Raw genomic sequence first — 60,948 nt, 5'->3', positions numbered from 1 at the left:
ACTGCTTAAAAAAGATGTTCTGAAATCTGTGTCCTCTGATTAGCTATTTTTCTGCTACTAGAGACCCTTCCTGTTTCTTTAGTTTATCAAAGCCGTTCATGATTTTGAAAACTGCTATTGCATCTTTTTTCTTTCAGACTGCTGCAATCCATGTGCTGTCAGTTCTGGGAATTTTAAGAGTCAACTATATTGCTCTGGGTCTGGAGTCAAATGCAGGCCAGACCAGGTGAGGATGGCAGATTTCCTTCTCTGAAGGACATTAGTGAATCAGATGGGTTTCTATGACATTTGATAAGGACTTCATGGTCATCATGAGATTTGGTGGGATTTGAACCCAGTCTCCAGATCATTTCCCTGGGTCTTTGGATTACTACTCCAGTAACAATACCACAATGCCACCACCTCCATTTTTGACCATTTGCTCCAAGGAAAACAATCCCAGTTTTTCCAGTCTCTCCATATAACTGAAGCCTCTTATCCTTGGTACCATTCTAGTAAATCACCTTCTCTAAGGCTTTGAAATCCTGTTTAAAGTGTGATGCCCAGAAATGAATATAGCACTCCAACTGAGGCCTAATGATTGGTTTATAAAATCAGTATTAACTCATTTAACATAAACACACTCAAAATAAATTGTTGAAAATCTGCACTAAGATATCACATGGAGGAGTTCACAGGAGGCTGTTAACTGCTGCTGCAATTGTGTAACCGACATTCAATCCGCAGATAAAGTAGATAACATTGTGGTTATCCATTGACAATCCCTCATGTCAGGGATGATTCTTTCTTGTTGATGACTGGGTGGAAGTGAGATGTAAGTGTTAGCTGTGGGTTCACAAATGACTAATGAGCCCTATTTTAGCCTTGCAGGCTCTCCCAACAGTGAGGACATGGGGGTTGTCAGCCAGTGGAGTTGGTGGTGGATTGTTGACACAAGCAGCTGCCCTCTCTGTTTGTCTCTCTCAGTGGCTGCTCTTGTTGACTGAAACGTTTTTGGATGATGAATCGCCATTTTGGAGGCGATCGGGAATCTGTTTCCCAAGTGTTTACGTTGATAGAGCAGCATGTCACAGAGGCCTTGAGATTGTCTTTGAAAAGTTTCCTTTGGCCCCATGTGAAGGGTCTCCCTGGTGTAGCTCTGAGTACAGCACCTGTTTGTCAATCTGAATTCAAGCTTTCTGATGACATGCCCATAGTGGTTACATTACTGGATTAGTAATCGAGTGGGAATAATGATCTGGAGATGTGAGTTCAAATCCCATCACAACAATTAAACATTTTAAATTCAGTTAATTCAATAAATCCGGAATAAAAATCTACTATAAAAGCTGTTATCAGTGATTATGAAACGAATGCATTGTTACAAAAGTTCAACTGGTCACCTGACATCCTCGAGGAGTGGAAATCTGCCATCCCAGCCTCATCTGTTCTTCAGGTGACTCCAGACCAACAGCAATGTGCTTGACCCTTTGAAATGGTGCATAAGCCACTTGGTCATATCAAAACCGCTCAGAGAAAGTAAAATTCAATTGGATTGCAGCGGTTTGGGAAGGCAGGTCACCATCACATTCTTAAGGGCAATTAGGGATGGTAATAAATGTCTGCATTGTCAGTGATACCCATATCCTGTGATGAATTGAAAAAAAAAAGGAGCTACAGCCTGTTTCCAGGTTTCTCTGTGTTATTGGTGTATGACAGCATAACTAAAAATACACAACCAGGAATATCCGCGAGACAACAATCCTGACAGTTACTCACTGAAAGGATTCACTCAGTCATCCCATCTCCTGAGTTCACATTTGACTGGCGGGATTGGATTTTGCTGTTTCGGTAAAACTTTGGGGGATTTGCAATTCACCATCAATTCCTTTCTTTTAGGTGGATAATGGAGGTTCTGTGCACTTGGGCTTCTGTATAATTTGGTTGCTAATTTTATTGACTCCCCAACACTGGCCCCAATCCCCACATCGTTGCAAAAAAAGGACTCACGATTCACCAATTAGGCCACTAGACGGCGAAGACTTTACCCAGCATCCCCGACGGTGGGGAATGTCCTCTATCCCCACCACAGGAGAGCGGTGCGCAGGCGCAGTACCGCCCAGTGGTTTGGAGCATGCGCCTTAATGGCGATGCGGAGTCTTTTGTCCGTCTTATCTTCAAGCTGGTCAGAAAATGAAAACACGGAGGGAGCGATGGAGGCGGCAGGAGGACGGGGAGGGTTTCTAAACACCTCGTAAAGGCACCAAACCTCGAATAAGACCCTGATATACTCCTGTTTGCAGCCTGGTTCTTTTTTTTCCGAACAAGTTCAGGTTAACGGCCGCCATTTTGGTTGAGCTGGGAGCAGAGCGCATGCGCGGACGTCCCTGGTGACACAACAGGGAGTGGGCGGGGCTGCAGGGGGGAATCTGTTCCCAACTAGGTCCCAGTGCCTTGGACTTGGTTTCAACAGGGCAACACATTTTTAAACAGCTTCACCCACTCCTAGGCTGCAGGTGATATTTGCAGCCTACAGGAGTCTATGGGCCATGTATATATTCATTATGAGAGGTTGCAGCCCCTGTATAATTACCTGAAGGTCTGCTCCTCAATGTCTGGTCACACTTCAAACCCAGGCTCCTAATCGTTGCCTGCCCAGTGTGGAGGGGACTGGGTACATTAGAGCATCTTGTCCTGGAGCTGCTCGTCAGCATGGTTACAACTTGTAGATCAAGGGTGGGTGGGCTGCGGGTCACCTGTGGTCTTGCCTGTGCCCTGGTGGCCAGGGCCAGGCAGGATGCAGCGTCCATCCGTATGGTTGATGCCTTCCACAAACAGTGGGCACCTCAGATTGCAGAGTGTCTCATAGTCACTGAAATTAACATTGTGGTTTAGTTGTGAAAATTCCATTTGCTTTTTTTGCCTTTTGGGGCTTCTTTTAGTTTGATTTAGATCACATGTTTGAAAGAACAGAGAGAGAAAAAATTGCATAGAAACTAGAATTGTCTGTTTTGAATTTCTAACATGGACTGATGACGATACTGACACTGTCAACTCTTTCTGCAGGATATTAGAAGGAGATAATTTGCACAGGAAACTAACCAAACATCACATCAAGACCTCTCAGAGTCAGTCGATTCATCAGGACCTGAATATCATCAGCCTTTGAATGTGGAAGGAGAAATGTTTCCCTGATCTGTCTGTGGGAAAAGATAACAAACATCAGTGTGACCAGAAAAGCACCGAGACACACAACACCCGAGTGAGAGTGTTCCAGTGCACTGACTGTGGAAAGAGCTTTAACCAGTTACACGGCCTGAAAAAACATCACACCATTCACAGCGGGGAGAAACTGTACATGTTCTGTGTGTGGACAAGTTTGCAACAGATCTTCCAACCTGGAGAGACACAAAGACACCCACACCATTGAGAAACCGTGGAAATGTGGGGATTATGGGAAGGGATTCAGTTTCCCATCCCAATTGGAAACTCACCGACGCAGTCACACTGGGGAGAGACCGTTCACCTGCTCTGTGTGTGGAAAGGAATTCACTAAGTCATCCAGCCTGTGGTCACACCAGAGAGTTCACAGTCACGAGAGGCCTTTTAAATGTTTTTACTGTGGAGATTGCTTTAAAACCTCTCCTGATCTAATTAAACACCAGCTTGTTCACACTGACAAGAGACCATTCAGTTGCTCTCACTGTGAGAAGAGATTCAGACAATCATCTCACCTTATTCAACATCAGCGAGTTCACACTGGGGAAAGGATATTCACCTGCTCTGTGTGTGGGAAGCGATTCACTCAGTCATCCAATCTCCAGATACACCAACGCACTCACAGTGGGGAGAGGCCATTCACCTGCTCCGAATGTGGGAAGGGATACAATCGACCATCCAACTTGTTGAGACACCAGCGGGTTCATGTGTGACTGCAGGGATTGGATGCTGCTGTTAATCACATGCTTTGTTTATTTCTGCTGAAGGCAATAACTCTTATTACTGGGCCAGAGTTTAAAGTTCTTTGCAGGGCAGGTGCTGTGCTGGGACTGCAGCAAGTAGGAGTTTCTGGAGAATATTGAGATCCTGGACTATCATTTCTGCGGTGAGTGTCTGCAGCTCAGGAAACCTGGGCTCAGGGTTATTGAGCTGCAGACATCAGGGAGGGGGAGAGTCAGCTGGACACTTTCTTTCAGGAAGCAGTCACAGCCCCAAGTTTCTGGAGAAATTTACAGTTAGTCAATGGTCAGGATATATCAGAATATGTCAAGGAAATCAATTTTATCATCTGTGGTCTTAATTTCTCTGGGTTAAGAGGAGAGAAACTGACATCTGGACTTAGTGTGTGTCAGTCAAGGCACCTTTCCCTTCTTTAAGACGCTGGAACATTGATTCTGACGTTATCAGTGAAATTAACTGATCTGAGACATTGAAAGGATTCTCGTTACAGCACATCAGGGATTTCAACCTAATTTCGACTTTGGGACAATCAGAATACTTGGTTACAGACAAGACATTGAAAGACTTGAAGGGATGACTCTGAAGAAGAATCATACGGACTCAAAATGTTAATTCTGTTTTTTTTACTCTCCACGGATGCTGTTAGACCTGCTGAGTTTTTCCAGCATTTTATGGTTTTATTGCCCTTGAACTGAGCCGCTTGTCACATCATAAGAAGTTAAGAGTCAACCACATTGCTGTGGGTCTGGAATCACACGTAGGCCAGATCAGGTAAGGACAGCGGGTTTCCTTCCCTAAAGGGCACTGGTGAACCAGATGGGTTTTTACAACAATGGTTTCATGGTCATCATTATTGAGATTAGCTTTTCAATTCCAGATTATTACTTGAATTCAAATTCTACTGGGATTTGAACCCTTGTCCCCCAGATCATTAGCTTGGGATTCTGGATCACTAGTTTAGTGATATTTCCACTATGCCACCATATCCCTTTCCCTGCCCCACACAAATGGATTATTAATTCATTTATTTCAAGTTTAATGAGAAAATGATTAGACCAACCCTGTATCCATTGGAAATCTATGAAGTTATTGGATTCAAACAAACCCATTCGCTCCTCCTCAGCTCCACAGTGAGTGAGACAGGGAAAAGCAGAAAAGCAGCAATATTCCGGCCCCGCACTCTCCAGTCGCTCGCTGCCAGCAGAAAGAGGCGGCTGCAGCTTCAATCAGTGGGTTACTGCCCATCCCTGGGATGCAAGACACTCCAACCCAGGCTAAACCTCCTAATACAACCGAGCACCGGCTCAGGAAAATACAGAAAGATTGTATCCCGGTCACTGAACCTCCAAGCAGCATTTACAGAATACCCGAGTTAGTGTGTCACAAATAAAAACAACTTTCTAAATATTTTCACTGCAAAATTCCTTCCTTTTATTTAAAAGTTGACTGTTGTGAATATGAAAATGAGCACCATGGGATTTGTGTTACCGACTGACTTGTTTTCCATTGTTTGCCTGACAGGTTTGCAACTCAATTTGTGTTGGAGATTGAAGAGAATCTGATCTCAAAATAAGGTCACAAAGCAGGTAAATATTAAATCCAGGAACAAATCCTGAGGAAAATGGGTCACAGTGTTTGGAAGGAGGTGCAACTAAGAAAGGGAAGCTGTGAATGATTGAATGGAAAACATCAGTCCCTTGAGCTTCTGGCTAGCACAGTCAGTAGTGCATGAGGCCTGTAATCTCAGGTTTGTGGGTTCAAGACCCACTTTGGGTGCTGTTGCTTTTTTTTAATACTTTGCTGCTTTCATAGGTGAACCTCAGCTCTCCATTCCTCCACTGTATCACTGTGCTCCAACTGAGTCTTAGACATAAGACATAGGAGCAGAAATTAGGCCATTCGGCTCATCGAGTCTGCTCCGCGATTCAATCATGGCTGATAAGTTTCTCAGCCCCATTCTCCCGCCTTCTCCCCGTAACCTTTGATCCCCTTATCAGTCAAGAAGCTATCTATGTCGGTCTTAAATACACTCAATGATCTGGCCTCCACAGCCTTCTGTGGCAATGAATTCCATAGATTCACCAATTCTGGCTAAAGATGTTTCTCCTCATCTCTGTTCTAAAAGGTCTTCCCTTTACTCTGAGGCTGTGCCCTCCTGTCCATTCTCTCGTACTAATGGAAACATCTTCCCCATGTCCATTCTATCTAGGCCTTTCAGTATTCTGTAAGTTTCAATCAGATCCCCCCTCATCCTTCTAAACTCCATCGAGTATAGACCCAGAGTTCTCAAACGTTCCTCATATGTTAAGCCTTTCATTCCTGGGATCATTCTCGTGAACCTCCTCTGGACGCTCTCCAGGGCCAGAACATCCTTCCTGAGATACAGGGCCCAAAATTGCTCACAATATTCTAAATGTGGTCTGACCAGAGCGTTATAAAGCCTCAGCAACACATCCCTGCTTTTATATTCTAGTCCTCTCGAAATAACTACCAACATTGCATTTGCCTTCCTAACTACCGACTCAACCTGCAAGTTAACCTTAAGACAATCCTGGACTAGGACTCCCAAGTCCCTTTGCACTCCAGATTTCTTTCTCCATCATGCTTTGTCTTTATCACAGTTGCTGGTTTATGAAAGCAAACTTCCTCCACTTCATTGGAAATGTGAGAGACCAGTTTGTAGCTGCGGCCTAATGTACAATGAATGATGACACTTCAAAAGTGGCAAGTTTCACTCAAGCCCCTGGACCAACAAAACTGCTCAGAGTCACCGAATGAGAATGGTCACTCCCTGGGTGCCCAATAGCAGCGGACCCATGTCAAGAATGATCTGATTCATAAGATTAAGGGAGAGAAATTAGCGAACTCCCACTCAACCTTATTCACATCAAGAACAGTTGGGAAGAGGAAGCATTTCATAGGCTGGGCTTTATTTTCTTTGGAAAGCTGCTGGAATGGTTTGGCTGGCGATGTCACTAGTTCTTCAGAGCTTTGATCTGATACGTTGGTTGTGAGATCGCTTAGCTCTGGCTATCATAGGCTGCTTCCACTGTTTGGCAAGCAGCCCTGTGTTGTAGGTTCACCAGGTTGACATTCCGATATGGCTTGTGCTGCTCCTGACCTGCTGCCCTGCACTCTTCATTGACCGAGGCTTGATCGCCTGGTTTGATGTAATTGTGGAGTGAGGGATATGCTGGGCCATGAGTTTACAGACTGTGGTTGAATACAATTCTGCTGCTGCTGATGGCTCGCACTGCCTCATGGGTTCCCATTCTTGAGTTGCTAGATCTCTTCTGAATCTATCCCAGTTAGCACAGTGGCAGTGCCCACAACACGATGGAGGAATCATCAGTGTGAAGGTGGGACACTGACTCCACAAGAGCCTTGTGGGGTCACTCCTATCAATACTATCATGCACAGATACATTTGTGACAGGTAGAATGTTGAGAATGAGTTCAAGGATTTTCCCTCTTGTTGGTTCCCTTACCAGTTGCCACAGCCCCAGTCTGACAGAGCTGGAGGCAGCAGGCTATTAAACCCTGGAGGAACTGCCAGACCCAGGTGTAAATTGGTGTTCTTCCACTGCATGGCGTGTTGCTGTTTTGAAACACCATCAAATTACAGTTGTATACTGAGGACGAGGAAAGGCTATGATAGAGGAATCCATACAGACATTCCTCTTTCGCCCCCCTCCAATTTCACATTGACACATCTTACTTCTCCTTCCCTCTAATTTCATGCTATCACTTTCCTGCTCTCACCATGGTTCCAGCTCCTGCCATTTCAGTGCCTCCACCATTACTTATTGCCTTGTTGATGTGTTGAAGTGACTGAGTGCTTTTGCATATTATGGGAAGGAATTCCTGGACACAGTGTGGAGCTGTGTTTAATCACTTGATACAACAACAACAGGATGCAGATGTGAGGAGCTTCAAGTGGCAGGGAGAGGCCAGGAGCTGTGCTGAGGGGGCTGGGGGATGATGGGGAGTGGGAGTTCTTGTTGCTGTCGAGGACCAACCGGCAAATGTGCTTCATCTATGTGGACTCGACACCCATGCTCATGGCCATGAACTTTGGGACAATTTTTGCGCTTGCTTGTTCTCGATAAAAAAACATTTTCCCATCTCAACCTAATGTGATGGTTAATTTTTCAGATGGGACTCCCTAAGAAGGAATACATCTTGCGTGAATTGTACTCAATAATCATTCCCCACCCCCCACCCCCCACCCCCAAATAGTGTTAAATATCAGGCTGCATGACATATTTCACATCATTACAAGCTTTTGTAACAAAATCTGAATAGTTGAGTGGACACAGATGGGAAGTGGATTATGAAAAAGGGTATTGAAGACAACAGTGATTGAAAACAGAAGTGACAAATAACAATGGGGTCAGATGAATGCTGGAGCTGTAGAAAAAAAATTGAGAAACAAGAAACACTGGTTATTAAAGCTTTTGAATAAATTAGTCTGGTAGACAATCAGCTTCAAGACATTTGATTAAAGTAAATGTATGTGATAGAACAAATATGAAATGCACAGCTATTCCCTGTGTGTTATATTCACAGCAGATCTACCAAAGCACAGATCATACTGAGCCAGATTATCTGCTGTTTTACAACCATAGGAATGTTATACAATGTGATGATCCATTTAACAGAGCCACAGATTTGTGTTGCTAAGATGTGTGTGTTTCCATTTTTATTGTATGCAAATTGTATTTTTGTCTTTAATTTGGTCCCAAAAACACTGCTACAATTTCACCCAAGTTAAGCATCTTGGGATGTTTTGTTAAAGTAAAGGTGTTATATAAATGCAGATTTTTGTTGTTGTTGACTGAGGAGTGATTCCATTGCCATTTGAGATGGAAACTCTTGTGTAGTCGCACCAGGGGGAGGATTTTCAGAGCTGACAGGACACAGCAGCATAGCCACATTGTGACAGACCATTCAGATAATTTACATGTGTGAAAGGATTGACTGAATTTTCCCACCGGTAGAGAGAGGCTTTTTAAATGTTGTGTTTGTGGGCAGCAATTCAGTTGTTCTTCCCGCCTGCTGGGGCACTAGTAAGTTCATATGTGACTGTAGGGGTTGGATTCTGCTGTTATTGCTGCTCTTTGGAGATTCTCTATTTTCCACTAAATCACATTCTCCTTCCTTCTGCTGGATAATGGAGGGTCCGCACAGTTAGGTTTCAGAATCACAGAATCACACAGTGCAGAAGAGGCCCTTCGGCCCATCGAGTCTGCACCGACACATGAGAAACACCTGACCTCCCTACCTAATCCCATTTACCAGCACATGGCCCATAGTCTTGAATGTTATGATGTGCCAAGTGCTCATCCAGGTACTTTTTAAAGGATGTGAGGCAACCTCCACCACCCTCCCAGGCAGTGCATTCCTCTGGGTAAAAAAGTTTTTCCTCACATCCCCTCTAAACCTCCTGCCCCTCACCTTGAACTTATGCCCCCTTGTGACTGACCCTTCAACTAAGGGGAACAGCTGCTCCCTATCCACCCTGTACATGTCCCTCATAATCTTGTACAACTTGATCAGGTCACCCCTCAGTCTTCTCTGCTCCAACAAAAACAACCCAAGTCTATCCAACCTCTCTTCATAACTTAAATGTTTCATCCCAGGGCAACATCCTGGTGAATCTCCTCTGCACTCCTCCAGTGCAATCACAACCTTCCTATAATGTGGCGACCAAAACTGCACACAGTCCTCCAGCTGTGGCCTCACCAAGGTTCTCTACAACTCCAACATGATCTCCCTACTTTTGTAACCTATGCCTCGATTGATAAAGGCAAGTATCCCAAATGCCTTTTTCACCACCCCACTAACATGCCTCTTCGCCTTCGTAGATCTATGGACACAAACGCCAAGGTCCCTTTGTTCTTCAGAACTTCCAATGTCATGCTGTTCATTGAATACTTCCTTGTCAAATTACTCCTTCCATAGTGTATCGCCTCACACTTTTCAGGGTTACATTCCATCTGCCACTTATCTACCCATTTGACCATCCTGTCTATTTCTTCCTATAGCCCAAGACACTCAACCTCACTGTTAACCACCCGGCCAATCTTTGTGTCATCCGCAATCTTACTAATCCTACCCCCTACATAGTCATCTATGTCATTTATATAAATGACAAATAATAGGGGACCAAGCACAGATCCCTGTGGTACGCCACTGGACACTGGCTTCCAGTCACTAAAGCATCCTTCTGTCATCACCCTCTACCTCCTACAAGCCAAAACCTTGTCAAAGGCTTTGCTGAAATCCATATAAACTACATCAACTGCACTACCCTGATCTGCACACCTGGTCACCTTTTCAAAAAATTCAATCAAATTTGTTAGGTATGACCTCCCTCTGACAAGGTTTTGTTGACTATCCTTGATCAAACCTTGCCTCTCCAAGTGGAGATAGATTCTCTCCTTCAGAATTTTCTCCAATAGTTTCAATATAACTATATAATTTGTTTCCTAAGTTTATTATTTGATCCTCCGGCCCCGGTCTCCGTACCACACCAGGAAAACAAATCGCGATACAATAATGGCGAGGCCTTCACCCATGATTCCCCACGGTGGGGAATATCCTTTATCGACATCACAGGAAAGAATTGCGCAGGCGCAGTGGAGAAAAGCATTGGAGCATGCGCAGAGCGGGTAATGGCGATGGAGAGTCGGTTATTTGTCGGATCCGGAACGGTAAGGGAAAAATAGGGGGACAGAAGAAGCGATGGATCCAGTGTGTAGGCGTAAAGGTTTCGTAAACATGTTGCGTAATCCGCAAAACCCCGAAAAAGAACCTAGCGTTCTCACTTTTGCAGCAGTTTTCTTCCGATTGCAGCCCCTTTGGTAACGGTCGCCGTCTTTATTGTGGGCAAGGCATGCGCGATCGCCATCTTTATTACGGGCATTTTTTGAAATGTTCCCAATGACAATTGTCCATCAAGCTGCTTCACACTTTGAATTACAATGTGTAATTGATGAGGGAAATCAACTATATATGTCCAAGGCAGTGACAATAATTATGCCTTTAGCATAATAAAATTTTCCAAGGCATTTCACAGAAATATTACAAAGTAACATTTGACACTGAGCCATATTAGGGCAGGTGACCAAAAGCTTTGTCAAAGAGGTAGGTTTTAAGGAGTATTTTAAAGAAGAAGAATGAGGCGTAAAGCTGTGGCCTGGGCAACTGAAAGAACAGTCACTGATGGTGGAGCGATTAATATTGGGAATGCTCAAGTGGCTAGAATTAGATCAGTGCAGAGAACCTGGCGAGGGGGCGGCGAGGACAGTGGCTGGAGGAGAAAACAAAGATCGGGATCATAACAACCATGGAGGAAAACATGAGAATTTTAAAGTTTTGGTGCTTTTAAAATGAGAGCCTTTGTCGGTCAGTGAGCACAGGGGTGATGTGTGAACAAGACTGAGTGTGAGTAAACACACGGATAGCAGGGTTTTGGACGACCTCAAGATTCTGGGGGTGGGAGGATGGAGTTGAATGTTGGAGGCCGGTTGGGTATGCATTAGGATAATTTAGACTACAGTTAACAAATGAATGGATGATGCTTTCAACAGCAGATAAACTGAGACTAGGGCAGAGTCGGGTGATGTTACTGAGTTGGAAATAGGTGGTTTTCGTGTTGATGTGGATATGTGGCTGTAAGCTCATCGTGCAATTGTGAACAGTGTGATTCAGCCTCAGGCAGTTGCCAAGGAGAGGGAGCGAGTCAGTGGTTAGGGAGTGGAATTTGTAGTAGGCACTAAAGTCAATAATGTGAGCATTGGTGGCTCAGCCAGCATTTATTGCCTATCCCTAATTGACCTTGAGAAGGTGGTGGTGAGCTGCCTTCTTGAACCACTGCAGTCCATATGGTGTAACACCCACAGTGCTGTTAGGAAAGGAGTTCCAGGATTTTGACCCAGGAATATTTAAGTGGAGGAGATTTCTGCTCATCCAGTGCTGGATGTCAGACAAATCTGCACAGTGTGTGACTCAGATTTTTTAAAATTCATTTATGGAAGTTGCAGGCTGGGCCAGCATTTATTGCCCATCTCTAATTGCCCTTGAGAAAGTGGGAGTGAGCCATCTCCTTGAACCGCTGCAGTCCATGGAGGGAAGCTTGGAGGTGATGGTGTTGACATACACCTCTCCCCTCATCCTTTTAGTTAGTGGAGGTTGAGGATTTGGGAGATTCTGTCAAAGTTCTAGTCGAGCTGTAGATATATAAAATCTCTCTCTTTCACTCTCTGCCTCCCCTTTGTTTCAGTGGCAGGTTTCCTTCCCTGAAGGACATTAGTGAACCAGTTGGGTTGTTATGACAATCCAGCAGCTTTCATGGTCACTTTTGCTAGTGTCAGCTCCACAAATTACCAGATTCATTTATCTCAATTTCACAACTTGCCTTTGTGTTTTTGTGGGTTCTCTCTCACTCCCTTTTTTTCTGTTTTAAATCAACTTCACAGAGTGTTAGAGGGGGAGGATTTGCAGTTGGGAAACTCAAAGCAAATATCACATCAGGATCTGATGGAGCCGCTCAATTTATCGTAACCTGAATGTCATCAGATTTTGGACATGGAAGGAAAAAGCCCCATTTACAGTGGGGAGAAACAGTGGAAATGTGGGGAATGTGAGGAGAGGTTCAGTTACCCGTCTGAGCTGGAAGCTCATCGACACATTCACACTGGGGAGAGGCCGTTCACCTGCTCTGAATTCGGAAAGGGATTCACTCGGCGATCTGACCTGCTGACACACCAGCGGGTTCACATTGGGGAGAGACCTTTCAAATGTCCAGACTGTGGGAAATATTACAGAAGTTCTGGGGACCTGATGTACCATCAGTGTGTTCACACTGATGAGAGACCATTCAGGTGCTCTCACTGCGGTACTGGGTTCAGGGGATCATTTCAACTCATTGTACACCAACGAATTCAATGGTGAGAGACTGTTCACCTGCTATGTGTGTGGGAAGGGATTCACTCCATTTTCTCAGGTGCTGAGACATGAGAGAGTTCATACTGGGGAGAGACCTTTTAAATGTCCAGACTGTGAGAAGTCCTATAAAAGCTCTGGGGAACTGATGTCCCATCAACGTGTTCACACTGAGAGACTATTCAGGTGCTCTCACTGCAGGACCGGGTTCATTCGATCATCTGAACTAACCATACATCAGTGGATTCACACTGGTGAGAGGCCATTCAGGTGCTCCTACTGCGGGACTGAGTTCAAGCACTCATCTCAACTCACTTTGTCTATCTCATGTAAACCTGTCATAAACTTGTACCTCTCCATAAATCTCCCCTCAATCTCGTTTGCTCCAAGGAGAACAATCCCAGTTTCTCCAATCTAATATTGCAACTTAAATTCCTCATCCCTGGAACCATCCTTGTAAACCTCCTCTGCCCCCTCCCAAGGACCCTCACATCCTTCATAATGTGTGGTGATCACTAGCTTGCACAGACCCAGATGTCCTGTATTTATGTCTGTGATGTCATCACGCACTGACAATTGCGCGGTGACATCACCCCGCTCCCCGGGTATTTCCTCAACTGGGAGATTTTTTTCTGACTCCAGTGCTTCTGATATCTTTCCAGCTGCAGGCTCCAGCAGGAGATTTTAATCTTGACAACTTGTCGGCTTAGTTAACCATTCATCTAGAATTTAGAGCTTTTAGTGCTATGCTGTGTTGTCTGTAAGGGGTTCCATGGCTCTTGGACTGGTGGATCTAATCCATGTCCTTCCACTTCCCTGTTTCACCTCTGCCCTCCCTGATCACCTCTTTGCTGTTGTCTAACTTCCTCTGTCCCTGGGTGTATTTGAGCTGTGTTTGGTATTTTACTGTTACTTCTGCAACCGTGTCTAAATGAGGTTTCCACCATTGTTCATCCCTCGACCTTGTGCTGCTGACTTACCAGTTTTATCTTCCTACAGCATCTTACAGTCAGGAATTGTTTTTTCGGTGCTATTGTACATTTCTCTCATGTTTCAGAACTTGTATTAACCATCAAATTCTGCATCATTGTAATTCCGTGTAATTTATTTTGCACAACCTGAAATGTTAACCTTGTTTCTCTCTTCATACATTCCAGCAGATATTGCCAATCCCCAGTTACCTGTGGAGAAGATGATGTTTGACCTTCTTGAATCGCTGCAGTCCGTGTGGTGGAAGGTGCTCCCACAATGCTCTTAGGTAAGGAGTTACAGGTTATTCACCAGTGATGATGAAGGAGTGGTGATATATATCCAAGTCAATGACAAAAGTGTGATATAAATACAAATTAATGTAATACTTGTTTTAATCTTTCAAACTCGATATAAGAATACCCAGGCTGTTTTCTCATATTCCTAAATTTCTGCCTGTATGCCTCAGGAACCAACTCATATGCACTCAAAATAGTCTTTTAGTCAAGCTGCATAAATATAAAATCTCTTTCCTTTACCCTCTGTTTTCTTTATTTCTCTCTCTCTCTCTTTTCATTCAGTTCTATTTCCCAACCTGCCATTGTGTTTTTGTGGGTTCCCTCTCACTTCCTTTTTCTGTTTTAAATCAGTTTCACAGGATATTAGAAGGGGAGGATTTGCAGTCAGAGAACAGCATCTGAAGGAGTTGCCCAATACATTGTAGCCTGAATAGCACAACATTTTGAACATGGAAGGAAAAAGCACTGTTCAAATTGGAGAGAAACTGTGGAAATGTGGGGACTGTGAGGAGAGATTCAGTTACTCATGTCAGCGAGAAACTCATCGACGCATTCACACTGGGGAAAGACCGTTCACCTGCTCCGTGTGTGGGAAGGGATTCTCTCGATCATCCCAGCTGATTACACACCAGCGAATTCACACCGGGGAGAAACCATTCACCTGCTTCGAGTGTGGGAAGGGATTCACTCAGTTATCCAACCTGCTGAGGCACCAGCGAGTTCACACTGGGGAGAGACCTTTTAAATGCCCAGATTGTGGGAAATGCTCTAAAAGTTCATGGGAACTGCTGCTCCATCAACGTGTTCACACTGACAAGAGACCATTTAGGTGCTCTCACTGTGGGACTGGGTTCAAGCGATCATCTCACCTCACTGTACACCAGCGAGTTCACACTGGTGAGAAACCGTTCACCTGCTACATGTGTGGGAAGGGATTTACTTGTTCAGCCAGCCTGCTGAGACACCAGCGAGTTCACATGGGAGAGAGACCTTTCACCTGCTACACATGTGGGAAGGGATTCACACAGTTATCCCATGTGCTGACACACCAGCGAGTTCACACTGGAGAGAGACCTTTCACCTGCTACATGTGTGGGAAGGGATTCACTCAGTTATCCCACGTGCTGACACACCAGCGAGTTCACACTGATGAGAGACCTTTTAAATGCCCAGACTGAGGGAAGTGCTTTAAATGTTCCAGGGACCTGATGTCCCATCAACGTGTTCACACAGACAAGACACCGTTCAGGTGTGCTCACTGCAGGCCTGGGTTCAAGTGATCATCTCAACTCAATGTGCACCAGCGAGGTCACACTGAGAGAGGCCATTCACCTGCTACTTGTGTGGGAAAGGATTCGCTCAGTTATCCCACGTGCTGAGATACAAGAGAGCTCACACTGGGAGAGGCCATTCACCTGCTCCGAGTCTACGAAGACATTCACTCGGTCATGGACTCTGCTGAGTCACCATCAAGTTTACAAGTAACGACAGTAATTGGATTTTTCTGGTAATCACATCCAGGACTGAACCATGTTCATTGGGGTCTGTTTCTACTGATAATAAACTCTAGGCCTGTTATAGGTGTTAATGTTCTGGATATAATAAAAATAAATCAGCTTGGTGTTAAATACAGTGTGCCGAGTCTTCTTAATATCTGTAACACAGGTTAAGTGCACTCCCTCTCCCGTCTCCTCTGTACTCACCTCCAACCCACCAAGGCTCCTTAGACAACATCTTCCAAACCCACGACCACAACCACCTAGAAGGACAAGGGCAGCACACACCAATGACCACTCCATCCTCCTCCAATGCATCTCCATTGGTGTCCAGCTGGGTGGGACTGCACGGTCCTGATTCATTTCTTATCGACTTGTAGCCAGAGAATCTCCTGCAGTAGCTGTAATTATTTGAGTTACACTGTTACAAAGTCACTCGAGAGGTGATCAGGTATCACTGCCCTTTGATATATAAATGTTCCATTATCACGCTCACAGCAACTGTATTTTACAGACAAGTCCTTACCACACCAGCCTTCCTGGATAGATCAACAGAGAAATGCGAAGACGTTACAGTCCACCAGCCAAAATCATAGTGGTAAACACATTTGATAATTCCCATTAAAATATATAGCACAGCAGAACAACTGTGCATTGGCCTGTTACAAACTTATTGAAACAGATTCATTGCCACCTCCTCCCTTTCCACATTCCAGGTCCCCAAACACACTTCCCCAGTGACACAGTAATTTACTTGTACTATTTACAATTTAGTATTCTGTATTCACTGCTCACGATGTGGTCTCTACACTGTGGAGACTAAATCCAGATTGGGTGACTGCTTCATGTAAAATCACCATTCACTTTGCAAGTGTGATCCTGAGCTTCTTCTCATTTACTATTTTAATTCTCAGCCTCACTTCAAGTCTGACCTCCTAGTCCTCAGCCTCCTGTACTGCCGCATGAAGCCCAACAGAAGCTCGAGGAACAGCAGCTCGTCTTTGATTAGTCACTTTACAACCTTCCAGACTCAACGTTAATTTTAATAATTTCATATCATAATCATCACTCCCATTTTTAGGGTAGTAGATGCTGGTAATGGCTCTGTTGTTACCATTTATCCCTCCTCTGAACCTGTCTTATTTGTTTACTTGTCCCATTAGTTTCTTTAATTGTCTGGTCACCCAATGTTGCCTTGCACCATTGTACCCTTTATCTTTTACTCTCTCCAGCCTTCCATCCTGTCACAAGACCGTTTGTTGTTTCCTTCTGTCTGCCCATGTTTTCTCTGACTCTGGACTTGTTTATAAACTGTCAAATCTGGGAAATTTTCCAGTTTGGATAAAAGTTCAGCGACGTGAAACATTCACTGTGAATGATGCTGTTTGACCTGCTGAGTGTTTCCAACATTTTCTGTTTTGAGGTCGGATTTGCAGCATCTGCCGTATCTTATTTTTGGGGTCAGAGTGGATCAGTTTTCCCTCACTCATCGTTACCAGTTTAAAGGTGAAGAAGGAGCTTTTAAAGAATGAGACAACAGTAACTGTCACCCTGTTCGACATGAAACTAAACTCACTGTTAATTCCTCGTCAGTAACAATTATAAACACAAAACTTCCAGCCGGGATTGAACCGGGGACTTTCTCGTGTAAAGTAAACGTGATAATCACTGCACTGGGGAAATGAGTGTGAATCCGCCCCCCGGACAGAGGGGAACTGACCATCCATCTCTCGCTCTAATTCCCGAACAGAAAATGCTGCCAAGAATCAGCAAGTCAGGCTGAGTCTGTGGCCGCCCTCACCGTTTGAAACCGTCACAATGCCCGGGTGATTGACGGCAGCTCCGGACCAATAGGAAGAGGGGGCGGGACTGGAGGACCGAGTGTCGGGTCTAGTCCTCCAACCAATCAGAGTGAATACGGGGGCGGGACCGGGCTGTGACTGAAACATGCGCAGTGCGGGTAATGGCGATGGAGAGACGGGTCCACAATGGGTAAAGGGGGAGATGGCGGGGCGCAGGGAGCGATGGATCCGGCGGGTGGACGGGGAGGCTCCGGAAACATGTTGTGTAAACCGCAAACCCCGGAAATAAACTGACCGGTCCCCCTCCCCCGTTTGCACCAAGCGGGGCTGCAACTCCCAGATCAAAGAGTTGACGTTTCGAGTCCTCTTGACCCTTCGACAGAACTTGAGTTCGAGTCCAAGAAAGAGTTGAAATATAAGCTGGTTTAAGGTGTGTGTGTGGGGGGCGGAGAGGTCTCTCTATTTCTCCGCCCCCCACACACACACCTTAAACCAGCTTATATTTCAACTCTTTCTTGGAGTCGAACTCAAGTTCTGTCGAAGGGTCATGAGGACTCGAAACGTCAACTCTTTTATTCTCCGCCGATGCTGCTAGACCTGCTGAGTTTTTCCAGGTAATTCTGTTTTTGTTTTGGATTTCCAGCATCCGCAGTTTTTTTGTTTTTATCTCAATGAAGAGCCGGTTTGTATCAGGCTGGGCATTGGTTCCAGAGGTTGGTCCCTGGTCTCCAGTGTCGGTTCTTTATCATTGAATGGTTATAATACAGACAGAGGCCATTCAGCCCGTCCTGTCTGTGCAGGCTTTTTTCAAGCGCAAATCAGCTAGTCCCACTCCCCTGCCCAGGACCACAAGACCAGCAGCAGATATTACCCATCCCCAGTTACCTGTGGAGAAGATAATGTTTGACCTTCTTGAACCGCTGCAGTCCGTGTGGTGAAGGCGCTCACACAATGATGTTAGGTAAGGAGTTACAGTGATGATGAAGGAACGGCGATATATGTCCAAATCAACAACAATGTGTGTTTATATAGCACATTTCATGTAATAGACCTTTCCAGGTTTAACAGATGTGCTAAAAAGCAACATTTGACACAGAATCATGTAAAGAGGTAAGAGGGCAGATGGCCAAAAGTTTGATCAAAGATGTAGTTTTTAAGGAGAATCTTGAATGAGGAAAGAAAGAAAGAGAGCAGAGATTTTTATGGAGGAAATTCCAGTGCTTATGGCCTTTGAGCTCAGATGTGGATAATAAGGATGAAGCGATTAAAATCAGGAATGCTCAGGAAGCCGGAATGAGCAGAGTGCAGAGACCTGGGTGGATTGCGAGGCTGGAGGAGATTACAGAGATAGGAAGGGGTGAGACCATGGAGGGACTTGAAAACAAGGATGAGAAATTTAAAATGTTGGTGCTTCTTAAACAGGAACTTTCATAGGTCAGTGAGCACAGGGGTGATGGGTGAATAAGACAGGGTGCGAGTAATTATACAGGCAGCAGAGTTTTGGATGACCTAAAGATTATAGGGAGGTTGAATGTGGGAGACCGGCCGGAAGTGCGTTAGGAAGGAACATAAGAAATAAGAGCAGCAATAGGCCATTCATGCCCTTCGAGCCCTTCTGCTATTCAATGAGATCACGGCTGATCTTCTACTTCAACACCATTTTCTGGCACTATCCCCTTATCCTCAATGTTTTTTATATGTAGTAATCTATTGATCTCAGTATTGAACATTCTCAACAACTGAGCCTCCACAGCCCTGTGGGGCAGAAAATTCCAAAGATTCACCATCCTCTGAGTGAAGAAATTCCTCCTCACCTCAGTTCCAAATAGCCTGCCCTTTATTCTGAGACTGTGTTCCCTGAATCTAGAACCTCCAGCCAGAGTTAAGCCTAGAAATAACAAAGGAATGGATGACAGTTTCAGATAAGCTCAGACTAGAGTGGAGTCGGGTGATGTTACTGAGGTGGAAACAGGTGGTCTTGGTAATGATCTGGATATGTGGTTGGAAGCTCATCTTGGGGTGAAATATTTCACCACGGCTTTGAACAGTCTGTTTCATCCTCAGAGAGTTGTCAGGGAGAGGGATGGAGCCATTGGCTAGGGAGTGGAGTTTGTATTGGGGACTGAAGACAATGACTTTCATCTTCCCAATATTTGAATGAAGGAACTTTCTGCTCATCCAGTCCTGGATATCAGACAAGTCAGAACAGTGTGAGTGTTGGAGGTGATGGTGTTCACATACACCTGCTATGCTGGTCCTTCTAGATGGTGGGGGCTGAGGGTTTGGGAGATTCTATCAAATTGTGGTTCAGTAGTCAGTCTCTAAAATGCCTCCGTCTCTCCTGTGTCCTTCTATTTCTCTCATTCTTTCTCTATCCCATTTCTCTCATTCTTTCTCTCTGTGTCTCTCCCACTTCTCTCTCTCTTTTTCTCTTGTCACATAGAATTCTCCATCCCGGAGGGCTCTGGATGCTCCATCTTTAAATATATTTAAGGCTGAGATGGAGAGATTTTTGGTCTCTTAGGCATTCGAGGGAAATGGGGAGCGTGTGGGAAAGTGGTGTTAAAGACCAAGATCAACCACAATCATGTTGAATGGCGGAGCAGGCTCACTGAGGCTTATGGTCTACTCCTGCTCCTATTTCTTTTTCTTTATTCATTGGATGTGGGTGTCATTGGCTCGCCTAGCATTTATTGCCCATCCCTTGTTCAGAGGGCATTTAGGAGTCAACTGCATTGTGAGTGTGGAGTCACATGTAGGCCAGACCAGGCAAGGACAGCAGATTTCCTTCCCTAAAGGGCATTAGTGAACCAGATGGGTTTTTAATGACAAACAACAATGGTTTCATGGTCATTATTAGACTTTTAATTCCAGATTTTTATTGAATTCAAATTTCACCATCTGCAGTGGTAGCATTCAAACCCGGATCCTCAGAGCATTACCTGGGTCGCTGGATTACCAGTCCAGTGACAAAACCACTATCTCACCGCCTTCCCCTAGTGTTCTCATAGAGGCCAGAGTCTTGTGTAGCCCAGACTGGAGGCAGGTTCCCTTCCCTGAAGGACATTAATGAACCAGTTGGGTTTTTACAAAAAATCCGACAACTTTCATGGTAATTTTTTCCTAGTTCTGTCCCCAAAAATTACCAGAATCATTAAGTTCAATTTCGCAACCTGCCTTTGTGTTTCTGTGGGTTCTCTCTCAATCCCTTTTTTCTGTTTTAAATCAATTTCACAGGCAGAATTTTTCAGTCAGGAAACTCAAACCAAACATCATATCAGAATCTGAGAGAGTCGCCCAATTTATTGAAACCTGAATATCATCGGATTTTGAACATGGTAGGTAAAAGCACCGTTCACAGTGGAGAGAAACTGTGGAAATGTGGAGACTGTGATGAGGGATTCAGATTTCCATCTGACCTGGAAACTCATCGACGCAGTCACACTGGAGAAAGGCCATTCACCTGCTCCGTATGTGGGAAGGGATTCACTCAGTCATCCAGTCTGCTGAGACACCAGCGAGTTCACAGAGGTGAGAGACCATTCACCTGCTCTGACTGTGGGAAGGGATTTGCTCAGTCATCTAACCTGCTGAGACATCAGCGAGTTCACACTGGGGAGAGACCATTTACTTGCTCAGAGTGTGGGAAAGGATTCGCTCGGTCATCTGACTTGCTGACGCACCAGCGAGTTCACACTGACGAGAGACCTTTTAAATGCTCAGACTGTGGGAAGTGCTTTAAAAGTTCCCGGGACCTGATGCTCCATCAACGTGTTCACACGGATGAGAGACCATTCAGGTGCTTTCATTGTGGGTCTGCATTGAGACAGTCATCTCAACTCACTGAGCACCAGCGAGTTCACACCGGGGAGAGGCCATTCACCTGCTCTGACTGTGGGAAGGGATTCGCTCAGTCATCCAACCTGCTGACACACCAGCGAATCCACACTGGAGAGAAACCTTTCACCTGCTCTGACTGTGGGAAGGGATTCACTCAGTTATCCACCCTGCTGAATCACCAGAGTGTTCACACCTTTTAAGTGCCCAGAATGCAGAAAGTGCTATAAAAATTCCAGGGAGCTGATGTCCCATCAATGTGTTCACACTGATAAGAGACCTTTTAAATGCCTGGCCTGCGGAAACTGTTTTAAAAGTTCTGGGGAACTGATGCGCCATCAACGTATTCACACTGACGAGAGACCATTCAGGTGCTCTCACTGTGGGACTGGGTTCAAGACATCATCTGATCTCACTGTACACCAGCGAGTTCACACCGGGGAGAGGCTGTTCACCTGTCCCAACTGTGGGAAGGGATTCACTCAGTCATCCACCCTACTGACACATCAGCGAGTTCACACTGGGGAGAGACCATTCATCTGCCCCAAGTGTGGAAAGAGATTCACACAGTCATCCAACCTGATGAGACACCAGCGAATTCATAAGTAGCTAGAGTGAGTGGATTTTGCTGGTAATCACAGAGGACTGAACCGTGTTCATTGGGTCTGTTTCTACCGATGTTAATAATTTCCAACACAGTTACATGGGCGAATATTTTAGATAAAATTCAAATAAATCAGCTTTGTGTTGAATACATTGTGTTGAATCTTTCTAATATTTCTAACACAAGTTAATTACTTTTGAAGGCTTCTCCCACTCCCCGTCTCCCCCATCCTCACCTTCCAACAAGTATGAGGAGATCATGGAATTTCCTTGTCACTAATATTGAAACAATCCAATCAGCTGTCTCTGCTGTTTCCCTCCCTTATACTAGTGCACTGGGCCAAACTATCTCCAAAGTTCCTCCTTACCCGAGCCCTGAACTCACACCTTTCTCCAGTTTCTCTCCCTTCTCCCATCATGCCCTGTAGTCTATTCCAGAGCTTCTCGGCACGACCACCAATGGTGCAGTGATTGAAATGGGGGATGCACAGGGGGCCAGAATTAGAGGAGAGGGTTGTGGAGACGGAGGGTCAGTCTGTGAGTTAACCCTCAATTTGGTCACCTCTTTGTCTCCTCTGTTCCAAGGAAAACAACCCTAGCCTATCCAATCTCTCCTCATAGCTGCAATTTTCAAGCCCTTACAACATTCTTATAAATCTCCTCTGCATTCTCTCCAGAGCAATTACGTCCTTCCTGTAATGTGGTGACCAGAACAGTACACAGAATTCCAGCTGTGGCTTAAACAGCATTATATACAGCTCCATAATTACATCCCTGCTTTTGTATTCAATACCTCGCCCAACAAAGGAAAGCATTCCATATGCTTTCTTCACCACCTTGTCCACCTGTCCTGCCACCTTCAAGGCCCTGTGGACATACACTCCAAGGTCTCTCACTTCCTCAACGGCAATCTGATAATGACCAGAGATGATCTGTTTTTAGTGAGATTGGTTGGGAGTAAAATATTGGCCAGGACACCGGGAAGAACTCCCTGCTATAATTAGCCATGATCTAGTTGAATGGCAGAGAAAGCTAAAGGGGCTGAATGGCCTACTCCTGCTCCTCTTTTCCTATTTTACATCACCTGAGAGGTTGGATAGGCCCTCAGTTTAGCGCCTTAATATCTCTTTATGTGGCCTGTGGTCATCGCTCCTGTGAAACGTACAAACATACAAATTAGGAGTTGGAGTAGGCCATTGGGCCTCTTGAGCCTGTTCCGCCATTTGATAAAATCAGAGTTGATCTGATTGTAGCCTTAACTCTACTTTCTTGCTGACACGTGATACTGCTTGCTGTCCTTGTCAATCAAGAATCTGTCCAATTCATCCTTAAAAATATTCAATAACCCAATCTCCATTGCTCTCTGGGCAAGAGAGCTGCAGAGACTAACAACCCTCTGAGAAAAAACTCTCCTTGTTTCCTTAAATGGAAAACCCTTATTTTTAAACTGTGCCCCTAGTTCTTGTCATAGACTCTCTCCCATAAGGGGAAACATCCTTTCAGTATCCACTCCATTCAATCCCCTCAGGATGTGATATGTTTCAATAAGACCTCTGATTGTCCTCAAGCCAAAGAATACAGGTACAACCTATCCAACTTTTCCTTATAAGACAAAAACTTCATCCCAGGAATCAGTCCAGTGCACCTCCTCTGAACTTCTCTGAATACAATTATATTCTTTCTTTAGCAAGGAGACCAAAACTGTAAACTGTACTCCTGATGTGGTCTCACCAACATCCTGTAAACTGCAGCAAAACATCCCTACTTTTCGATTCCATTCCCCTTGAATAAATGACAACATTCCATTTGTCTTCCTAACCACTAGCTGTACCTGCATACTGACTTTGTGATTCATATACGAGGACACCCAGATCCCACTGTACTGTGGAGTTCTGAAATCTCTCTCCATTTAAATAATATGCTGCTTTTCTATTCTTCCTGCCAAAGTGGACAAGTTCACATTTTCCCACATTGTACTCCATCTGCCAATTTTTTGTCTGCTCACTTAACCTATCTACATCCCTTTGCAGACTCCTTATGTCCTCTTCATAACTACTTTCCTACCTATGTCATCAGCAAATTTAGCAACCAAACATTCAGTCCCTTCGTCCAAGTAATTGACATAGATTGTAAGTAGTTGAGGCCTTAACATTGATTCCTGTGATGCTCCAATAGTTACCCCTTGCCAGCCCGGAAATGACCCATTTATCCCTTCTTTCTGCTTCCTGTTAGATAACTAATCCTCTGTCCATGCTAATGTTACCCCCTCATCATGAGCTCTTATTTTGTGTAATAACCTTTGATGTGGCACCTTATCAAATGCCAGTTAGAATCCAAGTACATCACAGCTACAGGTTCCCCTTTATCCATGTTGCTTGTTACTTCCCCAAGAACTCTAATAAATTAGCCAAACACGATTTCCCTTTTACAAAACCGTGTTGACTCTGCCTGATGTAATTAAGATTTTCTAAGTGCCTTGCTATAACCTCCTTAATAATAGATCCTAGATTTTTTTCCCATGACAGATGTTAAGCAAACTGGTCTATGTTCTCCTACTTTCTGTCTCACTTCTATCTTGAATAAAGGAGTTACACTTGCTATTTTCCAATCTGATGGGACCTTTCCAGAATCAAAGGAATTTTGGAAAATTATATCAAATGCATCTAATATCTCCACAGCCACTTCTTTTAAGACCCTAGGATGAAGTCCCATCATGTACTGCGAACTTGTCAGCCTTTAGTTCTAATAGTGTTCTCAGTAGCCTTTCCCTGGTGATTTTAAGTTTCTCCCTCCATTTTACCTCTTGATTTACAAGTATTTCTAGGATGTTAGTTGTCTCTTTTGCAGTGAAGACAGACACAATATTTGTTCGACATTTGCGCTATTTCCTTATTTTCCATTATTACTTCTCCAGACTCACTCCCTAGAGGACCAGCACTCATTTTAGTTACTCTTTTCCTTTTTCAATACTTTTCTCACTAACTGTTATTATATCTCCAGCTGAATTCTTCTCAGAATCTAATTTCTCCCTCATTTTCTCAGTCATTGTTTGCTGCTTTTTAAATTTTGTATGACCTTATGACCTACTACTAATCTTCGCAGAGTTGTAAGCTGTTTTTTTCCAATTTGTTATCTTTAACTTCTTTAGTTAGCCACAGACAGCACATACTTCTCCGAGAGTCTTTCTTTCTCACTGGAATTTACCTTCGCTATGAAACATCTCCTTAAATGTCTGCCACTGTATTTCTACTGACCTACCCTTAACCTAATTTCCCAGTTCACTTTCACCAGCTCTGTCTTCATACCCTTGTAATTGCCTTTATTGAAGTTTAAAGCACTTGTCTTAGACACACTCTTGTCTCCCTCAAACCAAATGTGAAATACAATCATGTTATGTTCGCTGCTACCTAGAGGCTCCTTTACTCTGAGTTCATAAATTAATCCTCTCCTATTTATTACACATTACCAAACACCTTGGGATGGTTTTCTCTGCGTGAAAAAAGCTTTATGAACGTGACATCACAGACCATAGATGCACTGAATAAAGCTAAACTAAGTGCTGCCTGCAGGTGGGAACCGAATACACGGGAACCATCACAGAGCCTGAAGCAAAGAGCAAGAGACCCAGACAAAACCAGGATGAATGAATCCAATTGCAAAATGCCCAATGGCACGTGTGGGAATCTGTCCAGCTTCCGTAAAATAATAATACAGAGAGTGGGGAGGGAGAACTGTCAGGCTGACCTTAATATCAGGGGATATATTGTGTGTCATCTCCATCTTCTGGTGTAATTGAGACCAGACTTCAATGTAACAACTATTGAAAGGTAAACTGAATAATTGGGGAAATGTTTCTTTAAGTGACCCCAGTGGCAGGAACGATGATTTTGTCCTTCAACCTGTAAAAGTAATTTGAACCTTCCCCTATTGCGCTAGCAAACATATGCACAAGGGCCCTGGTCCCAGCTCTGCTGAAGTGCAATCCGTCCATCTTGAACAGGTGCCTCATTCCTCAGAACTGGCGTTGATGCCCCATGAATCTGAAGCCCTCCTGCAGCAATTCTTCAGCTCCACGTTAACCTGCCTTGATCTAGTACTGTGAGATACGATTCTATGATTGGCCGGCAATTGCTGCACAATCCTGAGTGTGTTTAACATCAGTCCAGCTTATAAATGGCTCATGAGGAGGCGGTGGCATAGTGTCACTGAACTGGTAATCCAGAGACCCAGGGAAATGCTCTGGGGACCCGGGTTTGAATCCCACCACGATAGATGGTGGATTTGAATTTAATAAATATCTGGAGTTAAAAAGCCATCTGGTTCACTAATGTCCTTTAAGGAGGGAAATCTGCTGTCCTTACCTGATTTGGCCTACATGTGACTCCAGATTCACAGCAATGTGGGTGACTCTTAAAAAAAATGGACTCTGAACAAGGGCATTTAGGGATGGGCAACAAATGCTGGCCTAGCCACCCACACACCATGAACAAATAAAAAAAATTATGCTTGCTAGAAGTGAGATACATTTATACGCAGGGACCCCTTCTCTACAACAAAGGAATATGTTCACACCTTGTACCTTTTTTTGAATACCCAGCACCTTGGCCAGCCAGCCTTAAAACATTCACTCACTCTACCACAGATGCATAGAGGCAGCAATGTGTACCATCTATGAGATGCACTGCAGCAACTCACCTAGGGTCCTTCCAAACCTGTGACCTCTATCATCTAGAAGGACAAGGGCAGCAGATGCATGGGAACAGCACTACCTGGAAATTCCATTTCAAGCCACACACCATACTGACTTGGAATTATGTCATGGTTCCTTCACTGTCACTGGGTCAAAATCCTGGAAATCTTTCCCTAACAGCACTAAGCATGTACCTACACCACATAGAGTGAAGCAGTTCAAGAAGGCAACTCACCAACACTTCTCAAGGGTAATTATGGATGGGCAACATATGGTGGTCTTGTCAGCGATGCTCACATACGGTGAAAGAATAAAACATTTATAGATTCAGAAAATGCTGGAAAAACTCAGCAGGTCTGGCAGCATCTATGGAGAGAGAAAAAGAAATAATGTTCCCAGCCCAAAATGACTCTTCTTCAGAACTATCAAAGGGGAATTCCTGCAGAACATGAAACATTAACCCCGTTTATCTCTGCACAGATGCTGCCAGACCTGAGTTTTTCCACCATTTTCTGCTTTTATTTCAGATTTCCAGCATTCTTGAAGGGGCCAGATGGATTGTATCTCTGGCTGTTGAAGGAAGCCAGGGAGGAAATAGCAGATGCTCTGAGGATCATTTTCCAATCCTCACCAGATATAGGCGAGTTCCCAGAGGATTGGATGGCTGTGAACATTATCCCATTATTTTAAAAGGTTGCAAGGGATAGGCCAGAAAATTATAGGCCGGTCAGTCCGACTTCGATTGTGGGAAAATTATTGGAAACAATTCTGAGAGACAGGATAAAACTGTCAGTTAGAAAGGCATGGATCGATCAAGGACAGTCAGCATGGTCTTGCAGGGGAAGAACGTGTCTTACTAACTTAATAGAATTTTTTGAGAAGGTAACAAGGAAGAATTGTTGAGGGCAGTGCAGTGGACGTTGTTTACATGGATTTCAGTAAGGTATTTGACAAGGTCCCACATGACAGACTGGTCAGGAAAGGGAGATCTCATGGGGTTTAGAGGAAAGTGGCAGGTTGGATCCAAAATTGACTCAGTGGCAGAAAACAAATGGTTAGTGGATGTTTTTGTGAATGGAAAATAGTTTCCAGTGGTGTTCCACAGGGCTCAGTGTTGGGGCCCTTGCTGTTTGTTGTACCTATTAATGATTTGTTCATAAATGTGGGAGATATGATTGGGAAATTTGCAGTTTAGATGATATCTGTCGACTCCAGAATTATGTCAATGGTTTGGTTGAGTGGGCAGAGAAGTGGCAAATGGAATTCAATCTGGAAAAGTTTGAGGTAATGCATTTGGGGAGGGAAAACAGAGCAAGACAATACTCAATAAATGGAAAGTTACTGAGACAGATTGAGGAAGTGAGAGACCCTGGAGTGTATGTCCACGGGTCCTTGAAGGTGGCAGGACAAGTGAACAAGGTGGTGAAGAAAGCATATGGAATGCTTTTTTTTATTGGATGAGGTACTGAATACAGAAGCAGGGATGTAATGACGAAATTGTATAAAATGTTGGTTAGGCCACAGCTGGAATTTTGTGTACAGTTTTGGTCACCACATTACAGGAAGGACATAATTGCTCTGGAGAGAATGCAAAGGAGATTTACTAGAATGTTGCCAGGGCTTGAAAATTGCAGCTATGAGGAGAGATTGGATAGCTAAGGTTGATTTCCTTGGAACAGAGGAGACAAAGAGGTGACCTATTTGGGGATTAGGGTCTAGATAGGCTAGAAAGGAAAGACTTGTTTCCCCTTGCTGAGGGGTCAGTTACCAGGGGGGCACAGATTTAAGGTGACATGAGGAAAAACTTTTTCACCCAGAGGGTGGTAGGCGTCTGGAATTCACTGCCTCAGTTGGTGGTTGTGGCTAAAACACTCAACTCATTTAAATAGGACATGGACCTGCATCCGAAGCGCTGTAACCTGCAAGACTATGGACCAGATGCTCGAAAGTTGGGTTAAATTGACCGGCACAGCCACAATGGGATGAATGGCCTCTTTCTGCACCATAACTTTCTGTTGAAGGGTCATTCGGACTCGAAACGTTAACTGTGTCCCTCTCCGCAGATGCTGCCAGACCTGCTGAGTTTTTCCAGGTATTTGGATTTCCAGCATCCGCAATTTTTTGCTTATAACTTTTTGATAGTTCGATTTGCAGCATTTTGCATTTACGTACATATAGGTTAGTGATTATGTACGTATAAAAATACACATTTTATATTTATATGTGTGTTTGTTCCCTGTGTGATTCCCATCTCCCTTTCCCAGCTCTGTGCTGCCGCAGCTGCTGTCACCTGGGAACAGCGCCTCAAAATCCAGCTCCACACCGCGCCCCGCCCCCTCACCGTGCTCCGCCATTAATTGGAGGACGCACCGCCCCTCGAACCGCCAGCCCGGCCCGCCCCCTCCCTATTGGTCGGAGCACATGTCAGTCACCGCCCCCTCGGCGGTCACGTGGTCCCAGCGCCGCCGCCGGGTCCGCTCGGTGTCCCGTCAGTCCCGGTCTCCGGTTTGTATTTCATTTGATTCTCTCTCTGAGTCTCTCCGCCCGCCTCTCCATCCCTACCCCATCCTCGAGCTCGCTCACTCGCTTTGGGAAAACTCGCCTTCGTTCCATTATTCGGACCAGGACCCGCCTGGTTGGATTCAACCGACAGAGCATGCGCGTGTCCCGGCAGCAGCTCGGGATATTTAAAGGGACACCGTCCCTCTATGTTCACTTGTGGTTTAAAGGGACAGAGGCATTGCGAGATAGATTGATTTCAGTGCAGAGAGGAGAGACAGCAGGTTTTGGAGCACCATTTAGGTAAAGCTAGTAAATTGCCCGTTTTGAATTTTTCTCCTGTTTTTAGTTATTGCTGATGGAAACTTGCTTTACAGGGAGAGAGTTTGTGGCTGGGAAGCTCAGATGAAATACCACGCCAATCTCTCTGACTCACACCATTTACCAGGACCTGAAGATCATCGACAAAATGGAAGCGGAGAGCAGCATTTGCAATGTGGATAAACTGTACCCGTGTTCCACGTGTGGATGCGGATTTGAACATTCGTCTGACCTGCAGACTCACAAGTGTGACCAAACTGAAGAGAGGCCGTGTAAATGTGGGGACTGCGGGAAGGGATTCAGTCACGCCACTGAGCTGGAAACTCATCACTGCAGTCACACCAGGGAGAGGCCATTCATCTGCCCCGAATGTGGGAAGGGATTCACACTGTCATCCAGCCTGCGGAGACACCAGCGAGTTCACACTGGGGAGAGATCGTTCACCTGCTCCATGTGTGGGAAGGGATTCATCCAGTCATCTGACCTGCTTTCGCACCAACGGGTTCACAGTGGAGAGAGACCATTCACCTGTTCTTTGTGTGAGGAGGGATTCACTCATCCCTCCAGCCTGCTGACGCACCAGCGAGTTCACACAGGGGAGAATCTGTTCACCTGCTCGGAGTGTGGGAAAGGATTCACTCAAGCCTCCAACATGTTGAGACACCAGCGAGTACACACTAGGAAGAGGCCATTCACTTGCTGTGTGTGTGAAAAGGGGTTCGCTGAGTCAGGAAGCCTGCTGGCACACCAGTGAGTTCACACTGGGGAGAGACCGTTTACCTGTTCCATGTGTGGGAAAGGATTCACTCTGTCATCATCCCTTCTCAGACATCAGCGAGTTCACACTGGGGAGAGACAGTTCACCTGCTCCGAATGTGGGAAGGGACTTAATCAGTCAACTGACCTGTTGACACACCAGCGAGTTCACAGTAGGGAGAGGCCATTCACCTGCTCCATGTGTGGGAAGGGATTCACTCAAGATTCCAATCTGGTGAGCCACCAGCGAGTTCACACTGGGGAGAATCCGTTCACCTGCTCCATGTGTGGGAAGGGATTCACTCAAGCTTCCAACCTGGTGAACCACCAGCGAGTTCACACTGGGGAAATGCCCTTCACCTGCTCTGTTTGTGGGAAGGGATTCAGTCAATCATCCTACCCGGTGAAACACCAGCAAGTTCACAACTGACTGCACTGCTCCAATTTTGCCTGCACTCGCTTGGTAGAACAAAACTTGAATACTGCTGAGAAAAAGGGAGATATGCTGTCAAAGCTTTTCATCTTGCACTCATCAGGACAGATGCAAGAATGCTAAATTTCAAAGTGAAGAACAATATATACTGCATCAGAAAAGGGTGCTGAATGGTTGACAAGTTGACTCTGGTCATTTGAGGCGTTGCCATGGAGAATTCACCAGGGAACTATTATCCCCCACACTTCTATTTAATTCAAAAATGGTGCAATGCCTGGACAGTGTCCTTCTGCCTGCTGAGGACAGATCCCTGTGTCGGAACATATGTAGCTTCCAGCAAGCATAAGTCAGCCACATGGTGAGCTTGATTGATAATCTTAAATTGGTTGTTAGTATAATTCTGAGCACACCCTGGAATGTTCAGCAAATCACAGAATCACATCTAATGTTTGACATTATGTCCTGAGATTTGCAAGCCCGAGCTGTTTGAGTACAACCAGTACGCTGCCTATTGTGAGTAGCCAAAGGGACATGCAGTTTGATACGATCCACCTATTGTTGCAATGTACAGCCTGTTACCTGGCATCACAGTGACACTGAAATTTATATACATTACTCATTTGAGTTGTAGGCAAAATGCTTTTTGGCTTCACGTCAGCATCCTATTAGTGGAAAATACCACTCGTGTTGCTACTGCATAGACACAGCGTGAAAACAGCTAACCTCACCTGTTGCTCAAATTTTTGAGATATTTACCCTTCCAGGGTAATTTAAGGTATACTGGGCACTCTTCAGGTCCAAATATTTCAGTATCAGGTGAGGCTGGCTATTTCACACTGTTGATGTGGGACTTGATCCCATAACGTGCTGACTTGGAGGTGACAGTTCTACCAAGGCCACAGCTGTCATGGTTAACCAATGGTATTAAATATCATGGAATGGATGTCTGGAAGTGACAGATCAGCCATTTTCTGGTGAAATGGAGAATAGGCTCAATGGGCTAAATGGCCTTTACCTGGTCAGATATTCCACACCTCCCCTCCTGGATTCAATTATCCCAATTCCTACCAAAGTGGAAATGTGCACATTTTCCCACTTTATATTCCATCTGCAAAATTTAGACTGTCCACCTATCCTATGTACATCCCTTTGCAAATTTTGTGTCCTCCTAACAATTTTCTTTCCTACCTATCTTTGTATCAGCAACAAATTTGACTATAACGCAGTCAGTCCCTTCAACCAAGTCAGTGATATAGATTGTAAATAGTTGAGGTCCAAAGCACTGATCCCTGTGCCATCTCAGTAGTTACAGTTTGCCAACCTGAAAATGAGCCCCTTATCCCAGCCCACCTGTTAGTTAGCCAATCCTTTATCCATTCTAATGTATTTCACCAACACCATAAGCTATTATCTTTGTGCAGTAACCTTTCATGTGGCATCTTTTAGGATGCCTTTTGGAAATCCAAATACACTACATCCACTGAAATAAAAACAGAAAATGCTGGTAAAGCTCAGCAGGTCAGGCAGCATCTGTGGAGAGAGAGAGACAGAGTTAATGTTTCGAGTCTGTATGACACTTCTTCAGCTCTCTCCACAGATGCTGCCAGACCTGAGCTTTTCCAGCATTTTCAGTTTTTATTTCAGATTTCCAACATCTGCAGTATTTTGCTTTTACACTACATCTACTGGTTCCCCTTTATCCACCCTGTTTGTTACATCCTCAAAGACCTCTAATTAATTTGTCAAATGTGATTTCCCTTTCACAAAACCATGTTGACTTGGCCTACTTCCTTAATAATGGATTCCAGTATTTTCCCAATGATTCCCCAAATGTTGGGTTAACTGGTCTATAGTTTTCTGTCTCCTTCCTTCTCTTCAATAACGGCGTTACATTTCTGATTTTCCAATTTGCTGGGATCTTTCCAGAATCTAGGGAGTTTTGAAAGATTACAACCAACGCATCCACTTTCTCTGTAGCCACTTCCTTTAAGACCCTCAGGCCATCAGGTCCAGGAGACTTGTTATCCCTTAGTCCCATTAGTTTTCCTAGTAGTTTTTCTCTAGTTGCTTCCTCCCTTTAGCCCTTTGATTTTCAACTATTCTTGGGATACTTTAGGTGTTTTCAACCATCAAGACAGATACAAAATATTTGTTCTGAAAAGTGTTTATCTTTCTTTGGCAGTCTTCCATCTCCTGAGATGATTTTTTTTATTCCTTCATGGGCTTCACTGGCTGGGTCAGCATTTATTGCCCATCCCTAGTTGCCCTTGAGAAGGTGGTGGTGAGCTGCCTTGCTGAACCGCTGCAGTCCATGTGGTATAGGTACATCCACAGTGCTTCTAGGGAAGGAGTTCCAGGATTTTGACCCAGCAACAGTGAAGGAACAGCGATATGTTTCCAAGTCAGGATAGTGAGTGGCTTGGAGGGGAGCTTCCAGGTGGTGGTGCTCCCATGTGTCCACAGCCTTTGGTCTTCTAGATGGCAGAGGTCGTGAGTTTGGAAGGTGCTGTCAAAGGAGCCTTGGTGAGTTGCTGCAGTGCATCTCGTAGATGGAACACACTGCTGCTACTGTGCATCAGTGGTGGAAGGAGTGAATGATTAAGGTGGTGGATGGGGTGCCAATCAAGCAGGTTGATTTATTCTGGATGGTGTTGAGCTTCTTCAGTGTTGATAGAGCTGCACTCATCCAGGCAAGTGGGAGTATTCCATCACACTCCCGACTTGTGCCTTGTAGATGGTGGACAGGCTTTGGGGAGTCACAAATTGAGTTACTCGTCACATGATTCCAAGCCTCTGACCTGCTCTTGTAGCCATAGTATTTATATGGATAGTCCAGTTCAATTTCTGGTCAATGGTAACCCCCAGGATGTTGAGACTGGGGGATTCAACGTTGGTAATGCCATTGAATGTCAAGGGATGGTTTGTGCTGTGGTAGTGAACTCTGTGTTAAGCATAATCTGGTGTGGCTGAGGGCCCTACTCTGTCATGGAGGCCTCTGCTCCATGTGCTGAAGATAAAGGTAGTGGGCTGAGAAGGTGCAGGATTCACTGGCCTCTGTTTGCTCTGGGCCCTCATCTCAGCCAGCTGAGCTTTCCATTTCTTCATACCACTTCTAAGGCCCTTCCAAGCAGTCAGCCTCCAGAGGTCACAGCCATTGGCAACTGTCTCCCCGTTGTCAGTGTCAATCTCCTCCACCTTCATATCCTCCTTGCAGTGGAGACCTGGATGTCCGGAGGATTGTTACCCAGTGGCCAGTTCACCTACAGAAGAGCTCTGGGTAAACAGCCATCATCTATCCAATGGACGTGGCTGAGCCAGCACTTTACTTTGTAATGAGCGGCTGTTGATGGAATTAGTCTGTGCCAGGGCCTCCGAGTTGATGACTGGGAGGTGCTGAGGAAACGTGTTGAGATGGTGAAGATGGAAACGGTTCAGCCTTTTCTCCTGCCCAGCGTATGCTGTGCAGGTCTCACCACTGTCGAGGAATGTGCTGAGGACGCGGGCTTGGCAGACTCACAGTTTGGTTCTCGGTCAGGTTGCTGTTGTTCCACATTCTCTTAAAAGTTTAACAATTTACACTTATATATATATATATCTATAATTAATACATAATATATAAACATTTTAATTATTGTATTATTTTTGCCTGTGATGCCCCTCCCCCTCAGCCCCCTGTCCCAGAACAGCCCCAGTTTCCAGTCCCAGCTCTGCGCTGCCTCAGCTGCTCTCACCTGGGGACAGCGCCTCACAATCTGCATCAGCGCACCTGAGCTCCACACCACACCCCGCCCCTGCCACACCGCCATTGGTTGGAGGACCCACACCCAATCTGTCCTCCAGTTCCGCCCATCCTCTCCCTATTAGTTGGAGCACACATCAGTCACCGCCCCCTCCCCCAATTGTGATCAGCTGGTCTGCTCCACCCAGCTTCGCATCCGCTCCAGTCGGTGTCCCATTAACCCTGGTTCAGCTCTCAGGTTTGTACTTTATTTGATACTTCTCCTTGCCCGCTTCTCCACCCCAACCCGACATCACCATCCCTGGGTGTGTCCATTCCCAAGGAAGGACAGGCCCTGCAGAGGTGGCGGCACAGTGGTATACAGCCAAGAGGGAGTTGCCCTGAGAGCCCTCTACATCGACTCCAGACCCCATGAAGTCTCATGGCATTAGGTCAAACATGGGCAAGAAAACCTCCTGCTGATTACCACGTAACACCCTCCCTCAGCTGATGAATCAGTGCTCCTCCATGTTGAACATCACTCTGGACTCTGGGTGAGGGACTTCAGTGTCCATCACTAAGAATGGCTCAGTAGTACCACTACAGACTCAGCTGACCGAGACCTAACTGACATAGCTGCTACACTGAGTCTGCGGCAGGTGGTGAGGGAACCAAGAAGAGGGAAGAACATACTTGACCTCATCCTCATCAACCTGCCTGCCACAGATGCAACTGTCCATGACAGTATCAGTAGGAGTGACCGCCACACAGACCTTATGGAGAAAAAGTCCCACCTTCACATTGATGAGATACTCTATGGTGGCACTACCACCATGCTAAATGGGATAGATTTCAAACAGATCTAGCAACTCAACACTGGGCATCAATGAGGCACTATGGGCCATCAGCAGCATCAGAATTGCACTCGAAAACAATCTGTAGCCCCATGGACTGGCAAGTCCCCCACTCTACCATTACCATCAAGCCAGGGGACCAACACTGGTTCAATGAAGAATGCAGGAGGGCATGCCAGGAGCAACACCAGGCATACCTAAAGATAAGGTTTCAACCTTTTGAAGCTATAACACAGGACTACTTGTGTGCCAAACAGCATAAGCAGCAAGTGATAGACAGGGCTGAGCAATCCCACAACCAACGGACCAGATCCAAGCTCTGCTGTCCTGCCGCATCCAGTCATGAATGGTTGTGGACAATTAAACACCTTACTGGAGGAGGAGGCTTCAAAAGTATCCCCATCCTCAATGATGGAGGAGCTCCGCACATCAGTGCAAAAGATAAGGCTGAAACATTTTCTACAATCTTCAGCCAGAGGTGCCGAGTGGATGATCCATCTCGGGCTCCTCCGGAGGTCCCCAGCATCACAGATGCCAGTCTTCAGCCAATTGAATTCACTTCAAGTGCTGTCAAGAAGTGGCCGAAGGCACTGGATACTGCAAAGGCTATGGGCCCTGACAAAATTCTGGCAATAGTACTGAAGACTTGGTGCTCCAGAACTTGCCGCCCCTCTAGCCACTGACACATAGTATCAGCCATGTATCTCCAAGAAGCACTGCAGGACACTTCTTCGACACCACCTTCCAAACCAATGACTATTACCATTTAGAAGGACAAGTGCAGCAGGCATATGAGAACACCATCACCTGGAAGGAGAGTCATACAGACTCGAAGCGTTAATTGTGTATTTATTCTCTCTGTAGATGCTGTTAGACCTGCTGAGTTTTTCCAGCATTTCCTGTTTTTTTTTCAGATTTCCAGCATCCACAGTATTTTGCTTTTACCACCTGGAAGTTGCCCTCCAAGTCACTCAACATCCTGTCGTTTTCCACCCATGGTTGTTGACAGGGCCCTCAACCGTGTCTGGCCCATCTCCCGCGCATCCACCCTGACGCTTTGTCCTTCCTAACAGAAACATGATAGGGTCCCCCTTGTCCTCACTTATCACCCCACCAGCCTCCGCATTCAAAGGATCATCCTCTGCCATTTCTGCCAACTCCAGCATGATGCCACCACCAGACACATCTTCCCTTCACCACCCCCCCAGTGGCATTCCATAGGGATCGTTCCCTCTGGGACATCCTGGTCCACTCCGCCATCACCCCCTACTCCTCAACCCCCACCTATGGCACCTCCCCATGCCCACGCAAAAGATGCAACACCTGTTCCTTCACTTCATCTCTCCTCACCGTCCAAGGGCCAAAACACTCCTTTCAAGTGAAGCAGCATTTCATTTGCATTTCCCCCAACTTAGTCTACTGCATTCGTTGCTCCCAATGCGGTCTCCTCTACATTGGAGAGACCAAATGTAAACTGGGTGACCGCTTTGCAGAACACCTGCAGTCTGTCCACAAGAATGACCCAAACCTCCCTGTCGCTTGCCATTTTAACACTCCACCCTGCTCTCTTGCCCACATGTCTGTCTCTGGCTTGCTGCATTGTTCCAGTGAAGCCCAACGCAAACTGGAGGAACAGCACCTCTTCTTCCGACTAGGCACTTTACAGCCTTCCGGACTGAATATTGAATTCAACAACTTTAGATCTTGAACTCCCTCCTCCATCCCCACCCCTTTTCTGTTTCTTCCCCCTTCCTTTTGTTTTTTTCCAATAATTTATAAAGATCTCTCTTTTCCCACCTATTTCCATTATTTTTAAATCGTTTATGCCCCGCTAGTCTTTCCACCCCACCCCCACTAGAACTGTACCTTTTGTGTCCTGCCATCCATTCTTAATTAGCACATTTGTTTAGATAATATCACCACCTTCAACACCTCTTTGTTCTTTTGTCTGTGACATCTTTTGATTATCTGCTCCTATCACTGCTTGCTTGTCCCTACAACCACACTATCCCCCCCGACCCCAACTTCTCAACCACCCCCCCACCCACACGCCCCACCTTAAACCAGATTATATTTCACCCCTCTCCTTATATTAGCTCAGTTCTGTGGAAGGGTCATGAGGACTCGAAACGTCAACTCTTTTCTCCGCCGATGCTGCCAGACCTGCTGAGTTTTTCCAGGTAATTCGGTTTTTGTTTTGGATTTCCAGCATCCGCAGTTTTTTGTTTTTATCCTGTCGCTGGGTCAAAATAAACGTGATAATCACTGCACTGGGGAAATGAGTGTGAATCTCCACCCCCTCCCCCCCCGGACAGAGGGGAACTGACCATCCATCTCTAGCTCTAATTCCCGAACAGAAAATGCTGCCAAGAATCAGCAAGTCAGGCTGAGTCTGTGGTCGCTCTCAGCGCTTGAAACCGTCACAATGCACGCGTGTTTGACGGCAGCTCCGGACCAATAGGAAGAGGGGGCGGGATTGGAGGACCGAGCGCGGGCGGCTGGCCCTCCAAGCAATCGGAGTGAATGAGGGGCGGGGCCGGGCTGCGACTGGACCATGCGCAGTGCGGGTAATGGCGATGGGGAGACGGGTCCACTTTGGGTAAAGGGGGGGAGGCGGGGGGGGGGATGGCGGCGTGGAGGGAGCGATGGATCCGGCGGGTGGACGGAGAGGCTCCGGAAACATGTTGTGTAAACCGCAAACCCCGGAAATAAACCAACCGGTCCCCCTCCCCCCTTTACACCGAGCGGGGCCGCAATTTCCAGATCAATGAAGAGCCGGTTTGTATCAGGTTGGGCATTGGTTCCAGAGGTTGGTCCCTGGTCTCCAGTGTCGGTTCTTTATCATTGATTCATTGAATGGTTACAATACAGACAGAGGCCATTCAGTCCGTCGTGCCCGTGCTGTCTCTCTACAGGGGCAAATCAGCTAATCCTACACCCCTGCCCTTTCACTAACAAGACCAGCAGCAGATATTACCCATCCCCAGTTACTTGTGGAGAAGATGATGTTTGACCTTCTTGAACCACTGCAGTCCATGTGGTGAAGATGCTCCCACAATTATGTGAGGTAAGGAGTTACAACGATGATGAAGGAACCGAGATATATGCTCAGATCAGCAACAATTTGTATTTATATAGTGCCATTCATGGAACAGACCTTTCCAACGTGTTTCACAGGAGTTTTATAAAGCAACATTTGACATGTAAGGAGATATGAGGGCAGATGGCCAAAGGCTTGGTCAAAGAGAAAGGTTTTAAGGTGATTCTTAAAGGAGGAAAGTGAGGTCGAGAAGTGCAGGGATTTAGGGAGGAAATCCCACACCTTATGGTCTTTGCAGCTGAAGATGTGGTCGCCAAAGGTGGAACAATTAAAATCAGGAGAGGTCAGGATGTCAGAATTAGAAGAAGCACAGATATCTGGAAAGCTTGTGAGGTTGGAGGAGATTACAGAGTTATAGCGGGCAGTCACCATGATTGTAGAGTTATGTCGGGCAGTCACCATAGTTACAGAGTTATGGCGAGCAGTCACCCTGAAGGGATTTGAAAGCAAGGATGGGAAATTTAAAATTTTGGAGTTTCTTAACCTGGAGCCTTTGTAGGTTAGTGAGCACAGAGTCGAAGGGTGAACATTCGTGCCTCACAAGTGTCAGGCAATGACCATCACTAACAAGCATGAAGCTGACAATCTCCTTGTGACATTCAGTGGCATCATCATCGTTGAATCCCCCATTATCAATATCCTGGGGGTTACCATTGACCAGAAACTGAACTGGGCCAGCCATATAAATACTGGATCTACAAGGGCAGGTCAGAGGCTGGGAATTCTGTGGCGAGTAACTCGCCTCCTGACTCACCAAAGCCGATTCACCATCCACAAGGTACAAGCCAGGAATGTGATGGAATATTAGATTATCAGTTGCCTGGATGAGAACAGCTCCAAAAACATTCAAAGCTCAATGCCATCCAGGACAAAGCATCTCACTTAACTGGCGCTCCAGTCACTTAAACATTCACTCCCTCCATCACTGATGCACAGCAGCAGCAGTGTGTACCATCTACAAGGTGCTCTTCAGCAACTCACCAAGGCTTCTTTGACAGCATCTTCCAAACCCACAACCAGTACCATCTACAAGGACAAGGGCAGCAGATAGATGGGAACACCACCAGCTGGAAGTACTCCTCCAAGTCACTCGCCATCCTGACTTGGAAATATATTGCTGTTCCTTCACTGTCACTGGGTCAAAATGCTGGAACTCCCTTCCTAGCAGCACCGTGGGTGTAACTGCACCACATGGACTGCAACGTGAGCTGCAGCTCCCCACCACCTTCTCAAGGGCAATTAGGGATGGGTGATAAATGCTGCCCTAGCCAGTGACACCCACATCCTGTAAAAGAATTTTTAAAAAAGGCAGAGGTGATGGGTGAACAAGACTTGGTGCGAATAAGCGCATGGGTAGCAGAGTTTTGGATGACCTCAAGATTACAGAGAGGATGAATGTGGGAGGCTGGCTGGGAGTGCGTTAGGATTGTTAAATCTCGATATAACAAATGAATGGTTGAGAATTTTAGCAGCAGATAAGCTGAGACTAGGGTGGAGTCAGACTATGTTTACAAGGTGGAAACAGGCGGTCTTGGGGATGTAACAGGTATGTAGTTGAAAGCTCGACTCGGTTTTAAAGATGACTCCATAGTTGTAAACAGTCTGATTCAGTCTCAGACAGTTGCCAGGGAGAGGGATGGAGTCATTGATTAGGGAGTGGAGTTTGTAATGGGGACTGAAGACAATGGCTTCAATCTTCCCAATATTTAAATGGAGGAAATTTCTGTTCATCCAGTACAGGATGTCAGACAAGTCAGGACGGTCTGTGACTTGGAGGGGAACTTGGAGGTGATGGTGTTCACATACACCTGCTACCCTGGTCCCCTGCTACTCTGGTTCTTTGAGGAGGTGGAGGTTGAGGGTTTAGGAGGTTCTGTATTTCTGGTCAAGTTGTTGATATAAAGAATCCCTCTCCTTCGCCTCCTGCCTCTCCCACTTCTTTCTCTCTTCCTTTCATCCCTCCCATAGAGGCCAGAGTTGTGTGTAGGTCCACACCCACACTTCTCTTCCCTGAAGGACATTAGTGAACCACTTGGGTTTTGATGACAATCCAGCAGTTTTCACGGTCACGTTTTCCTGGTGCTGGCCTCACAAATTGCCAGACTCAATCAGCTCAATTTCACAACCTGCCTTTGCGTTTTTGTGGGTTCTTTCTCACTCTTTTTTTTCCCTGTTTTCAATCGATTTGACAGGGTATTAGAAAGTGAGGATTTTCCAAATATCACACCAGGATTTGATGGAGTTGCCCAATTTATCATGAGTATCATCAGAATTTGAACATGGAAGGAACAAGCACCGTTCACAGTGGGGAGAAACTGTACATGTGTTCTGTGTGTGGTCAAAGATTCAACCAATCATCTGGTCTGTCAAAACATAAATGCAGTCTCAACAGGGAGAAACCGTGGAAATGTGGCGATTGTGGGAAGGGATTTAATTACCCATCAGAACTGGAAACTCATCAACGAGTACACACTGGAGAGAGGCCGTTCAACTGCTCTGTATGTGGAATGGGGTTCACAAAGTCATCCACTCTGCTGACACACCAGCGAGTTCATACTGGGGAGAGGCCTTTCACCTGCTCTGTATGTGGATTGGGATTCACTCAGTCATCCACTCTGCGGACACACCATCGAGTTCACACTAGGGAGAGACCATTCACCTGCTCTGTGTGTGGGAAGGGATTCACTCACTCATACACCCTGCGGACACACCATCGAGTTCACACTAAGGAGAGACCATTCACCTGCTGTGTGTGTGAGAAGGGATTCATTAATTCTTCCAACCTGATGACACACCAAAGAGTTCACACCGATGAGAGACCTTTTAAATGTCTGGACTGCGGGAAGTGTTATAAAAGTTCTCAGGAACTGATGTACCATCAACAGGTTCACACTGATGAGAGACCGTTCAGGTGCTCTGACTGTGGGACTGGGTTCAGACGATCATCTCACCTTGCTGTTCACCAGCGCACTCACACTGGAGAGAGGCCGTTCACCTGCTCTGAGTGCGGAGAGGAATTCACTCAGTCATACACCCTGCTGAGACACCAGCGAGTTCACAATGGGGAGAGGCCATTCACCTGCTCTGAGTGTGGGAAGCGTTTCACTCAGTCATCTGCACTGCTTAGACACCAGCGAGTTCACACTGGGGAGAGGCTGTTCACCTGCTCCAATTGTGGGAAGAAATTCACTCAATCATCCAACCTGCTGAGACACCAGCGAGTTCACACTGGGGAGAGGCCATTCACTTGCTCCGATTGTGGAAAGGGATTTACTCAATCATCTAACCTGCTGAGACACCAGCAAGCTCACAAGTCACAACAGTGATTGGATTTTGCTGTTAATCACATTGAGGACTGAACTATGTTCATTGGGTCTGTTAATAGACTCCACCCTAGTTATAGAGGCTAATATTCTGGTAAAAGATCAAGTTTCTTTTCTTTGTGATAACCACACTGTGTCATGTCTTTTTAGTATCTCTGAAACAAGTTAGTTCCTTTTGAAGTGCTCTCCCTCTCCCCAGTCCCCTCCATCCTCACCCCCAACAACAAGTGTGAGGTTCTCATGGAGCTTCTTTGTCATTAAGATTGAGACAATCTGATCAGCTGCTTCCCTCCCTTTCATTAGCCCACTCGGTCATTCTGTCTTTAAACTTGTCCCTTGTCTGAACTCACATCTTTCTCCAGTTTCTCTCCTACCTCCCATCATACCCCCTCATTGCTCACCTTGTCCTTGAGACCTGCCTTCTTCTCCCTTTACTCTTTCCCCACTTAAAACACTGATCACCAAACTTCCCTACATTATCTGATATTGTTAATGGCTCTGTCTCTCTTCTGATACTGTCCCTCTGCCCTTTAAATTCACCCTTATCATCCACCCCATAAAACCTTTGACACCACTGTCTTTGCAAATATTACTACTCCATCTCCAATCTCTCTTTCCTCTCCAAAGTCCTTGAAGTTGGTGTTCCCCAAGGATCTATCCTTGGCCCTTCCTATTTCTCATCCACCCGCTGCCACTAGGCGACATCATCCAAAAGCACCGTGTTAGTTTTCACATGAACACTGACAACACCCAGCTCTACCTCAGCACCATCCATCTCCATTCCTCCATTGTTACTAAATTATCAAACTGCTTATCCGACATCCAGTACTGGATGAGCAGAAATTTCCTCCAATTAAAAATTGGGAAGACCAAAGCCATTGTCTTCAGTCACCACCACAAATTCCGTTCCCAAACTCCCGAATCCATCCCTCTCCCTGAGAACTGTCTGAGGCTGAACCACACTGTTCACAATCTTAGTCTCATACCTGACACCAGTATGAGCTACTGACCACATATCCACACCATCACTAATACCAGATATTTCAATCTCCAGAACATCTCCTGTCTTCACCCCACCCCAGCTCATCTGCTGCTGAAACCCTCACCTATGTCTGTGTTACCTTTAGACTTGATGATTCCAATACATTTCTGACCAGCCTCTCACGTTCACTCTGCCGCAACACGGAAACGTGAGATTATCCATAACTCTGCTGCCCATGTGCTTTCTCACACCATGTCTCATTCACCCATCACCTCTGTGCTCACTGATCTACATTGGCTCCTGGTCAAGCAATGCCTTGACTTTAAAATTTACATTCTTGTTTTCAAATTCCTCCATTGCCCTATCTCTGTAATCTCCAGTTTCACACATACTGTGAGATATCTGCACCCTTTTCATTCTGGCCTCTTCAACATCCCTGATTTTAATTACTCCCCCAATGGTGCCTGTGCCTATGCATGAAACTCTGAACTTCCCTACTTAAACCTCTCTACTCCTCTAGCTCTCTCTCCTGATTAAAGATAATTGTTAAAATCTGCCTCTCCAATCAGCTTTTGGACATCTGTTCAAATAAAGACCAATGTGACTCAATGTTAATTTGTTCTTTATGATAACTCCCCCAAAGCACCTTAGGATGTTTTATTACATTAAACATGTTATATAAATACAATTTGTTACTGTTTCACAATAGCCAGTTTGCACTTGGTCAGATTCCACAAACAGCAATCGACAACAAAAACAGTGACCGATTAATCCAGTGTTTTTGGTGTCAGTTAAAGCATGAATGTTGGTCCCACCGCACCAGGAGAACTCCCCTGTGGACAGTATGTGTGATTGTTGAGATCTCCTGAGCTGAGAGTGGAGCTGATTGACCTGTTGGGTCTGCAGTGTACCTGGAAGAACTGCTGTCTGGGATCTTTCCTCTTAATTCACTGAGTCCCTGAAGTTGTTTGTGCAGTAAAATAGTTAATTTATCCAAATTTAATCTTTGGAGAAAAATCTACAACTTTAAATCAGCTGTAAAAGAGAAAGAAAATTATTGTGTTCATTTAACACCTTTCACACCCTCAGAACATCCCAAAGTGATTCATTTGATGCATTTTGGAAGGAAGAATGAGGTGATGCAGCATAAACTAAATAGTACAATTTGAAACAGAGTGTGTAGCAACAAAATACTTGGGGGTGAATGGACACACTTCTTTCATTATGATAAGGCAAGTTGATCAAGCTGTTTTAAAAAATGCTGATGGGATCCTCAGTTTATTAATGGAGGCCTGGAATACAAAAACAAGGAAGTTATCCTGAATCTTTATAAATCCCTGATTAATCCTCAGCTCAAATATTGTGTTCAATTCTGAGCACTGGGTGAGGGCCCCATTCAGCAAAAGGTATTCAAATAGAACTAGATACAGATAAATCATATTACTGCTTACTGACATTTAGATTTTATTTACAGCTCCTGATATCTGGCACCTGCCATAATCTCGGGAGAGACCAGTAACTTGTTATTCAAAATAGAAGAAATCTGAAATCTCAGTTATTTATGGAAAGAACGAAGACACTAGATTCCATAATTTAAACAGAAGAATTTTTACTGTACAAGAGTCAAGCAAAGCAAACACTGAACACTTTCATGGTTAATCATCTATACTCTAAAACACAAAGTCAACATTAGTTCAACATAAATTAAAAGGCAAATCATGGTCAATTATAAATGATAAATTACACATTAAATGGCAGATACAATTAAGACAGGTCTGATGATTTGACTTGGCAGTGTGTCTCGCTTATATGTCATCAGTCTTAGTCACAACTCAGAACACTGTCTTCCTCACAAGGAATTTCAGCTCCTCTTCTAGGATGTAGCCTGATCTCTGGCCAACGACAGTGCATAACCAACCTGAGTTCCACGGGCATGGTCGTCACCAAAAATGACACACATCTGCAGATCCACCTCAACTCTGCTTACAACGGTCTGGATGGTGTCAATCCACCAAGTAAAAGAAACAGCTGCAGCAACTGTTCTTAAACTCAGCTTCTGTACGAGTCTCCATCTTCTTCAACCTGCCTGTACAGCACCACTGAACATCATCTACTACTGAGCTCTGAGGGCCCTCTGTGTCCTTTTATATGATTTTAACCAGGTTCAGTCTTAGTTTCCTTAACAAATGGGAGGATCAGTTCCTTTCTCAGTTTCCCTCTTCAATTAGGGTCTGACCACAGATTCCAGAACACACCTCTTAGCTCGAACCATCACATCAACACATGGAGCAAATGACTGGGCTGAGGCATGTCTCGGATAAAAACATGACCACTTGTCATCACAGAATCATAGAAATTTACAGCACAGAGGAGGCCATTCAGCCCATCATGTCTGTGCCACCTGAAAATTATCTCACCAGTCTAATCCCACTTTCAAGCTCCTGATCCATAGCTCTGTAGGTTACAGCTACACCTCCAGTGCATTCTGGAGTACTTCTTAAATGTGAGTTTTTCTGCCTCTACCACCCTTTCAGACAGTGAGTTCTAGACCCTCACCACCCTCTGGGTGAAAACATTCCTCAATCCCCATTAATCCTTCCACCAATGACTTTAAAAATCTGCCACCAGGTCATTGACCTCTCTGTTAATGAAATAGGTTCTTCCTATCCACTCTATCTGGGGCCCTGACTAGAACTGTACTCAGTACTCTAGCTGTGATCTAACTAGTGTTATTTATAATTCTAGAATAACCGCGCTCTCATCTTGCATTGACTTCAATGTAATGGAAACTGACTGTTGGAACCTGTCAGCATTTCAAATATATTTACAAATAATTTGACTGTTTCTTACAGTTGGGATCTTTCTCTGTTCTGTCCACTCGAGGTGTTAGATAACAGACTTTCTCCTGTGAATATCGAGCTGGAGTATTGGGCTGTAATGTGTTTCCTTGTTCATCTTGTTGACTCTAAATGTTGAATCTTGTGGTTTCAGACACCAGATAATCAAGCTCACAACAATAGATTGTCTTTTCCTGACTTTATTAACAGCACTGCAATCATACAGACAGAGTTTAGTTCCCCGATCTGGGGAACATTGGTAAGGTTGGGGTAGATGCCTCGCTGTTCGAGTGTGTCCAAGCTGTAAATGATTCCATTGTTTTCTGTGGCTCCTCTCATGACTGAAGAGTCCCATGTGGGATTGACATGGATGTCCACAGAACTGACAGTTCATGTTGTTGTTGGTGCTGGGGGATCTTCTGCAGCTGCTCCACCTCTGGGCACATCAGATGTTGTGAGTCTGGAGCAGATGGTCCTTGAAACATGCTGAACCAAATTTCAGTGTTTGCCTCCACATGGGCCAATCGGCTGCAGTGTTTTCCCCGGAGAGGTGGTCTGCAATGCACAAGTTTGTAAGGCTCTTTTTTAGGGTGTCCTTGTAACGTTTGTACTGACCACCTTGATGTTGTTTACCCTGAGACAGTTCCCCATTGACGATCTGCTTGGGAATTCTGTCATCATCCATGTGGGGGACATGGCCTGGCCATCTAAGTGGAATTTTCTGGAGGGTGGTCTCCGTGCTGTTGAGCCCAGCATGATGGAGAACCTCTGGTAGGTATGGGGAGCTGGGATGTGTCCATGAGAGTAACCAAAGGTCTGAGAAGTGAAATAATCCAGAATTAGAAAGGAAAATGTAAGAAATAAGAGCTGAAGTAAATCTTTCAGACTCTAAAATCTGCTCTGACATTTAATCAGATCATGGTTGATCCTCAATCTCAACTCGATTTTCCCACTCAAACCTCATAACCCCTTGATTTCCTTCGAGTCCAAAAACAGGTCGATCTCAGCCTCTAACACAGTGAACAAGTGAGCATCCACAATCCTCTGGAGTAGGGAATTCCAAAGATTGACAACCCCACTGAGTGAAGGAAGTTATTTCTCGTTTCAGTCTGAAAGGCCGGAGATGATGCCTCCTGGCTGTAGACTCTCAAGCCAGGGAAACAGCCTCTCAGAATCTTCCATTAAACTGCAGAGAGTATCATCCAGTCTACTCAACCTCTCATCATAGCACATCCCATCGCCCCAGGAATCAATCTAGTGAACAATCTCAGAACCTTTCATTAAACTGCAGAGTACAGTCCCAGTCTAATCAATCTCTCATCATAGCACAGCCCCATCACCCCAGGAATCAATCTAGTGAGCATTCTCAGAGCCTTCCATTAAAATATAGAGAGTATAGGCCCAGTCCACTCAATCTCTCATCATTGCACAGCCCCATTGTCCCAGGAATCAACTTACTGAACATTCATTACAATCCCTCCAAAGGAAGTGAATCCTTCATTAGGTAAGGAGGTCAAAACTATAAACAGTGCTCCAGATGTGGTATCACTAGAGCCCTGAACAATTGTAGCAAGACTTCCTTACTCTTGTACTCCAATCCTCTTGGAATCAACACTAACGTATCATTTATTTTCTACTTGCTTGCTGCACCTGTATGTTCACTTCCTTTGCTTCTTGTACAAGGAAACTCAAATCCCTCTGAACAACATTTAGTTTCTCGCCATTCAAGAAATATTCAATTTCTCTCTGCTCCTTACTCAAGTGAATAACCTCACATTTTCCCATATTATACTCAATCTGCCACCTTCTTGCCTACTCATTCAACCTGTCCATGTCCCTTTACAGACTCCTTATGTCCTCCTCACAGCTTACTTATCCACCTAACTTGATATGATCAGCAAACTTGAACACATTGGGACTCGGTCCCCCTTGAAATAAGTCCTGAATATAGACTGCAAATACGTGAAGCCCCAGTTACACTGCTCGTGCTGTTACAGAATAACAGCCCGCTGACCACAACATGACATGTTTATTCCTAATCTTTGTGTTCTGACCTTTAACTAATCCTTTATCCATGCTAATATTCTACCTCCAACCCTATGAGCCTTGATCTTGTGCAACAACGTTTTATGTAGCACCTTATCAAATGACTTTTGAAGGTTCAATCATATTATATTCCCTGGTTCCGCTTTATCTAACCGGCGAGTTACATCCTCAACAAATTCTATCAGCTTTATCAAACACGGTTCCCCTTTCATCAAACCATGTTCACTTTGTCTAATGAAATTGTCTTTTCCTAAGTGCAATGTTACCACTTCCTTCATAATAGATTCCAGTGCTTTCTTGATGACTGATGTCCAGCTAAATGGCCTGTGTTTCCCCGTATCCTCTATCCTGCTTTTCTTGAATATTGGGATTACATTTTCCACCATCCAATCCATTGGTGCCATTCCAGAATCTCGGGAATTTTGGAAAATCACAAGCAGTGCATCCAATATCGGTGCAGCCACCTCTTTCCGAATCCTGGAATGTAGGCAGTGAGATCCGGGGGTTTGTCAGCTTTCTATCCCATCAAGTTCCAAAAACAGAGCAGTCGGTAACAGGAGCTCAATGAGTTTCCTCTTATACTGGAGAAATCAAGGGCTTGGCACACACAAAGGTGATTCATTGGACACCAAACCCCAGTTCAGGAAGCCAGAATTCTGTCAGAATGAACAAGGTTCAGTCCTGGATGTGATTATCAGCAGAATCAAACTCCTGTAGTCACTTATGGACTTGCTGGTGTCTCAGCAGGTGGGATGACTGAGTGAATCCCTTCCCACACTTGGAGCAGAGGAATGGCCTCTCCCCAGTGTGAACTTGGTGGTGTCTCTGCAGGGTGGATGAACGGCTGAATCTCTTCCCACACGTGGAGCAGGTGAATGGTCTCTCCTCAGTGTGAACCTGCTGGTGGGTCAGATGCTGGGATGACGTAGTGAATCCCTTCCCACACATGGAGCAGACAAATGGTTTCTCTCCAGTGTGAACTCGCTTGTGTTCAGCAAGGTGGGATGAACAAGTGAATCCCTTCCCACACTCAGAGCAGGTGAATGGCCTCTCCCCCGTGTGCACACGTAGGTGTTCTGTGAAGTTGGATGAACACCTGAATCTCTTCCCATACTCAGGACAGGTGAATGGCCTCTCCCCCGTGTGCACACGTAGGTGCTTTGTGAGGTGAGATGAAGACGCAAATCTCTTCTCACACTCGGAGCAGGTGAACGGTCTCTCCCCTGTGTGAAGTCCCTGATGTTGAATTAAACAGCTGGAGCTCCTAAAGCTTCTTCCACAGTCAGAGCGTTTAAAAGGTTTCTCCTCAGTGTGAATTCGCTGGTGTGACATGAGGCTGGATGGCTGAGTAAATCCCTTCCCACACACGGAGCAGATGAACGGTCTCTCCCCAGTGTGAGTGCGTCGATGAGTTTCTAGGTGGGATGGACAACTGAATCTCTTCCCACAGTCCCCACATTTCCACGGTTTCTCCATGCTGCAGGTGTCCCTGGGTCTCTCCAGGTTGGATGATCAGTTGAAGCCTCATCCACACACACATGTGTACAGTTTCTCCCCGCTGTGAATGGTGTGATGTTTTTTCAGATTGTGTAACTGGTTAAAGCCCTTTCCACAGTCAGTTCACTGGAACACTCTCACTCAAGTGTGTGTGTGTCTCTTTGCTTTTCCAGTCACAATGATGTTTGAAATCTTTTACCACAGACAGAACAGACATTTCTTCTTCCACATTCAAAGGTCGATGATATTCCAGTCCTGAGGAACTGAGTCAGATCTCAATGTGAAGTTTGGTTTGAGTTTCCTGTCTGCAAATCCTCCTGTTCTTATTCCCTGTTAAAGGAGATTACACAATTCATCAATCACTCTAACTACAGGATGTAAATTCAGAACAGACAATCCCATTTTCTATGGAACATCTTTTCCTCTCTTGTTCTCCAATTGGCAGACACAGCTCTCGAAGTAAATCCTCGTCCCATACAGTTTGATACATTTTTTTTTATTCGTTCATGGGATGGGGGTATCACTGTCTAAGCCAGCATTTATTACCCATCCCCAACTGCCCCTGAGAAGGTGGCGGTGAGCTGTCTTCTTGAACGGCTGTAGTCCATATGCTGTAGGTACACCCACAGTGCACATTCTCCCTCCTCCCAGTATGATTGGATTGGATTTCAGCGCCACTGCCACCATATCTTTCCTCCATTCCCTTTTCTGCCTCTACTCTGGCTGGGTTCAATTCTCCAGCCCCTGAATACAGAATGAGAACAAAATCAATGAGTCAAACATTTTCGCTCCTGGTCACTGGGACCACAAAGACCCTCTCACTCTCTATTCCCACACCAAGCTGGTTGTGTATACACTCTGCTATTCGCTAAACTAGGATGGTGGCTGCTAACTTGGGCCTGTCCCTGGGATAAAGCCCCAAAGTTGCAAACATGCGATGTGGAGGCTCTTGTTGAGGGTCTCAGGCCTGGGCCAGATGTTTCTGAAGCTTCCCGGCCAATGCACAGCTCCAATTCCTCCCACAATTTCCTACGATCTCCTGAGCCACCTTTTCCACCCCAGTCCATCTCCACCAGCTGGTACGAGCATGCTCAGAGCACAACCCCATCCCATTTGATGCACTGGGCTCCTGGAGTCATTGATAAGGGAATTTCTGCAGCCTTTTGTCAAAAGCCTTTTGGAAAGCCAAGTATACTACATCTACTGGTTGCCCTTCATCCATCCTGTCAGTTACATGCTCAAGAAAGCTAATATACTTATCAAGCAAAATTTTGCTTTGGTAAAACCATGTTGACTGTCTGATCATACTAGTGTTTCCTAAGTGCATAGGCAATTAAGTATCAGAGTAAAGAAGACTTACTACAATTATTCAGAGCAGTGATGAGACCTCACCTGGAGTAGTGTTTGCAGTCTTGGTCTCCTTACCTAAGCAAGGACATACTTGTTCTAGAGGGATTGAAACAAAGGTTCACTGGTACTCCACTTTGATAATTCTTTATTTCCCAATGCCCTCCCTCAGAAAGGGCCAGTTTGTACCTAATTCTCATGTTTTGTTTTCAGAGAGTGCTGGCCCTTGTTCTGCTATTAACACATTCTGCTAACTGACCTTGATGCCACTGTTAACATCTGTCTTTGTATTTAACACAATCATTGCCTTTGTCCTGTGTCAGATATCTTTGTCAAATTGCTCCTAAGCTTTGACTACCCCTATTTTGCTCCACCCCCTCTCTTCAACAGTATCAAACAAAAAATACAGAAAAAGCTGGACAAATCCATCCCAGTCAATTACTGCCTCATCGGTCCACTCTCAATCATCAGTGAAGTAATGGAAGGGATCATCAACAGAGCTATGAAGCAGCATTTGCTCAGCAATAACCTGCTCACTGACGCCCAGTTTGGGTTTCGCCAAGTTCACTCAGTTATATTCGATTTGAGTTTTCTGTCTCCACACCCCACTTTAACACCCTGCCAAAAGGAGTTTCCAAAATCCATCCCTGTCAGTCCAGGATAGAAATTCATAACAAAAGCAAAAATACCTGGAAAAGCTCAGCAAGTCTGACAGCCTCTGCAGAGAGGAACAGTTAACGTTTCGAGTCTGGGTGACAATTCACAATATCCTCTCCTCCTGCTGACAGGGACAGGGATGACCGCGCATGCGCCCTGCTGCACATTGACCCCGCTCAAGACGGTGGCCGTTAACTCGGGCCTGTGACCGGATTTTGCAAAAAAAAGCCCTCACTATTGGTGCAAAATCGGGACAGTTAGCTTCTTTTTTGATGTTTGCGGCCTCCACTGGGTATTTGGGAAGCCTCCCCTCCCACCCACTCCCCCAAACGCTGCCTCCGCTTATCCGCCTCCTTCCCGCCTGTAGATGAGACAAACAAACGTCTGTCCATGGACATCATCCCCACTGCGCATGCTCCAGATCACAATGCCCGGGGAGTGATTGACCGCAGTTTCGGACCAATAAAGAGAGGGGGCGAGGCTGGAGGACATGAGCGGATGCTGCTGGTCCTCCAACCAATCGGAGTGAATGAGGGGCGGGGCTGAGCCCGGATCTCCCTCATTGGCTGAAACTCCGCATCATTTTGAAAGCTGATTTGTCTCAAACTCCAGGTGAAAACTGGACCTTTCTGTTTGTGGCTTTAAACAGATGAAACCCTGTGGGTGTGGGGCAAACATTTCAACATTTGTTAGTGATATCTGGGAATATGATGAAACAATGGACACACAATCTAAGGGCTGACTTAAAGGAATAACTGGGCATACAGGGAATGTCATTATTAGAATAAGGATTTCAATAAATGAACAGGCAGAAGGGTTAGGACAGATTAGGGAGAAGGTTCATGCTGTCATCATTCAGAACAACAGAAACTGTAAAGGAAAAACTGACCTCAAAGACAATCTCCTGTAGTCTGTAATTATGTGCTGAATCAGGTTGACAGAGGTCAAATATGTTTTCTCTATTGGACAATCACTCTTTCAGAACCACTTCATCCAATTCATTGTTGCAGGAATTAGGAGCCTATCCCAACAGGCGCTAGGTAGGGTACCCCCAGGACAGGATGCCAGTCCATCACGGCACACACACAATAGGGGACAACTTACTGTCACCAATCCACCTAACGAACACATCTTTGGAGGGTGGTAGGAAAACAGAGCACCCAGCAGAAACACACAGAGATACAAGGAAAACATGCAAACTCCACACAGACAGACACTTAAGATCAGGGTCAAAACCAGGTCTCTGGAGCTGCGAAGCAGCAGCACTAACCACTGCACCACCCAGACAATCATATTCAAAGCTTCAGAAATGAGACATGAAAGCCCTCAACATTAATCATGATGAGTGGGAAACTCTAGCTGACAATTGATGCAAATACCAACGCCAGCTGTGAGCAGGAGTTCACCACCACCGCAACATGTGACTTCACAATCTCCACAACAGACACCATCCCTGCAAACAGGGTGTCAACTGATATCAACCCACAACATGAGTAAGGAATATTTACTTTTGACAGAATTTGTCTTCCCAGAATCAGATTGTTCAGACATCAGATGAAAGGCAGCAGACCATCTCATCTGACCTCACCAAGCTCCAGAGGCTCCATTCCCATCATCTCTCATAGATGAAAGGATGCCAAGCATATGGGACAATCGCATTAAAATCAGGAACTCAGATGAGGCTCTGGATTAGTGTTAGGTGGGAAGATCTGGATCAGTGTCTTACTCCAGGAAGCCTTAAACCTCAGGGGAGTGTCCTCACCCCAACCATCTTCAGCTGCTTCATCAATGACCTTCCTTCCATCATAAGATCAGAAGTGGGGATGTTCGCTGATGATTGTACAATGTTGAGCATCATTTGCAATCTCTCAGCTACTGAGGTAGTCCATGTCCAAATGCAACAAGTCCTGGACAATATCCAGTCTTGAGCTGACAAGTGGCAAGTAACATTTGCGCCACACAAGTGCCAGACAATGACCATATACAAAAAGAGAGAATCTAACCATCACCCCTAGATGTTCAGTGGCATTAAATCATTGAATCTCCCACTATCAACATCCTGGGTGTTAGCATTGACCAGAAACTGAACTGGACTAGCCATATACTGTGGATACAAGAACAGGTCAGAGGCTGGGAATCCTGTGGCAAATAACTCACCTCCTGACTCTCCAAAGCCTGTCCACCATCTACAAGGCACCAGTCAGGAGTGTGATGAAAGACTCCCCCCTCGCCTGGATGAGTGCAGCTTCCACAACACTCAAGGAGCTTGACACTATCCAGGACAAAGCAGCCCACTTGATTGGCATCACATCCACAAACGTTCACTCCCTCTGTCACCGATGCACAGTAGCAGCAATGTGTACCATCTACAAGATGCACATCAGGAATTCACCAAAGTTCCTTAGACAGCACCTTTAAAATCTATGACTACTACCAACTAGAAGGACAAGTAGGTAGATGGGAACACCACCACCTAGAAGTTCCTCTCCAAGTCACTCACCATAGTTGGAAATATATCGCCATTCCTTCACTGTCGCTGTGTCAAAATCCTGGAACTCCCTCCCTAACAGCACTGTGGGTATACCTGCACCACGTGGACAGCAACAGTTCAAGATGGCAGCTCACCACCACCTTCTCAAGGGCAATTAGTGATGGGTAATAAATGCTGGCCCAGTCAGCGAAGCCCACATCCCGTGAAGGAATAAAAAAACATCAGAATGACAGTATTTCAGAACTGAATCCTATGGTAGCAGCAATCCCATTGCTATCTGTTGGAAAGGCCAATGGAAGTATTTAAAATGGAGACCACAGGTGTGTTGGAGGATGTTGTATACAAGGAATTTGTGAACTATCTGAAGATAATAGTGAAGCAAAAGGAAGGGTTGTGGAAAAAAAAACTCTTCATGTTGCTATAAAGGAAGTGGGACCTGGTGGTTTCACAGGTGCCTGGTTTTACAGACACACTGACACCAACACCGCCACCTCACCTCCCCCCACCCCCCCACCCCCCCCACCCAGACCCAACACAGACGCGCGCACAAACACACACACACACACACAGAGCCAGCCACACATACACAACACCACACGGGTACACTTCCTCCCAATCAGGTGGACAAGGTTTTGCCTCACACCAGCCAACCTGACTGACTAAGACTGGAGATAAAGTATCAGCGTCTGTCAGGACCAAAAAGTTATAGAAATTCATGTAAACATTACCCTCCAGGGACTACGAGCAGTTTTGACCATCTGATGCCATCACTTTCTCTGAACATTAAATTTATAATGAACAACACCTTGGACAGAAGCAGCAACAAAAAGTTGTGGTCAATAGATATTGAGTGGTCTATGATCACCCCGGGTGATAAACCCTGATGTGAGTTTTTACACAATACAGGACAATATCCTTGGCTCATTGCAGCCTCTACTTTCCTGTTGGCATTACAGATGATGCTAATTCCCTTTATATTGATGGTCTGGGTGAAGGTCAGGCCACACAGCAAAATGGATGGAAAGATGGCTACAAACTCCCTGTAAATCTAACCCTCTGATGTTGGTGTTGTAGCCACCTTTCCATCCATTCTGCTGTCTGGCCCTTCCCTCCACACCACCTGATATTTTTCATTCACATGACGTGGGCTTCGCTGGCTGGGCCAGCATTTAGTGCCCATCCCTCGTTGCCCTTGAGAAGCTGGTGGTGAGCTGCTTTCTTGAACTACTGCAGTCTCTGTGGTGTAGGGACGCAGTGCTGTTAGGGAGGGAGTTCCAGGATTTTGACCCAGCGACAGTGAAGGAACGGTGATATATTTCCAGGTCAGGTTGGTGAGTGACTTGGAGGGGAACTTCCAGGTGGTGGTGTTCCCACAAACTGCTGCCCTTGTCCTTCTAGATGGTAGTGGTCATGGGTTTGAAAGGTGCTGTTGAAGGAGCTTTGGTGAATTACTTGGTCACCTTGTAGATTGTACACACTGATATGGAAAGCAAGCAGGTGACAAAATAGAAAACAGAGAGAAGAGGTTAAGAGTAGCTACTCAGACTGGTAAAAGGTGAGAAGTGGTGTTCCACAGGGAGCAATGCTGGGATCCCTGTTATTCACAACTTACGTAAACGATTTGGACCCAGAAAATGAAACTCCAATTTTAAAATTTAGGAGCAGAATTACAGTAAATCACTGATAAGAATTCCCAATCAACAAAACTTTGTACCACAGTTCATTAAATCTTTAATTCTGTTACAGACTGAACAAGGACACAAGGACCTGATGCAGTTAATACTGAGCAGACTGCAACAAAATCCTTGGAACCAAAATGCACACATGAATAAAACAAGGAATTCCTGGAAACATGCTGCAGGTTCTTCATTATCTGGAAATCAAATGTCTGTTGTATAATTGTCCCAGCATTTAACAGGAACCTGTGAACTCCTCCATGTGTTATTTTAGTACAGGCTTTAAACAATATATTTTAACTGCATTTTACTATGTAAAAGGTGCTGTATCAATACAAATTGTTGTTGATGTTGGCTTAAAGTGGTAGATTCAGAACTGTCACTAAAACATCTTTAAAACTTCACAGAATAATCGCAGTCACTTTTAAACTGGAAACGTAATCCTGGTGTTTAAGTTTCAGTCAGGAACAGAGCACAGTTTTACATCAATCTCTGATTTAGCAGCACATTTCCAGTGTGCCTGACTCAGGCTGAACAACCACAATTGTAAAGGAACCTTCTGCTCTGTGCCTAGGAGCTTTGAACCACGATGGTTACAAACCAGAAATCAGAGGGTTAGATATACAGCGAATTTGTATTTTTCCATCCACTTTTCTATGTGGACTTGGACTCCACGTAGCCTGACCTTGGTCATCTTTAGACTGTACATACTGCACAGAAGTAACTGTGGCACATTTCTTACACACCTCAGGATTAATCCACATGTGGGTTTTGTTGTCAGTGAAGAAAGATGAGAAGGACCAAAGTGCCATCTGTCCCTCTCGGTGTGTCCCTGAAGGACTGTGTCCAGTCTGAAGTTCTGTTCCTGCCGTAAGATCCTCCCCCAGATTTTCCTTTCTGAGCCCCAGCCAGGTGATGTTAAACACTCAGGTGGTAAAGACAAAAATTTACAATAATGTGTTTAAAACAAAGCTTGACATTCTATTCGAAATTTATCCAAATATTAAACAGCAGCCCAATTATATGGTCCATTAAAATCTGCAGAAACAGACCCAAATGTCAGAATGAAAGAATTCAATCCTGAACCTGATTAGCAGCAGCAAAAAATGCAGAATCCAACCCCTACAGTCACTTGTGAACTCGTTGGTGTGTCAGCCAGGAACCTGACTGAGTGAATCCCTTCCCACACACAGAGCAGGTGAACGGCCTCTCCCCAGTGTGAACTCGCTGGTGTGTCAGCAGATCCTTTTTACTTTTAAAGGTCTTCTCACCGTATGAACATTCAAAGGGTCTCTGATCAGTATGAACAAGTTGATGTGTCAGAAGGTGGGATGACCAAATGAATCTCTTTCCACACATGGAACATGTGAATGGCCTCTCACCAGTGTGAACTCACTGGTGTTAGCAGGTCGGATGAATTAGTGAATCCCTTCCCACAAATGGAGCAGGTGAATGGCCTCTCCCCAGTGTGAATTCGCTGGTGTGTAAGTAGTTTGGATGGTCGATTAAATCCCTTCTCACAAATAAAGCAGGTGTATGGACTTTCCCCAGTGTGAATGCGCTAGTGTTTCAGAAGCATATGCAATCGATTAAATCCCTCCCCACACAAGGAACAGGTGAATGGACTTGCCCTCGTATGAATTCGTCGGTGTGTCAGCAGACAGGATGACTGAGTAAATCTCTTCCCACACACAGAGCAGGTGAATGGCCTCTCTCCACTGTGAGTTTGCTGGTGTCTCTGAAAGTTTGATGAATGACTGATTGCCTTCCCACACATGGAGCAGATGACTGAACTCTGCTCAATGTGAACGCGCTGATGTCTCAGAAGGTTGGATGAATTAGTAAATCCCTTCCCACACACGGAGCAGGAGAACGGCCTCTTCCCAGTGTGACTGCGCTGATGAATTTCCAGCTTTGATGGGGAACCAAATCCCTTCCCACAGTCCCCACGATTTCTCCATGGTGCCAGTGTCCTCGTGGCTGTCCATGTTGGATGGTCAGATCAAACCTCATCCACACACAGTTTATTCACACTATGAATGGTGAGATGCTTTTTCAGGCTGCGCAATTGGTTAAAACATTTCTCCGTCCATATTAAATGTTCAATGATATCCAGCTCCTGATGTATTGAGTGAATCTGTCAGAATTTGACGTGGTTTTTGGTTTGAGTTTCCTGTCAGCAAATCTTCCTGTTCAAATATCCTATAAAAGGGGTTCACAAAAGTCAGTACAGGATAGAAATTCAGAACAGATAATCCTAGTTTCTTAAATAATAAAAAACAAAAACAGAATTACCTGGAAAAACTCAGCAGGTCTGGCAGCATCAGCGGAGAAGAAAAGAGTCGACGTTTCGAGTCCTCATGACCCTTCAACAGAACTGGAATCCTAGTTTCTTTCCTTTTTCTAATCTGTTCATTTGATGTTGGTGTCACTGACAAGACCAGTATTTGTTGCCCATCTGGAATTGCCTTCAGAAGGTGGTGGTGAGCCACTTCCTTGAACTGCTGTAGTCCATGTGGTGTAGGCGCTGTTAGGAAGGGAGTCCCAGGATTTCGACCCAGTGACAGTGAAGGGACAGCAATATATTTCCAAGTCTGACCTATGATGGAAGAAAGGTTATTGATAAAGCAGCTGAAGATGATTGGGTCTAGGATACTGCCTTGAGGAACTCCAGCAGCGATGTCCTGGGATTGAGATGACAAAGAATAAATTTTTAAAAATTAAAATTGACAGAAGTTAAATTGTATTGCTGCTAAAAGAGTTACTCATTTAATGTTGTTTAAGAGATGAATGAATTCCCAGGGATTCACTCTGACTTCGTGACTGACTGACTCAGGGTCCAGTCCTCAATCCCCCCGATTGGTGACTGAACTCGCTGCTCCCTTTGCTCCTCCGGCCTCTGAGCTCCTCTTGTTGTTGTTTCCCAGGACAGTCAATGCCCGCTGTCCAACATGACCCTGTCAGATGGAGTTCAGGGGCTCAGAGGAAGAAAAGAAAATGAGCCGGTGAATCTGAGTTGGGAAAAACAAGGAGAGAAACAGGATTCAATGGAGAAACTGAGCGGGGGGCAAGCGCAGCCTCAGGAACAGCGAGTGCGGCTCTCAGAGGCCGAATGAGAGCGGCCGGGCCCGGCGGCCTTGCGGTGATCTCCCCGGACTGGGGGACTGGGGTCGGGGGTCGGGGCTGCCCATTAAAGCGATGCTGCAGCGCCTCCCCCATCCTCGCCGCCGCTTCCCGGTTTCTTCTCCCGTTTCCACCGAGTCCGACTCACAACAAAGGAGTCGCCCAGAAAGCCCCACGGCTGGCCCTGGGGAGCATGCGCACTCTCAGCACCTGGGGAAAGGAGCGAGTTGGATAGAGCAGTTTCTGAGGCGCGCGGATTTGTGGGAAGGGTGGCCACCATTAATGAGCAGGTATCGATAAGTGTTTTCCTGCATCCTGGCAAAAACCCAAGGGCATGAAATTCTTTTTCGGTTCTCCCTGCACACATTCTGTTTAAACAACATAATCTTTTCAATATTTGCCTCAGGATTGGAGTTAGATGCCCTTGCCTATCCCTGGCCTCCTGAGTGGATCTTTATTGTTGTATTAGTTTGAAAAGGAATGGGGATGGGGAAGAATATTCTGTGTAGTTTTCAGCCCAGTTAAGGCCCAAAATTCCCAATGTGTGGGACTGCCAGGGGAGGTAGATTTCTCTGGGATGTTCGGTTGCTAAACAGACACAACCCCTACAAAGTAAACAAGCATTCTCTTCATAGCAATAATTTCAGTAAAGGCTTTTAATTCATTTCCATTTAGGTTTTCAAATTAATTCTTGGGATGTGGGCTTTTGCGAGCAAGGCCAGCAAATATGGTGGATGAGTGCAGCTCCAACTACATTCTGGAAGCTTGGCAACATCCAGGACAAAGCAGCCTGCATGATTGACACTCCACCAACCAGCTTAAATATCCACTCTCTCCACCACAGATGCAGAGTGCTAACAATGTGTACCATCTATGAGATGCAGCAACGCACTAAGTTCGACTGCACCTTTCAAACACACGGCTTTTATCACCTAGAAGGACAAGGCCAGCGGACTCATGGAACACTGCCACCTGCAATTTCTCCTCCAAGCCACTCATCATCTTGACGTGGAATTATATCACCGTTCCTTCACTATCAGCTGATCAAAATCCTGGAACTCCCTTCCTAGCAGCAGTGTGGTGTACCTACACTACATAGACTATAGCAGCTCAAGAAGGTGCACCGCCTTCTCAAGGGCAATTAGTGATGGGCAATAAATGCTGGCCTCGCCAGCAACACCCACATCCCGTGAAATCCAACCTGCTCCACATGAAGCTGATTGTGGGCCTTCTTGATTCACAGCAGTCCTTGTGCTAAAGGCACTTTGACAATGCTGTTAGGTAAGGAATTGCAGGATTTTCGTCCAGCAATGATGAAGAGACAGTGATATGTATCCAAGTCAGGATAGTGTGTGTGACTTGAAATTAATATGAATGTTTCCGCAAGCACCTGCTGTTATTGTCTTTCAAGTGAGTGTAAATCGCAGTTTTAGGAGGCTCTGCCTAAGTTCATGTCGACATGTCAATGTGTAAGATCCCTCTCTTTCAGTATCACTCCCACACCACGGCCCCAAACCTTCTACCTCTCTATCTGCTTCTGTTGAGGCCAGAGTCTTATTGTCGGTCAATATTGGGTTGCAGGTTCCCTACCCTGATGGATATCAATGGCCCACATGGGTTTTACAATCCAACAGTTTTCATGGTCACTTTTTCCTCGAATGACTAAATTCATTCAGTTCAGTTTCATCACCTATCTGTGTTTTAGTGCATTCTCCCTCACTCCCTTTGTCCTGTTTTAAATTATTTTACAGGGTGTTAGAAGGGGAGGATTGCAGACGGAAGCTAAAAACAAATATCAAGTCAAAATCTGACAGTATGCCTTTGAATGTGGAAGGAAAAAGTACTGTTCACAGCAGGGATGAACCATACACATGCTTTGTGTGTGGATGAGACTTCAACCATTCATCTGGCCTGTCGAGACACAAGCACAGTCACACTGAGAAGAAACCAGATAAATGTGAGGACTGGGAGGAGGTATTTAATTACCCATTTCAGCTGGAGACTCATCAACACAGTCACACTGGGCAGAGGCCATTGATCTGCTCCGAGTGTGGGAAGGGGTTCTTTCATTTCTCTGCCCTGCTGACACACCTACTTAGCTGCTCTCAGTGCAGGTAGGGGTTCAGGCAATTGTCCAACCTGCTAACAGACCAACGAGTCCATACTGGGGAGAGGCCATTCACGTGCTCCAATTGTGGGAAGGGATTTCCTTGTTCATCCCACCTATTCGTGCACTAGCTAGTTCACGCTTGGAAAAAGCCCTTCACTTTCTCTGAGTTTGGGAAGGGTTTCTCTGAGTCGCCCCTTCTCCTGATACACCAGAAAGTTCACACTAAAAAGAGGCCATTCACCTGCTGTGTGCGCGAGAAGGGATTCATTACTTCATCTCATCTGTGAAGACACCAGCGCATTCACGCAGATAAGGCAGCATTTCAATACCAAACGTAAAAATGATCTGCTGACATACCAACACTCTCACACAGAAGAAAATCTGTTCATTTGCTTCATGTGTGGGATACGAATTACTCAGTGATGCACTCTGCTGACTCACCAGCGAGTTCACAAGTGACTGCAGGGGTTGGAATCTGCTGATAATCATAGGCAGGATTGAACCACATTCCTTGTTAGGGTTTGTCTCGGATGTTAATAATCCCATCATTGGGCTTGAGTTTAATATTCTGGTTGAATGTGCAATAAGTCAACTT

The 60,948-nt window shown here is 45.4% G+C and overlaps 2 protein-coding genes, 1 long non-coding RNA gene and 1 pseudogene across 3 annotated transcripts; 3 read left to right on the top strand and 1 right to left on the bottom strand.

The window, feature by feature from the left end:
* Positions 1-3,345: 3,345 nt before the first annotated feature.
* Positions 3,346-15,068, top strand: LOC121270231. Its single transcript, XR_005941499.1, has 4 exons — positions 3,346-4,710; positions 5,461-5,525; positions 14,045-14,145; positions 14,507-15,068. It is a non-coding gene; the product is annotated as an uncharacterized LOC121270231 (long non-coding RNA).
* Positions 15,069-18,131: 3,063 nt separating this feature from the next.
* LOC121270225 (gastrula zinc finger protein XlCGF8.2DB-like) lies at positions 18,132-21,988 on the top strand. The gene is made up of 2 exons (XM_041175538.1): positions 18,132-18,414; positions 20,691-21,988. Exons 1-2 carry the CDS (start codon positions 18,405-18,407, stop codon positions 21,491-21,493), a joined length of 813 nt encoding a protein of 270 aa, XP_041031472.1. The 5' UTR covers positions 18,132-18,404; the 3' UTR covers positions 21,494-21,988.
* A 7,845-nt stretch (positions 21,989-29,833) lies between these two features.
* On the top strand, positions 29,834-43,209 carry LOC121270152 (annotated as a pseudogene).
* Positions 43,210-48,138: 4,929 nt separating this feature from the next.
* Positions 48,139-48,978, bottom strand: LOC121270228 (zinc finger protein 383-like). Its single transcript, XM_041175546.1, has one exon. The coding sequence runs from the start codon at positions 48,926-48,928 to the stop codon at positions 48,170-48,172; it is 759 nt and encodes a 252-aa protein (XP_041031480.1). The 5' UTR covers positions 48,929-48,978; the 3' UTR covers positions 48,139-48,169.
* Positions 48,979-60,948: the final 11,970 nt, after the last annotated feature.

Source organism: Carcharodon carcharias, chromosome 27 (genome assembly GCF_017639515.1).
Source record: "Carcharodon carcharias isolate sCarCar2 chromosome 27, sCarCar2.pri, whole genome shotgun sequence".
Classification (NCBI taxonomy): domain Eukaryota; kingdom Metazoa; phylum Chordata; class Chondrichthyes; order Lamniformes; family Lamnidae; genus Carcharodon; species Carcharodon carcharias.
The sequence above is the reverse complement of the archived record's forward strand: the minus strand, read 5'-3'. Positions and strand labels throughout refer to the sequence as shown.

What these genes read in the sequence shown, in the direction of transcription:
- LOC121270228 (XM_041175546.1), bottom strand. Translation starts at nt 48,928, where the DNA reads ATGGAGAAACCGTGGAAATGTGGGGACTGTGGGAAGAGATTCAGTTGT.